The 68,463-nt window shown below is 48.2% G+C and overlaps 7 protein-coding genes across 14 annotated transcripts in view; 4 read left to right on the forward strand and 3 right to left on the reverse strand.

Moving 5' to 3' along the window:
• The first annotated feature begins 4,294 nt into the window (after positions 1 to 4,294).
• On the forward strand, positions 4,295 to 7,442 carry lysmd3 (LysM, putative peptidoglycan-binding, domain containing 3). 2 transcript variants are annotated; one of them, XM_067231519.1, is made up of 3 exons: positions 4,295 to 4,340; positions 5,417 to 5,687; positions 6,109 to 7,442. In XM_067231519.1, the coding sequence occupies exons 2-3, from the start codon at positions 5,424 to 5,426 to the stop codon at positions 6,787 to 6,789; spliced, it is 945 nt and encodes a 314-aa protein (XP_067087620.1). In that variant the 5' UTR covers positions 4,295 to 4,340; positions 5,417 to 5,423; the 3' UTR covers positions 6,790 to 7,442. The 2 variants fall into 2 exon arrangements, with proteins under 2 accessions (XP_067087620.1, XP_067087619.1); XM_067231518.1 differs by lacking the exon at positions 4,295 to 4,340 and adding an exon at positions 4,388 to 4,896.
• A 75-nt stretch (positions 7,443 to 7,517) lies between these two features.
• On the reverse strand, positions 7,518 to 10,374 carry polr3g (polymerase (RNA) III (DNA directed) polypeptide G). 3 transcript variants are annotated; one of them, XM_067231521.1, is made up of 8 exons: positions 10,256 to 10,374; positions 9,470 to 9,628; positions 8,999 to 9,128; positions 8,477 to 8,545; positions 8,336 to 8,395; positions 8,182 to 8,246; positions 7,965 to 8,087; positions 7,518 to 7,791 (listed from the first exon to the last, which is right to left on the reverse strand). In XM_067231521.1, exons 2-8 carry the CDS (start codon positions 9,578 to 9,580, stop codon positions 7,705 to 7,707), a joined length of 645 nt encoding a protein of 214 aa, XP_067087622.1. In that variant the 5' UTR covers positions 9,581 to 9,628; positions 10,256 to 10,374; the 3' UTR covers positions 7,518 to 7,704. The 3 variants fall into 3 exon arrangements, with proteins under 3 accessions (XP_067087622.1, XP_067087623.1, XP_067087624.1); XM_067231522.1 differs by lacking the exon at positions 10,256 to 10,374 and adding an exon at positions 9,803 to 9,854; XM_067231523.1 differs by lacking the exon at positions 8,336 to 8,395 and having other exon boundaries at positions 8,465 to 8,545.
• mblac2 (metallo-beta-lactamase domain containing 2) lies at positions 10,014 to 12,737 on the forward strand. The gene is made up of 2 exons (XM_067231520.1): positions 10,014 to 10,537; positions 11,806 to 12,737. The coding sequence occupies exons 1-2, from the start codon at positions 10,096 to 10,098 to the stop codon at positions 12,192 to 12,194; spliced, it is 831 nt and encodes a 276-aa protein (XP_067087621.1). The 5' UTR covers positions 10,014 to 10,095; the 3' UTR covers positions 12,195 to 12,737.
• A 617-nt stretch (positions 12,738 to 13,354) lies between these two features.
• Positions 13,355 to 44,502, reverse strand: rtkna (rhotekin a). 3 transcript variants are annotated; one of them, XM_067231489.1, is made up of 13 exons: positions 43,887 to 44,502; positions 22,367 to 22,584; positions 22,158 to 22,219; positions 21,116 to 21,169; positions 19,518 to 19,635; positions 18,939 to 19,169; positions 18,733 to 18,827; positions 18,034 to 18,140; positions 17,749 to 17,880; positions 17,068 to 17,233; positions 16,835 to 16,939; positions 15,968 to 16,064; positions 15,636 to 15,699 (listed from the first exon to the last, which is right to left on the reverse strand). In XM_067231489.1, the coding sequence occupies exons 1-13, from the start codon at positions 43,986 to 43,988 to the stop codon at positions 15,693 to 15,695; spliced, it is 1,494 nt and encodes a 497-aa protein (XP_067087590.1). In that variant the 5' UTR covers positions 43,989 to 44,502; the 3' UTR covers positions 15,636 to 15,692. The 3 variants fall into 3 exon arrangements, with proteins under 3 accessions (XP_067087588.1, XP_067087589.1, XP_067087590.1); XM_067231487.1 differs by lacking the exon at positions 15,968 to 16,064 and having other exon boundaries at positions 13,355 to 15,699; XM_067231488.1 differs by lacking the exons at positions 15,968 to 16,064; positions 43,887 to 44,502 and adding an exon at positions 33,729 to 33,782 and having other exon boundaries at positions 13,355 to 15,699.
• A 15,780-nt stretch (positions 44,503 to 60,282) lies between these two features.
• Positions 60,283 to 62,604, reverse strand: smn1 (survival of motor neuron 1, telomeric). Its single transcript, XM_067231183.1, has 8 exons — positions 62,484 to 62,604; positions 62,131 to 62,202; positions 61,858 to 61,974; positions 61,547 to 61,738; positions 61,244 to 61,423; positions 60,991 to 61,065; positions 60,649 to 60,756; positions 60,283 to 60,529 (listed from the first exon to the last, which is right to left on the reverse strand). Exons 1-8 carry the CDS (start codon positions 62,529 to 62,531, stop codon positions 60,473 to 60,475), a joined length of 849 nt encoding a protein of 282 aa, XP_067087284.1. The 5' UTR covers positions 62,532 to 62,604; the 3' UTR covers positions 60,283 to 60,472.
• A 101-nt stretch (positions 62,605 to 62,705) lies between these two features.
• Positions 62,706 to 64,048, forward strand: hspb11 (heat shock protein, alpha-crystallin-related, b11). The gene is made up of 5 exons (XM_067231497.1): positions 62,706 to 62,910; positions 63,065 to 63,171; positions 63,451 to 63,519; positions 63,614 to 63,657; positions 63,761 to 64,048. The coding sequence occupies exons 1-5, from the start codon at positions 62,819 to 62,821 to the stop codon at positions 63,851 to 63,853; spliced, it is 405 nt and encodes a 134-aa protein (XP_067087598.1). The 5' UTR covers positions 62,706 to 62,818; the 3' UTR covers positions 63,854 to 64,048.
• A 691-nt stretch (positions 64,049 to 64,739) lies between these two features.
• LOC136937987 (E3 ubiquitin-protein ligase TRIM35-like) overlaps positions 64,740 to 68,463 on the forward strand; it is a 3,886-nt gene continuing 162 nt past the window's right edge. The window contains exons 1-8 of one of the 3 annotated variants that reach the window (XM_067231180.1): positions 64,740 to 64,847; positions 65,553 to 65,682; positions 65,823 to 66,237; positions 66,485 to 66,580; positions 66,674 to 66,904; positions 66,998 to 67,020; positions 67,088 to 67,212; positions 67,577 to 68,463. The exon at positions 67,577 to 68,463 is cut by the window's right edge and continues 162 nt beyond it. In XM_067231180.1, coding sequence (XP_067087281.1) covers positions 65,833 to 66,237; positions 66,485 to 66,580; positions 66,674 to 66,904; positions 66,998 to 67,020; positions 67,088 to 67,212; positions 67,577 to 68,109 — 1,413 coding nt within the window. In that variant the 5' untranslated portion in view covers positions 64,740 to 64,847; positions 65,553 to 65,682; positions 65,823 to 65,832 and the 3' untranslated portion in view covers positions 68,110 to 68,463. Of the gene's footprint in view, positions 64,848 to 65,552; positions 66,238 to 66,484; positions 66,581 to 66,673; positions 66,905 to 66,997; positions 67,021 to 67,087; positions 67,213 to 67,576 lie in introns of all 3 variants that reach the window. The other 2 variants (XM_067231181.1, XM_067231182.1) reach the window with 2 other exon arrangements.

The following is a 68,463-nucleotide window of genomic DNA, read 5'->3' on the forward strand; positions in this document are numbered from 1 at the left end:
GCTGCACAGCCCAGCGGGGTGCTGAGATGGCTGAACGCGCATCACAGAAGGTCGAAGTTCAAGTTCAATGCCCCTGGAGAATGGGTCCTGCAGGACAGCAGTGGGGGGGCTCAACGTGGCCCTTCACAGTACAATACAGGACAATGTGTGTGTGCGTACATGTGTGTGTGTGGGAGAAAGAGAGAGTGCGAGAGAGAGAGAGAGAGAGAGAGAGAGAGAGAGAGAGAGAGAGAGAGAGAGAGAGAGAGAGAGAGAGAGAGAGAGAGAGAGAGAGAGAGAGAGAGAGAGAGAGTTTACAGTAAGGTCATAGCCAGGCCCTCTCATTGGAAACCGTAGCAGAATAACGGCAAAATAAAATAAAGAGACCTCAGGATTTCTGGAGATCTCTGTGAATTCAGGGTGCCCCACCACTTTCCTGTCCCTGTGCTCCAAAGAAAACGACTACTAAAACATGATACTACTGTCTCCTACGCATGAACTTCAACTGTCAAAAAACACTTTGAACTGAACTCAAAGCGTAAACACCCCACATTTCAGTTTTTGCCACTAGCCTACTCCACGAACTGAAATAAGAATGTGTACTATACCACAATAATGACTTATCTAATAAAGTGTCCTACTTAGTTACAATGCATGAACGTTTATGTGATGATGTAACATTCAATAATACAGGCTTCCCTTTGGGTCATCGCTTTTAAATTTGAGCACTGGACACCCAATATTCCCTTAACTGACCACAGCACTAAAACCGAATCACATTCAGTTCCCTCTGAGTGGCTGTGATCACTTTTCTTTTGTTCCTCCTAAGTTACTGCCTACTCAAATATTCCAGCCTCAACTCGGTTTCCAAGCTTAACAAATCAAATAAAGAAAAACGATCTGTTTTTGTATTTGTCTATGTGTGTGTGTGTGTGTGTGAGAAAGAGAGAGAGATAGGAAAGCAAGACTTTCATCCGACGACACACTCATGGTCTCATCTCCGTCTCCTTGAACAAACCTGAACCGTAATTATACCGTCTGCCCACATTACGTGCTTTCCACATTCACCCAAGATCGCGTAGTCCAGAAGTGACTGACCACCCAGCCGCTACACTGCAGAACCTCCTGAATGACATCATTATCATATAGCTAATACACACACACATCCACACTGTATATGAAGAGGGACTAGACATCCAACCTTTTACAAGGTGTGAAAATGTATGGCAAATCTTCCAGTATGGCTTTTCTCTTTGACATTTAACAAGGAAGGAAAACAACCCCCCCCCCCCCCCCCCCCCCATCGTTTGTCTGCACGTTCCAGTAGAATAAAGGTACAAGAACGGAGAGCGCGGTTCCAAGAGATTGTTCCACCCAGACTCTCCAGCATCCCTCAACGCCCATGTCTCCCCCTCCCTCAGTCCTGGGACTATAGGTTTGTGGAGCCCAATTTATGGACGTCATCCAACATGAGAAGGGGGATAGGGAATGAGTCAAACATTCCGGAAAGGAGAAAGGGGCTTCCATTGAACGACCAACACTTTGCCCTCTCGGCGAAACAAAGCCACCCACAGATGAGATCATCTGTGCCCCTTCCAGGGAGCAGTGCTCCGGTAGGATGGAAGAGCTCGGTTCCCCCTGTGACCAGGCCGCTAGGCAAGCTGTGCCTTTGTCCGGAGATCCATCCAGGCTCATCACTGGAGGCCTCCCACCACCAGGACATCAATCTCCAGCTCCCTACCACTCACGGCCACGATCACCTTCTCCATCGACAGAGCCTGTTTATGGTACTGCCCCCCCTTTGTGTGTAGCAACACTAAAGGGGAGGCACAGAAGGGAGGGGGGGGGGGACAGGCAATAAAAAAAAATCCGCCCAGTGAATAAGATTCACACTCACTCACACAGGCGACTGGAATGACCCCTGCCAGGCAAGAAAACAAACAAAGGATTCCCCAAACGAGCAAAGGAAGACCTAAGCATGATGAGCTAAGTGTGACGTGTTCTAAGCATGTGTTGGCATATCTCTGAAGGTATTGCGCAGCTCTTCCGAAACAGCATGGTCCCCCCCCCCCCCCCAAAAAAAAATATATGATCCCCTTGTTCTACAAATAAAACTGTTTACAATTCCTGGCACAAAATATCACAAATGGTGTCTTTATTCCTTTGTGAAAACAATGTTCCAGGGTACCAAGGATTACAGGGCAGCCTAGGGCTGACTAGCAGGTGTATGCTGAATAGACACAGAAGTGGCTGGCTCTCTCTCTCTCTCCCCAAAAAGGAAATGGGTGGACTCCTCTGGTGAACACCATAGAGAACGCAACAAAGGACATTTAAATGCAGCTGGATGACATCATGTTCAATCAATTACATATGAAGAGGCTATATCCAACGAAGAAATAATCGCACTGCCAACTATTTTCCTTCAGAGTGAAACAGCGTCCATGTAAATGAGGCAAAGTAGCGTTTTTCACAGGCCTGCTGTCAATTTATCTTATAGACAATGCACGCTCAGAAGGCTACAGTAGCGACACATGTGGGTAGCTCAATGTGAGCCAAGATTACTAATGACCCCAGTGAAGATTAGTCAACGGGGCCTTTATCACTGGGTCCCCGGCTCATGCGCACCATGTGTGGCGGTTCCCCGCGGATTGTTGTTTTATTTCAATGGGCGAAACACACAAAGCATAGTTCACACTGGAGATCCAGAGAGTAACCATGGAAGCGTTTGTCTCTGTCGTCAATGGGTTACCCAGCCTTTCATTTAGTCATTTCACTGAATCAATATTTAGACTTTTCAAATTTATTAGCTGCTCAGAGGGGATTTTGGCACTGTGCAATATAAATTAGCCTGGTGTTGGCTGAACAATTTTGTGGTAGCCGGTGTATGCAATAGTGATGCTGAAGCATGCGGTATCGATCACTAGCCCTGATGTAGCCTATCCTACTTGTTAAGCGCAAGTCTTTAAAAACAATTGACGAACTAAAAAAGGAAAATACCGCCAACTCCATATAGTCTACAACAGGCTATAGCATACAGTTTCCCCACTGCACATGACTAAACTTTCATGTGTTTTGATATGAACTTGCAATTTAAGTGTGATCTAACATAGGCTATGTTAATTAAATAAATACAGGACACGACAGATTTCAATGTAACTTACCTGACACCTTGCTCTTGCTCTGTCCAGGATAAATTATTAGAATTCCACAATTGTTTAGGATATCATCGATAACACCTTACAATAAAAGCCTTGAACTCCTACGGTTTCTGACAGATGGTAGTCTTCTTTGTCAATAAGCGCATTCTTGATATCCACATTTGACAAACTCCAATTTGTGGTGCTATAGGCGGCTTTCGGCCCCCCAATGAATGTCCACACAACACATAAAGACACAAACCTACGTCACCTAACGGGACAGACAGCGTACTGTCGCCCTACGGTGTATCCTTCCAGTTGATGAATTGGTGAAGTAGGCTTGCCACCTAAGTAAGCTACGCAGTGTTTTAGTTCACTTCGGTTTACTACTGTTATCGGCGACGTGCGGCCACCCCGTTCGGCTGTCTAAAGAAAACTACTGTGCGGGCTTCCATTCGCATGTAGGCTACTAGTAGAGTGCAAGATGTGCTAATCGCATTTGTCTCCGCGAGTGTGTATACTTATAGCCTGGTGGACAGCTCCCCCCAGCGAACTCGCCATAGGCATATGGTCGTCGAATACATTATTTAATTAATCTGAATTGTATAGCATTGTTGACTTGGAATCTAATCATAACAAGTTCATTTTGCACACGAATTCCTGCATACACCTGTTGTTTACTAAGATAGCGACCACGTAGCCTACTTTTGAAAATAATGTAGGCCTATTAGGCCTATATATGGTTTCTAAATCCATTATTAATCCAACAGCTCTCGTTAATCTCCGAGGCTATCAGCCCCATTCATAAATCTATGATTAATTGGTTTGCATATTTCAACGTCTGTGGCGCCATCTACATTTAAGAAAACTCTACTCGGGCACCCCGGTGTTTCACCGGATTTAAGCACGCACCAGGCTGAGGCCTCACTGCGGGTGGCCCTGGTTTAAATCCGGTCCAGGCCCTTTACCGCATGTCATCCTCTCTCTCCCCACATTTTCTGTGTTATCCGAATACACTATCTCTGTCAGAAATAAATAATAAAGGCAGAAATCCCACCAAAAATATATAGATTTTATTTATTTCTAACAAAAAAAAGGAAACGCTTCTCTGGAAAAAGAAACGTCATCACGTTAGTATTCTGTTGACGTGGCGTAAACAAACGCTCAGTTCAGTCGAAAGGAGAATGGAGATGGCTTGAGGACGGCTAGTGCTTATGTGTGCAGGTAAAGTCGAACATTTTAACGCAGCAACATTAGAACGAACCACGACCAATTCATTGGTCTTTACAGGCAGTTATCAATCTACGAACCATTGGTTAACTATCGAAATAGGTTGAGTCAAGATGATAAGGAACGTAGCCACCAGCTATCTTGTATGTAGCCTAGCTAGCTGGCTAGCTTGAGTCTGTAGCTAAAGTTGATCGACCTAATTGACTAGCCTTCATGCGAGATATCAGTCCAATGTTTTGCAGGCTGGCTAAATCTTTGCTCTATAAGATAGTTTTAATACAATTAGTCAATTGGCTACATCACTTTCCTAGAAGAGTTGTTGTAAGTAATTAGGTAGCTACGCTAGATAGCTAGCAAGATAAGCGATACTCATCACACATCTTGTTAGCCTAGCTATGTTTCACCCTACGTGAAGCTGTCACACCAGCAGTTCTGGTTGCTCTCTATCTGAATTTCAAAGAAATGGGACGACGTGGACGTTGACATGGTAGCTTGCTAGCTGTTATTAACAGTTACCTGTTCGACTAGCACTAGCGCCCGGAACAATGACGTAAGTACTAGCTCTAGCTCTAAAGTCAACATCATTGACGTGATACTGTACTGTGGAATTACCAACGCATTGAAAGAATCGTCTGTTGGCTTATTATAGAGCACCAGTGTCTTCCTGACTAACTAGTTATGTCAGATTGTGATAATCACAAGGGCTCGATTTGTTATCTTTCTAAATGTGGAAGTTGGCTCTGATGGACTTTAGCTTTCTAGATTATATCTAGTTGCACTGTATTAACCCGTCAGAACTGTACAATCTAGTGTTGTCAAGGTACCAACATTTCAGTAGCCATAGCCTATAGTTAAAAACAGTGTCTAGTACATTAATACAAAGAACATGTACGTGATCTACTCCCTAATTAGGCCTAATCTAGTTCAATTTCTCATTTACTTAACCACACAGACTTGTGTCTATAATCTACATCCCCGATAACCTTTGGCAGGATTAGAAGTGTATCAATTACTTATGCTGTCAGGCACCGCACATGACATCCTTCTGCCACGCTCTCCACCTTTTTTAGAGTGAAAATGGCGGGGAGGAACCAGGCCTATGGTTTCAAGTCGGCAACCACTGTGCAGCCCGCCAACGGCGGCCACGCGTACCTGTTCGGCAACGGCTCTGAGAACGACCTGTCTGAGGAGGACGGCGAGGGCAGCGATCTCCGCCCGCGGGGCCGGGAGAGGCTGCGGCGCGGCCCGTCCCGAGACAAGATGGATGACGTCATCTACCTGGTCAAGGACATCAAGAAGGGGGACACCCTGAACAGCATCTCGCTGCAGTACTTCTGCTCTGTGAGTCTGTCAACAGCCCTTCTTTGTCGGCCTGGGGGATCCGAAGGACTCCCGAGCCCTTGTTTATCCAGTCAAGGTTACATTTGGCCTGTGTGTGCAGGGCTTGTAAGTGGACTCCGTGACAGATCCAATTACATTCGGATTATCGAAATGATGCGTCTTTTCCTTAGCGTCTGGCTATGAGAATGTGTCCACAATGCACATTTTTCTGTCCATGCTGTCTGTGCATTTCTTCCCCAACTTGACACCTTGTTTGATAAAAAAAAAGTGCCTATGTGACTGTAGGGCATGTAGTACATGTTCAGATATTCACGAGAAAAGAATTTCAATAGGTGAGAATTTTTTTGTAAATGATTTAGTACGGATATCACTCATTATTTCTTCCCAAAACCATTTGTGAACTTTAATTCTCGTCTCTTAGGTGGCGGATATCAAGCGGGCCAACAACCTGTTGTCGGAACAGGACTTCTTTGCGCTGCGATCCATCAAGATCCCCGTCAAGCGCTTCAGCGTGCTGACTGAGACCCACGACACAACCTCCCTCAAACCTGCCTCCCCTTCGGGCACCCGCCGGCTCCCCCAGACCCCCACCACCTCCCCGGACACCTCCACCGACTCTTCCTCCTCCTCCGCCGACAGCGTGGAGGGCTTCCTCCAGGAGAAGGACAAGGACATTGAGCTGCTGGTCAAGTCCACGTGCCCCTCCCGGAGCAGCCTGAACGAAGTGGTGTCCTCGCTGAGCCTCCAGCAGCCCCTGCTGAGCGAGGAGCCGGACTTCAAGCCCGCCCCCAGGAAGGACCCCTACTACGGGGCAGACTGGGGCATGAGGTGGTGGACGGCCGTGGCCATCATGCTGGTGGTGGGCATCGTCACGCCCGTCTTCTACCTGCTGTACTACGAGGTGCTGGTGAAGGCTGACGTCAGTCACCACGCCACCACGGAGTCCCACAAGGTTGCCGTCACCCTGGCCGCCGAGCAGCTGGTCCAAGCACCAGAGAATAGAGGGGACGTTGCTGGAAATGTTCCCCCACCCGAGTCCCATGGATTAAGGCATTATTCGGACGTGGAGGGCCACCCTGCCTCCAAGCAAACGATCACGTAGCGAGGCAGTTCTGTCCACACACACACACACTACATGGACTAGACCATAATTATGAGCCAATAATTGCTCGTTAAAATGCAATGCAAGCTCCCTGATGGAAACCCTTCATAGAGTGAAAAGAGGATGTAAGAAATAAACATGTTACTTTTTGTTCTTTTTTTTAAAATATGTTTTGCACAGAGAAATGTTAATTCTGTATCTTGATTTGGTCATTTCAGCCGGAGGTTAGCTCCACCTCGTCTGAAGACGGGTAGTCCTTTTGTCAGAGCAGTACCAATTGCTGCCACTGTGTTCATGTTGAAAATATAGTTGAATAATGGTAATTTATTTGAGATTTAGCCCTATATTTACTATCAGTATTGAAGTTGTGTCACAGATTCTCTTGAACAATGTGTGAATATGTTTTGCTTGCCTTTGGGGGAATCCGCATTTTATCATCTGAAAAAAATCTTTCTGCCAAGGGCATGGTGATGAAACACAGTACGGCCAGAACTATTCTAGATATTCTACAGTGAACTGTAATATTGTATCACCATTTCTTAAAATAATGTCCATTTCACGTTTTATGAAAATGTGTTATAATTGAACTGTACGTGCCTTCAACCTGAGGAACACTAACAGGCTGAAAATAAAAGTATATTTTTAATAAATTATTGATGCTCACTTTGTTTCTTGCTTTGTTTACAATTATTCAATTGTAAAAACAAACAAAAACAAATTCAGTTCAAGTATTGTTTAATGCCATGACAGTGCTAGCATAGGCAACACAATTTTACCGAGACACTGTAGTAGCAAGAAAAATAAAGTATAACAAAAATATATATACATTTGGAGAGACGTTGAACCAATACAGATTAGCCTTTGGGTTTCCATATGTTTTTTTTTAAGATGGCAGTAATAGGTTACAGTGACTGGTTAGTAAGTGGCTTCATCCATATTATCATCACTGCCTGCATCAAAGTCATCACCATCCTCGAAGTAACTGGCAATGTAGTCGTTTTCCTGTCAAAGAAACTTGGGCATCAGGACAACTATCCATGTACACATAACACTGCCATTAATCCAACAGTAGGTAAATACCTCATGACAAGAAATGCAGTTCAAAGTCATTGCAGACGTTCACTACAGCCAGTCATACAGTGGCTTATCGATCACTTCTCAGAAAAACGCAGTACCTCCTCCTGTTCTTCATCTTCGAGTTCCTCTGCTTCGACCTCCTCTTCCTCCCCTTCCCCCTCCTTCTCCTTCTTTGCTTCTTTCTCCTCGTCCGACTGGACGTTGTCTCTCTTCTCGAGTTCCTTTAAAAGCAGTCGCAAGTCATTTGCACACTTGATACCCGGACTGCAGTGTGGAGGGCGAACAAAGCAGGAGAGGGTGAAGTAAACCACTTACATCTAATTGACTGAGCACCTGTTCTTTGTCTTTGACTGACACCTTAATGGGCTTCTTCTTAGCAGCTGTTACATGAAGTTTGGAAACATATTAGACCTTGATTGGATGAAAGTGTCAGAATTTGATTGGGGGAAAAATCAACTCATGTCTATACCAGTTTTTACAAGCAACTTTTTCTTCTGTGGCATCAGTTCTTTTGGAAATAGATTCCAGTCTGCAAGGATAAACACACAATTGGATACAAAATGAAGTAGGGATCAACAGTATTCGGATGGGTCATGACCTGACGAAGTACCTGGGGTCCAGTCCCCATCCAACAGCTTCTGTCTCTCCCTCTGGTATTTCTCCTTGTACCTCTCCACATCTATTTGTTGCGAAAACAGAAAGGTTTTTCATCAACGCATGATCACGCAAACTCACTCACCTCTCATCTCTGGTTCCCAGAATTAAGATTCAGGAACAACTTATGAACGCGAAACAACTGCGGAGGCAACCGTGGCGAGCAAACGTTTGATCATGAATATCTGGAAATGATCTGGAGAAAGGCCTCGGACGAGTTCCATCTGCTAACCTGAGTAGGATTTGAAAAATACCATGTCCATTTGATACCCCAAATCTCTGAAGATGTTGCTCTAAATGCACCCTCTGTCCGGTGAGGGAGTGGCTTTAACTCAATAGTCTGACATAAATCTGCCTCCCATCTTCAGCTGGGATGCGATTAAACGTCTACGTCCTTGAGTGTTGCATTATCTCACCCTCAGAGCGGCCTCCCACCATTATGGGATGTGTGAGTGGAAATGCTGTTGCTCTCTCTTACCTGCCTTTGGTTTCAGAGGCTTGATGCTGTGAGGGAGTTGTCTCATGGTCCCCCTCATCTCCTGTTTCAGGGCCAACATGTAGTCCTCGTCGTCTCCCACTTTCAGCGGCACTGGCTTGAACTCCACATCCTACGAAGATGTCCCACAGTCATATGAAACGCCCCATTACATTCACGTGGACTCCTTCTATAGTCCAAATCCATTGGGTATTATTCGAACTGGACACTTCTGATCCTTAAATCGTCTGCAGTCCACGTGCATGTTACTTTAGATAAAAGCATCTGTTGAATTCATCAAATGTAAACACCTCATAATTATAGGACGGATGCACTGAATGTGGATCACAGTGCAGTTCGAAACAAGTTTGAATGAGCTTCAAATGTAATATGAACCAACATACATACTCCATAACACCGTCATGGGAAAACAGCATAAAGAACAAAGCAGAGGTTTGGGTTCACAGGACTTACTGGGAACAAGGGGTTGGGCCCAACTCTGGATTCTGGCATGGAGCCCCTTGTGATCCCCAAGGACTCGACATGAAAGCTGAAGGCAGCAAGGCCCCGACCTTTCCCTGCCATGTTCACCGCACAGTCAGGCAAGCTCACATCCACCTAAAGGGAATCCAACTAGTAAACACAAACACACACATGCACACCCGCACAATGTTTCATATTAAATATCCGTGTGGTCCTTGTGTCATAATTTGGTTGAAGAACAGCAGATTTTTTTTTGTCAACGCTTTGGACACGGAATATTGCACATTTGCACCAAAATGAATCGGCATTAAGCCTGATATTCACCTAATTAAGGTTCCAATACATACAATGTATCTCGGCGGTTGCTTTTCACAGGCAATCCTAATGTGTTACTGCCTTTTAAATCGACACGCCCCAGTTGCAGTGGGAGTGTTCTGCACTAACCAATAGTAAGCGACTTTTATCCTGTCGTCACTATGCTTTCCGCCCACGAGGGTGTGTCAGCCACCATCATTGCGCGTGAAAACAGAGCAGATGTGTAGCAAAATTAGCAGAGAAACCGTCTCTTTCTTGACAGCAGAAAATCTATATTAATTTCGGCACGTACATGAATTGTAATGTCTGCAACTGACTGGTACGCGCACAAATCTCTTGGAGACGGCATTTACTGGATCCAAGAGAGGTTTTACCAATCGGATAACCGGGCGAACATTTGGCTTCTCCGTGGATCACACCAGGACGTTGTCATAGACACAGGCTTGGGCTTGAGAAGCTTACCTGACTACATCAACGGTAAAGGACTGCTCGGGGACGACACCCAGCAAAAGAACCCTCTTTTGGCTATCGCCACCCACGCCCACTTCGACCACTCCGGTGGTCTCCACCAGTTCCAACAGGTGGGCGTTCACAGCGCAGAGGTCGATGCCCTGGCCAACGGGGATAACTTCGAAACGGTGACCTGGCTGTCCGACAGGGAGATAGTCGAGGCTCCCACGCCGGGTTGGAGGGCTAGGCAGTACAAAGTCAAGGCTGTCCAGCCGACACATATACTCCAAGAAGGTATGGTACTCTTGTCAATCCAGGGACCCACCGGTCTGCACTCATTGCATGTAGAGTTGAGATAATGATACGGTCAATGTGATTACAGAATTGAAAGGATGTGTCTACGCCCAGCGTTACAGTAAATCTCATTTCCACTGGAATAGCTTTCACATTAGGCAGCATCCCAAGGGAGAATTTATACTGCAGAGTGGACTTGGCAAAACACCAGCTCTGACCCCCTTCAACACACACACACACACACACACACACACATTAGGGGAAATGTCACCCTCCCCACGTTTTAAGTTACAGGCCTGTCCATTACTTTCAACAAGCACTGATCCTCAATATCAGTGAAGGGTGTGTCTTGCAATGTAAAGCTAAAGTAATGTGTAGCCTCATTGTCATTGCTCAGTAGAAGCACTATGCCTGTTGGTAGCATCACTAGGGCTAGTGGTCAACAACAAATATGAATGGTCGTAGAATACTGTGACTGATAAGCCATATTTACTTGAACATGCGTCATGCAGACTATTTCTTTTCTCCTCCTCGACCCAGAGGACTTTGACGGGAGGGATTTCGAACAGAGGAGGAGACTAACACTGGATAGCCACATACCGAGTTACACAACCTGAAACCTGAGGTTTCGGTAGACCCATTCACCTCAGTTGATTTTCCCGTTGGAAATATGTATTTATATGGATCCATTTTATACGGGAGAGATTTGATGCTGTGCCTTTTCCGCGTTCTCCTGTGCGATACTGCACACTTGACAAAGTTGCGCCGAACTCTCTGTGGTATTGAGTCTCTGCGTAATATGGGCATCGCTCAATACACTGATGCTGCGTCAGAGGTGCTGCAATGCAGATGGAATATCTTATTGCTCATTGTGTCACTTTTTTCCCCCTTTCGATGCCCTCCGTTTCAGACGGAGCCGTAGACCTTACGGCCTCTTCGCGCTGTGCCCTCAGTACAGTGTGGGCCCTGTGACATGGGGCCGGGCAGATCATGTTGCTTACACAGGTTCTGTCAGTGGCTCAGCTCAGCTGGCCTGCCACGTTATGTAGGGTTCAGATATTTAGGTATGACTCGAGACTTAGGGGCTGGGTCTTGGCTGAATGTTACACTATGCATTCCCCCCCCCCTCTCTCTCCTTTCTCTCCCTGTCTCTTTCTTTGAGTCGCTCTCATTTCTCTTGCTCTGTTTTTCTCTCTGTCTCTCTCTTCCTCTCTCTTCGTCTCCCTCCCTCTCCCTCTTCCTCTCTCTTCCTCTGTCTCTCCCCCCAGGTGACGTCATCAACCTGGGCGACCGCCAGCTGACGGTGCTGCACATGCCCGGCCACTCCCGCGGCAGCATCTGCCTGCACGACCGCGACAACAAGCTGCTGTTCAGCGGCGACGTGGCCTACGACGGCGCCATGATCGACTGGCTGCCCTACAGCCGCGTCAGCGACTACGTGGGCAGCTGCGAGAGGCTGGTGGGCCTGGTGGACAGCGAGCAGGTGGACCAGGTGCTGCCGGGCCACTACAACACCTTCGGGGGCAAGCGTCTCCACCGCATCGCGGCGGGCTACATCGACAGGGCGGGCACGTGCCCCGCGCGCTTCTCCACCTTCGCGTGGAGGACCCTGGCCGGCATGGCGCTGAGGGCGTCCAACCCCCGCAGGGTCTGCTAGCTAGGGGAGGGAGGGAGCACAAACACACACATTCGGCGTCATGAGAGAAGTATAGGATGTGTATGTATGATGTCGCAATGTTGAGTCCGTCAGTGGTGGTGCGAGGAGAGGCGGGAGGGGGGGGGCTCTGAGGCGAGCAGGATTTCCGTTGGCTGTCGGGTCAAACGGGCGAGCCATTCCAAATGCGTTTGGTGCCACTTTAAAACGCCTTCGTTTTTCCGTTGGGGTGAATCAGTCAGCGATTTGACGATGTTTGGAGATCTTGACTGTAAAATGCTTGTTTAGTTTTTTTATACGGGTAGTGTGATAAACCAATGGCACAGCACTGGTGTAATGTGCTCAAATATAAAGGGTGATGTTTGGTGTGTTTGCTCGGACATTGTTGAAAGGCACTTTGACGTTTTTAGGAATGCTACACTGACTTATACAGGGTTTCGTGCACAATGTCTTCAGAGGATATGAATTACAGTGCTTTGTTCCCTTGATTCTTGTGAGGCCTTGAAGCCACCATGTTGACAATAAACTGCCAACTCCATCCCCCTCCCTCAAGCTTCCTATGGTGCTATTTATAGAAGTCCCATTTGCACCCATCAGTGTGGCTGTTCTGTGAATCAATGTGACAGTAAGTCTGGTTGAAATAACATATATATATATTATATATATATATGCAGCGGCACCCCATAATTAGAGATTTGCGTGTGAAGAAGGAATTATTTGTATCAACGGTGTTTCTCATACTGAAATGCCAAATAAATCCTGGATCATGTTTGAGACATTATCTGTTGTCAGATTAGATCTTTCATTGACTTAATCAGTGGGAACTGTGATCTTGGACTCTAAGATAGGCCTAATTAAATGATTCATGGGACAGCTTTTTGCCTTACAAGAAAAAATGATTGTTAAATCTAGGTCAAGCGTCTCTTGTAGTGCATTCAGTTTCTGGCCTCAAACCGACTCCAGTATTCTGAAACTCAAAATAAATGAAATATGTAGCGAGTGTCGAGTGAGAGAGAGAAATCTTGGGACCAACTGAATCTCACATTCTTGATCCTATTAAAACATTTTAAGAGCAGCCTTTTTATAATTTGTTTTTATATATAAGCATACGCTTACATTCTCAACAACTTACCTTAGGCTTGATAATAGAAAAATTATTGCTATAAATTGATAAAGCATTTATTATCATTAATATGTTACATATTTAAACAAGACTTGCACTTTCTTTCCCCCTTAAAGACAAAGGGCATGTTGACATCTGGCCAACTGAGACAGTCTTGCAAGATAAACATTCAATGTTATCTACCGCAACAGTTTGATATTTGTAATCCTCTGTTAAGATATCAACAAAACTGTCATCATATAACGAAACCATTCATGTAAAATTGGTTTAAACAAAAAGAACAGGAAGAGCTGTGTTAACTTAAAAAACAAACAAAAAAAAAACAACATTTACAGTAACAAATGCATTTTTTGACGGTTTTACAGTTGGACTCAAATAGTGGACCCAGCTCTAAGCCCTCCCAAGACGCAGGGATATGGGAGATAGACTTAACTACGCAGATAACACACACACACACACACACGTTCACACCAAGGCAGGTGCACACACAGACATGCTCACACGTCACGCACACACACACACTTTACATAACTGCCGTAGCACCATTTGCTATAGATAATTATTGTTTTGCATAATTCAATTGCATTTCACACTTGGGTTAGAGACTAATGGTGGGCTTGGTTTGTATAACATGATGTTATGACTGACTAATCATAATTTTCAGTATTTCCAAACATCTAATATTAAGTCTGACAGAGATATGCCTAGAGACCTCTTGCATGACGAAGACCACCTTCCACTTTGGGTTTCTGAAAAGACGTGTTTAACACAGGTTATGGCTTTGCATGTTTGCATCATTACTAAGCCTTTGGTGTATTTCCATTCATTTGAAATACATGAGTCTTTATTAGTTCGGTTTTAACCAGTATCAAAGACATGCAGCTTAACATACGTGTGTGGTTGTGAGGAATAGAGCACAGGTTTGTCTTGTGTGCCAACATTCTCTGTTGCATATCCTGAAGTCATACAGTTACTTGACTCAAGGATTTATAAAAGGAACTTACTGAGCATCACATTCCTGCACACGCTCTATCCTGCATGCCAACCTGGGAATATTATTATAGCATCGAAAATGGAGGGGAGTTCCTGGAACGTTCCCGACAGTTCTTTTGAAAGTGAAAACCACAGTTAGCACAGGAAACAAGACACTACCTCGCTTACTACATCACACGATACACACTTGACGGAACTTTCACAAACACGGTTCTCTCAGATCTCCAGTCCCGACACAAAACGAGTCGGCTTCACCATACCGTACCAACGACGTACATGCAGTAACACCAGATTTACTACGAGTGGACCCATGCGGATTTATTTTTCTATTCACTTCCCGTCTGCCAGGGAGGTTGATGCAACTGGCTTCCTCGCACAGACCCAGCGAACTCTCCTTTCCAGTTGCAAGTGTTCACAAGCACGGAGGGGCTCCAAAGCACACTGGTGTGTTTCTGTTCATCTCCCCAGCTGTACCGTTCTTAAAAGACGCAGACAGAACCATGTAGTTTTGAGACATGGCCGTTCTCACGGCCCTGACAGACTCCAGTGTCCAGGTCACGTGGCATTATTGTGAGATGTCATTCCAGTTACGCAAACAGGGAGAGGATAAGCTGGTTCCCTGTCTGCCTTTCCCAGGACCGAGAGTGGTTGCCGGGGGAGGTGGGGGGGTGATAAGGGGTCTTTAGAGGGGTTATACCTGGCTCTGGAGCCAGTTGCGGGGGTCCAGTCTGGCTCGGAGGTTCCTGAGGCTGCGTCTGGCCGGGGAGGGCCGTGAGAAGAGGACTCCCTCGGACGACTCCGGGCTGTGGCTGCCCTCGCTGGAGCTGGTGCTCGTGCTGGAGGTGGAGCTGGAGCAGGACAGGGTGGGCTGGGGGGCCCGGGAGGCCGGGGTCGGGGCTAGGAGCGAGGCCGAGGAGGAGGGCGGATGGCAGGAGCACTGCGCGTGCCCCCCGCCGCCGTAACCCCTCCCTCTCAGGGTGCTCAGCTTGGCGTCCAGGGAGAAGGTGCGCGGCCGGGGGCGCGAGCTGGAGGGCAGGGGGGAGAGGGCCAGGGGGGAGACGGGCTCCGCCCAGACGGGGTGGGGCTGGCGGTGGCGCGAGCAGGGGCTGGCGCTGCGGGGGCTGTCGCTGTCGGAGGCGAGGCTGGCGTTGGAGGAGAGCAGGCCGGGGTAGGCGCGGGGCGGGGTCCGCGGGCTGCGGGGGAGGCGGTGGGGGGCGCGCGGGCTGTGGCCGGCCAGGCTGGGGCTGCAGGGCCGGGGGCGGCCGGAGGGGGAGTCCTCGAACAGGGCCATCCAGGGCGGCGGGGTCCCCAGCTGGCTCCTCAGCTCCAGCTCCTGCATCCGCCTGGCCAGGATGTCCGTCACCGTGCCGAGGTCTTCGGACGCCTCAATAACTGGAAAACACGACAGAAACACACGTGAGTACCACAGGGGTCAGGGCTTTTCTGGGCACCAACAGAGCCAAGGCCCCCTAATGACAACGATTCCTTTGATTCAATACACCTTCATGGAACACAGGAACCCGGAGAGGTCAGTGACTGCAACAGGGTGGACAAAAGCCTTTACGGGTGGTTCTGACAGAGGAGAGGAGGGGACCAGGTGCGGAGGGTGGTGTGTGGAGGTGTACACACCCACCCACCACCCCCGCCCCCCCTGCGTTACCTGTCGTTGTAATAGGAGGAGAGCAGAGCACGGATCTCAGCCGACACAGCGTTGTCCTGCAGCAGGAGACCCTCGCAGGAGGGGGAAGGGAGGGGGGCTACCAGGGCCGGGGGGGTGGGGGGATGGATGGAGGGGGGGGGCGGGGGTGGTTTGGTGTGTGTGTGTGGTGGGATTATAGATAGATATATTTACAAAGATATATATGGAGAGATATTGTAGGTAATCAGTGTGATGTGCAGGTAACGGTGTGCAGAGAAGGAGTTCCGAAAAGGTTAATTCCAGAGAAGATGAAGGTTTAGTTTCGACCATTAGGAAATGAAAAAGGTTCAAAATGGAGGATTAAGTGTTGCGTCAATAATGAAGGGAAACGTAAGGGAAGAGGGGAGTAGGGATGCTCTCCAACAGGAGAACCCCACGGGGGGGGGGGGGGAAGGAAGAAAGATAGAAAGAAGGGGGGAGGAGAAAGAGGGAGCAAAGTGAGTCAGCATAAAGAGATGGGTGCACTTCCATCCAGAGAACAGCACAGAGACACAGAGGCAAGTCAGACATACTAGCTAGGGAGGCAAGGAGCTCAGAGTGGACATTTCTGGAAATCTCATGCACATGGACAAACAGCCACTGTTAGAGGCACATACATGCAGTTAAGAAAGGTATAAGTGAAGATATATCTTGTGTATTTCTGTATTATATATATATATATATATATATATATATATATATATATATATATATATATATATATGTATTGCTTTGTTTATTATAAGTAAGGCCTGAATATCACTCCATTACTCTAGACTCTGCTCTGATGGAGGTGCTATAGAGATATTGCTGCACCTATCGCAGTTCTGCGTTGGGTTGGGGTCTTACCCATTTCGTGATAGAGGGAACCCTGTTTTGGCAAGACAGGGGCCGGTTTCCGTGGGGATGGCAGTTCGATTTTCATCAGGTCGTCACAGCACTGCTTCCATTGGCCTGTCGGGGAAAGAGCCCAGAGGAAACGCCAATCGCGCCATTTATCCACGGTCCAATCAGAGCTCGTGTGAAGCCCTGCCGGCGCCCCCCAAAACCAGCCAATGAGCAAGAAGGGCTGCTCTACTCACTCATGTCATAGAACTGCTGCCAGAAGGCTTCCATCCAGCGGTGTGTGTCTTCGCGGCTGTCCGCCTCCAGCGTGTGGGTGACGTCCTCCCCCCCGTACTGGTTGCTGATGCAGATGCTCTGGGCCGTCCTCTGGGGGTCCTTCTCTGACGCACGGATCCTGGTCTCCTGAGATGGGGATGACACACACACAGAGACACACACAGAGACACACACAGAGACACACACGTCAGCTGAGTTCCGTGAGCACGTGCCAACGTTCCATGAATCCGAATGAAATGACAAAAACCAAAACAAAGTGTGCATTCATCGTCAATGGAACCAGCCACACGCTAACTGCTGCAATCTCATCTCCACCAGTAGTGGGCAGTAGTGCACCATTCGCCGTCCAGTCAGGCGCCAGATGAGCTGATTAATATCCAATCTAGGGGAGCTGACTTGACTTGGCCCTGATGCAAGTCTGCAGAGAACGGCTGAGTCACCACGGAAACAATAAGAGGCCCCCGGAAGGATGCGCACACACACACACGCGCGTGTATCAGACGATCAAGCGCTTATAAGTCCAAGCCCATCTTGAAGACCGTTCTGGAAGCTTCTCCTTGTGCATCACTGGAAGTGACTGTAGCTAGACTTTATTGTGTTTAGCGGAGTGCAGTATCGATGCGGGTGAATCTCTCGTGTACCTTGTTGATGGCGATGGTGAAAGCGGGCTCGACGTTGGCTTCCATGTCCTCTTGCCGGTGGTAACAGAAGAGGTTTGTCCCCTTGAGGACACCGTAGACGTTGGTCCAGCTCTGGGAGTCGCCTCCCAACTGCTGCGGGGGGAAATAGAGGCTTAGTGGAGGAGATAAGGGGATGTGGAGAGGTGATGGAAATGAAAAACAGGACGTGTGCACACTCACACGCGCACACACACACCGGCACACAGACACGCACATGAGCACGCATGCACACACACACACACACACCTTGACTCTTAAGCTTCCGCTCATCATCTGCTTGGTCATACAGTGAGGCTGGGCAGCCAGGCGACAGCACACACTGCCGTAGAGAGGCAGCCAGTAGGAGCATTCCTCTGCAGGGGGGAGGAGGGGAGGAGGGAGGGGAGGAGGAAGGTGAGACCGACAGCAGGGCCATTGAGGACTAACACAAAGAAACTGCCAATTAAAAAGGCCGTCAATAGACACACAGACAGGTAACAGGGAATAAAAGGTCCGACAGCTGCGGGGAATGTCGTGAAAAGCGGCCGTGAAACTTTACTGCAGCCTGAAGGGTCCAATGAATAAAGCTGCAGTCCACGACCCCCCCACCCCTGCCCCCCCAGCCCCACATCATTAGTGTTTTACACAGCAGTGACCCCCCCCCCCCCCTGCAAGAGACCTTTTATTACCCTGACCTTGACTGGGGCTGTCTGTCTGTCACACTCACCTACTGAGAGAGGTAGAGATCTATACAACATTGTGCAAAAGTCTTAGACAGCCAAGATTTGTTACACGATTACCGTTTTATGTTTATGACGTATACAAGTGCAGTATATTCTAGAAACGTTCTGTTAGGTATTTTCATTTCATTATTTATGTATTTTGTATTTATTTTTGTACTTAAGACTTTTGCACGAGAGAGAGAGAGAGAGAGAGAGGGTGGGGGGGTTGGAGCCCTCTACTCACCGTTGCCTGAGATGCTGAGGTCGTGCGTACGGAAGCTGTCCTGGACGTGAGCCTGCGCCAGCGTCGTGTGAGCCAGGAGGTGGTACTTGGGCCCCCTGCGGACACCACAGAAGAAGAACGACAACCGCTGAGCCCCGTTCTCGACATCAACAACGCCGTCGCCAAGCACGTCGGAAACACCCCCGTCCCTAACCCCCCCCACGTACGGTATGGAGGGCACAGGCAGCAGCAGAGGGGCCCCCCCTCCTCCTCCGTTGCTGAGGGGGCTGCAGGCTCCGGGCTCCAGGGTCGTGCGCAGCTTCTTCCCCGCCGAGCGGCCCAGCGAGCTGCTCAGCTTGCTGGCCAGCTTCCTGGGGGCGCTCCCTGCCGAGCCGTCGTCCTCGGAGCAGCAGCTGTACAGCTCCACGCGGAGCTCGAACCCCGGGCTGGCCTCGCTGCTGCACGTAGGACACACAAACGGACACACACACACAGACACACACACACGGGGGGACACACAGACACACATACACACACACACACAGACACGGACACACACGGGTCAGGCCATAAGCCCGCCACAGACACACAGAGATGCATATTCAGCATACAGTAATTATACAATTCGTGCATGCTGATGAATGCCCCTTTCAAACAAAGCTATAATTAACTATCAACCAAGGCGCTTCAGATGAAGATGCAGCCTGCGTGGAGCCGGATAGCCATCGTGTAAACAAAGCAAAAGGTGGGAACCTGGTTGGAGCGCGTGTTTAGCGACATGGAGCGGGGTCAGGAGGAGAACTCACAAGACCACGGTGTTTTCGAAGCAGATGTCCGTCAGCGTCCGGTCCACCATCACCATGTCCGTGTCGAAGATCTCCCCCCCTATCTGCAGCAAGCAGAACACTGCACACCTGTGGAGCTCTGAGAGACGGAGGGAGAGAGAGAGAGAGAGAGAGAGAGAGAGAGAGAGAGAGAGAGAGAGATTAGAGAACAGAGAAGTAAGAAAGGAGGATAAGAGAGAAAGTGAAAGAAAGAGAAGAACGGGGAAAAAAAGATATATGAGACAGAGAGAAGAAAGGAAAAGGGATGTGAGAGATAGAGAGAGAGAGAGAGAGAGAGTGTGAGGGAGGGAGGGAGAGAGAGAAGATGGAATGAAAAGGATGAGAGAGAGAAAGTGAAAGAAAGAGAGAAGAAAATAAATTAAAAATTGAATGAGAGCGAAGAAAGGAAAAGGGATGCGTGAGAGAAAGAGAGAGAGAGAGAGAGAGAGAGAGAAGAAAGAATGGAAAAGGATGAGGGAGAAGAGCCAGACAGGAGAAGACAGAGCCAGGGGAGAGAGGGAGAGAGGGGGCGGCGGGGGTGGAGAAAGAGTCGAACGGGGATGTGAGAGAAGTGAAGTGTTTGTGTGCGAGGCAGCATGTGGAAGGCATCAGGGAGAGGCTTTTACCAGATCCCCCTGCTGGGGAATCCTTCAGCAGCGGCACCTGCATCCATCATGATTAACCAGAGCAGGGAGAAGATGGGAACACACACACCCCACACAGCTGCCCCTCCTGGACGCTCTGCCGTGTGGGAGGCCACCAAAGCTGCCTTGGATTGATAAGTGTGTGTGTGTGTGTGTGAGAGTGTGTGAGTGTGTGTGTGTGTGTGTGTGTGTGGGGGGAGGCATTCCACATGTCCTGTGGCTAGTTGGACACGAGTCTCTCTCTCAGACTTTGGGAAAGGTCTCATTTCTCTTAACGACCTTGACTAATTGCCTTGTTAGGCGTCATCGGGGGTTGGCTGACTTTCCTTTGGAGCTCATGAATATGCACAGGTCCTACAGAATGACTGATTCCAGGAAACCGACCTCTTTAACGATATGGCTCAGGTTGGCCTGCGTGAGCTCTATCGCCGTAGTAGCAGTAGTATCAGAAAACGTATTAAGACGATCGTGATTCGATCGAGATCGATCCATGATTAACTCCTACTTCTTTCCATAAATCACTCATCTGAGATATGTTTTGACAGGGTTAATGTGTGTGTGCGTGTGTGAGAGAGATGCAGGAGCAGAGCCAAACACCAGAGAAACAGAGGCCAGGTGGTGAATCAGCTGCCAGTGCCAAAAACCCATCCATCCCTCTCACCCATCTCTAATCAGCTACCACTGTCGGAGGCTGGGAACTGTATGACGAATGTGAGCCGGACATCATCTACAAACTCATTTGTCAGCTCTCTCTCTCTCTCTCCCTCTCTCGCCCTCTCCCTCCCTCCCTCTCTCTCTTTCTCGCTCCCACATTACACAGGACTTCCTGAACACTCCAGGACAGTAATGTGGTGCAGATGAATTATTGATGAAGAGATGCATGCCCACGGTATAGTGCTGTCAGAAGTGCCTGGGGTGTACACAGCGAGCGCTCACCTCCTTTGTTCTTGAAGTATTCCGTGTCCTTCCACATGAGAGGGATGCGCAGGTCTAGAACAGAGAAAGATGGCTGGTCAGAGCCGAGAAGACAAGCTCTCACACACACGCAATTCCCTGTCTATCACTTCTCTTTTAACTCCTACCGCTTAGCGTGTGTATGTGTGTGTGTGTGTGTGTGTGCGTGCTGTTGTCCATGCCGTGAGCCACTACCTAAATCACTAGCCAGTCAATCAATGATGGAACTCCCAACCAGAGTTCATCAACTGAATCCCTCCCTTGTGTGTGTGTGTGTGTTAGATAATGCGTGTGTGTGCCCTCCAGCTGTGAGGGGTCCCAGACAGGCAGCTGTGACCATCAGAACCCCCCACCTCCCTGCCCTCCCCCCTAAGCTATGGCTGTTCACCATAATCCTATAATTACCTCTTTCACTGGAACCCCCCCCCCCCCTCCTTTCTCTCTTTCTCTGTCGATGGCCCATCGCTTAAACTCTTCCATCTTTTCTTCCACCTGCCCTCCCCTTGTCTTTACCTCCTTTGTCAACCACTCTCTCTCTCCATCCTTCACTCAGCCACTGGACTCCCCCTCTCCTGTTATTTGAATCTCCCCTCTCTCCCCTCCCTCCGGGTGTAGTCCCAGAGGGTGGGTGCTAGGACCCAGAGACGACCTCATCCATCAGCCCCGACCCCTCCCGCTCTACGACTGACAACGTCTGCTGGTCGCCATGGACGCAGTCGATAATGAGGAAATGAAACATCCCATAATAGAGTGGAACCTGGCGGGGTGTCAGGGTCTGGAGCTGATGAAGTAGGTTATAATCGAGATTGGTTGGCAATTATGTTGAAATAAAAGGGCTTGGATTCTGACTGTCTGTCTACTTGGGACTCACACACACACACACACACACACACACACACACACACACACTGTAGAGAAATGTTCTCTCATTTCTCTCAGGTCCACACACACATACACACACACACACACTCCTCAGGCTTCTGCTCATCACCTCAGTCACACAGTGAAGTAGAGAGGGGCTCACCGGAGATGGCCACCCTTCCCTTGCAGGGTTGTCTGTCATCCATGGGCCCCGCATCCGACGACCTACACAACCGAGACAACGATTCACAACCAAAACCAAGCAGCAGACACTCCCTCAGAAAAAAAAAAGAAAAAAGAAAAAATAACAATCACTAAGATTTTCCTCAATTCCAACCTCTCCCCTACACCCCTCGCCTCCAAGTTCCCCACCTCAGGCCCCCCTCCGACCTCCGCGCCACCCTCTGCATGACCTGGGCCTCCTTCATCCTCTGCAGCTCCGACATGAGGGCCATGATGCGGGCGCTGCAGGTCTGCAGGCTCTTGGCCGCCTCCAGGGCCTGGTCCCTCTGGGAGCAGGCGGCCAGCAGCTTGCAGGCGCCTTCGCGCATGCGGATCTCGTGGTCGATCTTCTTCTGGATGTCACTGTCCTGCGGGGTGGGAGAGGGGAGAAAGTGAGGGGTTAGACGGGGTAGGACCAGGGGGTGGGTAGAGGGTTGAGAGGGGGGGGAGAGATGGGAGAGAGGGGGGGGGGGGGGGGGGGGGGGAGTTTGAAGAGGAAGTTCGGGGGGGGAGAGCGTATTAGGAGAAATGCTAGAGATGGATGGACTGAGTTTGTGTCGAGGGGCCTGATGTTGGGGGTTACTGAACGGTGCGCGTGTGTGTTTTAGTTTGAGCGTGTGTGTGTGTGTGTAGGCTTGTCTGACCGAATGAATAAATATACCGGTTCGCCCTTTTGCTTCGCTCCTGCTGTGCAAAGATGCTGAATCATTTAACACACACACACTTACACACTTACACACACAGTTCCAGAGGGTGAGGGGTGCAGAGTCAGACTGTCATAACAGTGGAGGTTTGTATAGCAAGATGAGAGACCCCAGACACCGACACTCCCATCAGGCGCACACACACACACACACACACATAATTCCTTTCTCCACTCCACTGTAAAGGGAGTTCAAACAAACCAGAGGAGAAATCAGAGGTGGCTTATCTGGGGACAGCCAGAAAGGTCCCTTTGGATGATCAGCTTTTGACAGAGTGAAGACTTGGACAACTTTAATGTCCTCGCGAGGCAATTTGTGGTACAGCACAAAACCTAGACACATTTTAAAAGCACATCAAATAACAGCAACAGGCTCCCTTAATGAACCGAGTAAAGCCATGAGAATAAATGAGGGTGGAATAGGTTGTCATAGCGACAAGAGTCTCTATAATGACCTTGGACATTTTTGTGTGTACGTGTGATTTAGAACAAACGCACCTGCGACTGAACACACAAACCCCCTCCATAATAAAAAACAGATTTCTCTCTTTTATTTTCTAATTCTTTCACAATAGAATAAGTGAGGTCTGAGGGTGATTTTGGTTTGGACACATGTATGGAAGAACATACTTTGTCCGGGACCTGTACAGTTTTTCATGTGGTTTTACTCCGTCTGAGAAACATCCCCAAAACATCGCTCTCTCTGGCAGGGACAATGACATGAGCTGTAAACGAATATGCCTTGTGACAAAGTCTCAAAGGGAATAAACCACAAACTCACGAGGCGGTGACAACTACAAATACCAACAACCCCCACTCCAAAACCATGAGAACGCACTCCGACCGACCCAAAGAGAGACCGCGACACAGCTAAAGGGGAGATCGTTTCAAGCTGAGCTCATTTCGCTCGGGAGCACAGTAAGACGTTTCTGGAACGTCATAGAGGATGTGACACCCTGAGATGATCACAGTGGAGACTAGCAGGCTCATCCATATGAGTCACTGTCAACGACCAGAACGGGGAGGAGAACCAATGTTTTCCCCAGTCAAGATGGACGAGGGGCTCAACTGAAAGGTGTTTACAGATGGCTTAGGATAGTAAGGAGCTTCGGTACATGTACGTAAACAATATGGACGGCTCCTGGCCGACTAAACAGCTACATCTCACATCAGCTCCAGGATTGGAGAGAGAGAGAGAGAGAGAGAGAGAGAGAGAGAGAGAGAGAGAGAAGGTTGGGATGTCGATGGGCTTAGGATACTAGGAGTCAACGCAGGGCAGAAACCGAGACAACCGAGACCGAGGGAGTGTGTGAGAGAACAAAAGTGTGTGTGAGAGTGAGAGTGAGAGAGAGAGTCTGTGTCCTCGGACCACATGCAGGGGGGTGAGGGCCGGCAGGTCCTAAGCTGAGCCCATGCCATGGAGCTGCAGTGTAAATATAGCAGCTAAATTAGCAGCCTCTCCTCTGGGCCTCTCGGAATAGAAGCCACTCAGCCTACTTGCTGCCCTCGTCCCCACCCCCCCCCCCCCCCCCACAAAGGAATGAGGGGGGGGAAGTGAGGAAGGGGTGCGGGGAGAGGAAGGAGAGAGGGTGGGTGGGAGGGAGAAGGGGAAGTGAGGAGGGAACAGGCCTACTTTTTCCAGGCTAACGAAGCGTGGGGGTTGTAAGCGGGCCCAGATGGCACCGACGGAGGGAGACTTTCTTGGAGAGCAGGTGATTGAAGGAGTGAAGAGCAGGAGAGAGAGAGAGAGAGCGGGGACAGGAGAGGGGCGGGCGCTATCTGCCATCCAAGCCCGCCCGCCCACGCATCGTGAACGAGGTGTTTCTATTGGATGGTTCTCCTGTGTGACTGGGACCTGTGATGTATATGCCATATGTTGACACGGTGACTGTGTGTGTCCCTGCATGAACCGCAGGAGGGGACAATCCCCTGTGGTGTCACAAAGGTGTCGACACACACACACACACACACACACACACACACACACACACACACAGTGATCAGTCTGGCACCCCAAGCCCTGGGATGCGTGGCCAGATGGTGTTTCATGGTTTGTTGATGCTGCGTTCTGCTTGTTTAGGCTTTCCTGCTGACCTAACCCCCCAGCCCCAGGATCTCTGACGTCTGACCCCGCTAGTCAACGCCGACTCAGAACCAGCCCATACCATGTGTGTCGCTAGTCAACCATTGGCTAGCTTCATGTAACAGTAAGTAATAAACATTACTATTGAGATGAATAGACATGCTGTGTAATTTATAGCCAAATAACCCTATTTGAACAGATTTAAATCAAACAAGATGATGTATGATTCACATCATCATCTCTTGGAAGTCGCCTTGGATAAAAGCATCTGCTAAATGAATAAGTGTAAATGATTTGTGCGTGTCTGTGTGTGTATGTGTGTGTGTGTAAGTGTGTGTGTGTATGTGTGTGTGTGTGTGTGTGTGTGTGCACGCTAGGAGAAAAGCTCAGCTGACTCAGGCGCCAAAGCGGATCAGTCCACTCCCAACACACACAGAGAGCCAAGCTATAGTGAGGTCACTTCCTGTCCTCGCGAGATGGCCATCCTGTCTGTGTGCCTCATTACCTCCAACAAGGCTGTGAAGGGCGGAGCGGGGAGAGAGAGAGATAGGGGAGAGAGAGAGAGGGGAAGGAAAAGAGGAGGGGGAAAGACGCGACTGAATAGAACCAAAGAGAAGAATTGGACGCCCTGCTGGAGACAGCCACATGTGACCCGCACACACGCACGCACGCATGCAAACACATCTCTCAAAAAGCCTCACCGCTCCCTCCCCACCGGCTCCAGCGCCGCTGACCCGAGCTCACTGGCTTTCAATTAGCCGGCCACAACTATGCGCCTGCTCATTCACCCCACCCAGTTCTGCTCCCTCTCTCTCCTCCTTCCCTTCCGTTTCCCACTTTCTCCCCCCTCGTAATCCCTCCTCGACACCCTCCCCCCCCCCCCCCTCCTTCCTCTCATTCTCTTCCACGCCCAGGGCCTGGCTGCGGTTAGGCAGGGACGAAGGGAGGGGTGGAAGGGCCCGGGGGGGGGGGGGGGGGGGGGGGGGGGGCTTGGGAAGTGTGGGAGGGGATTACGAGGCACGAGAGACGCGCACTTCAGAAGATTGTCGTTAAAACACAACACATGGGGGCCTGCCTCGGCCTAATCAACACGCACACACACACACAGTCGTGCAGACTACACTCACAGCTCAACGACAGACATTTAGATAGTGTCTTCCTTCAGATGCCATCACCAGTCCCATATAGACATGCCATTCATCCAACACCCCACCACACACCACACTTGAATCCACCCCCACTTCCAATCCACACAATAGCTTCTGTTCCACTCTTCTCACAGTAGGGGATGGGTTCTGGCAGTGCCAGTTGAGAAGCTACGCAGCAGTGACTGTAGGGTGGGGTGTGTGCGTGCGGCTGTTAACGAGAATAGAGAATTTGCAAAGGAGTCCAGCCCCAGTCCTGGCCAAGGCTCTCACACACACACACACTTCTCACCCTTGGCAGTGTGTGTTCCCCAGTTCTCCTGCCAATGAGCTGATGTCAGCGGTGAAGTCGAAACTTTGAACGCGGCCCATTCCAAACCGCTATTTGTCCAATTAGTCAAACACAATGGGCCGTTCTAGCCCTGCGTGGAGTATATGAATTTGTGTGTGTTTGGTGAGTGTTTGTAAATGTGTATGTGTTGAGAATCACGGGGGGGGGGGGGGGGGGGGGGGGGGGGGGAATGAAATGCAGAGTGTGTGACTGTGTGACTCTGCTGCCAGCTGTTCCCACACAAAGGCAGAGAGTGTTCCAGTACAGCTGGGCCCCGTTCGAAAAGAGGCGGAGTGAGAGTGTGTGTGTGTCTTTGTGCGTGTGTGTGACCCTATGCATGCCTGTGCATGTTTTGGTGTGCATACGCATCAATATTTACATGCATGTCTGTGTCTACTGTATACTGTGTGTGAGAGATTACTTCAGTCGTTGGGAGTCCACAACTGGTCCTAGCTGGTCAGCTCTCTCTCTCCCCACAGACTGAAGGGGAAAAGGGGCTAGGAGCCACAGCCTCACTCGGAGCTGTGGGGGAATCTACCGACAACAATGGCTTACGCAGCTAGCGCCATCACTTCCTGTAGGCTGGATCCAACCCACTCTCCTCACTGGCCCCACGTAAACACCCAGGGGGGGGGGGGGGGATGTAGGGGGGGGGGGTGTAGAGCAGGACAAGGTGTTCAAACCGGTGTGGATTTACAACAGTCAGCGTGCTCGGCAATGTTATTAGTACGCATGCGAGTTGTGTGTATTTGTGCGTGTGTGGTCTTTTAGCACCCTAGCGTGATTTATGAAAAGGTTGCGTACAGTTTCCAGACCCCAAGTCATAAATAACAGTGGGGTCCCGAGATATACAGTATATAAACACCAGGCCAACTTTGGTACCGGTAATACAACCCCAGAAACAGGAAGCACACAAAAACACCCCTCTCCTCCTCCCCTTCCACCCCTCCTCCCACCAGAGGTGCGTTCAGGGACGAAGCGTTCATATCAGAGCTGCATTCAAGGATGTGGCGTTACCAAATCGGCGAACGGTTCTGTTCAACAAGTACGACGTGTTCAATATTCAACCCCCAACAACATGAGTGAAGGGTTAAAAGGTGCGGATTATAGGCAGAAATAGGCTGGACTTCACAAGTGGGCAAGCACTAGAAAGCAGAGTAATTTCAAGTGTGCAATCTTGTGAAAACCAGTAATGAGAGTAATTGGCGGAACTGACTGTCTGGGAGCCGTAAGAGGCAATTAATGAGGTACACACACTCGTACACGCACATACACACACACACACGTTCGACAGCAGTAGAGCGAGGCTGAGTTATATTGTAGGTTGGCACAAAGCCACACAATAGAACAGAGTCAGGCTGGCAGAACAGTGTAGAGACAGACAGGTATGTGTAGAGACAGACAGGTATGTCTAGAGACAGACAGGTATGTGTAGAGACAGACGGGTATGTGTAGAGACAGACGGGTATGTGTAGAGACAGACGGGTATGTGTAGAGACAGACGGGTATGTGTAGAGACAGACGGGTATGTGTAGAGACAGACGGGTATGTGTAGAGACAGACAGCAGACCAGTCGAGCGGGACCCCAGATCAAAGCAGCTCGTACGATCGGTCTCGACGAGAACACATGCTCTGGCTCACTCTGCCACATCCAAAGTCGAGTGGAGAGCTCAAACCACAGAGTAGACCTGTTAGCCACATTAATAGAGATTACCCGCCGTCAACGATAAAGACATGAGGTGGAATATGAATCCCCTTTGTCACAGATTAGTGGGAAATTGGGAGTGTTCTACAACTCTTCTGAACCTTTTTGAGCAATGATCGAATTAATGAATTAACTGAGGAGGGATTGAAGGACTGAAGGAAGGATAAATAAAAGAGTGAATGACGCAATCAATGAACGAACAAATGAAGAAAAGGAATGAATAAAGAAATGAAAGTACAAACACACAAACAAGGTATTATTAGTGGGCTAGTGGGAGGGGTGTGGGGAACCCCATGCAGATTGGGATGAGCAGCCTCACTGCCGGGGGCCGTGCTGGTAAGCTGCTTCCTGCTGACGGGACGTGGGCAACACACACCTACCAAACACACCACAACCCCCCACACACACACACACACAATCACTACAAACCCAGTGAACAATCGCCTCCAGAATCCCATTACTGATGGAAACACAATGTATTAGGTATAAGGCTCCTATAACACTATACTGTAGAATGACACACACACACACAAACAGAGCACTGGTCACTCTGTAATCCAGGGCTTTTCTCAGTGTTTGAATCGGGACAAGAAAATCGGGACTAATCAGATCAGACCAGCCTAACGGTCTCCTAAGCCCCTCTGAGTGCCCTGTTGTGCGCCCCAAATATAGCCTCCACCTCCCAGAAGCCCCTGCAGCACAGGGTCCTGACCTTGAGAACCTTCCCTCACGGGAGGTGTGTGAAACACGTACTGAAACCGGACATGTACTGCGGGTTACATGTTGCTTTTGCTATGTCACACAGACACACACACGGGACATACAGAATCTCCATGTTGTTTTTGCTATCTCACACAGACACACACACTTAAGAGTGAATGGACACGGGACATAGAGAATCTCCATGTTGTTTTTGCTATCTCACACACAGACCTATACACACACACACACACTTAAGAGTGAATGGACACTGGAAATACAGAATCTCCATGGTGAGACTGCGTTTGGATCCACGGGCCTGTACCAAGTCCTATGTGGTGGTGGTGGTGGCATTAGCATATGCATGAGGCGGCCGAACCAGGGAGAAAAAGCTTTACCGCCTCACTGGTCAGCCCCTCACCCCTCGGCCTTCTGGGTAATGGAACACTGATAAGACAAATGACATGGGGCCGGAGGAGGGAGAAGTGAAGGATGAGAGAGAGAGAGAGAGAGACCGGGGAGGAGAAACGAAATGCTGCCTGCACCAGGATTCTATCCTTCATCCAACATGTGCTTCTCTTATTGATTTAACACGACAGGAGGAGGTGAATTAAACGAAGTCTTAAAGGAATTCTGCGAAAGTGAAAAAGGGGTCTTTCTGATGCGGGCAATGAAGTGAAGAATGTGAAGAAAGTGCATTTGACTTACAAAGCAGGGCTCTGTATAACAATTTATTTATAATTGTGTTAATGGGTATGGTATTTAGGCTGTGTCATAAACTGGTGGGGAGTAAGATGAGATCTGCTCTATATCTTAGTCTGCATGCACGAGATTCCTGTCTGCCTCTTTACAGCACTTACCGCCATCTCTAATTACTAATAGCCCAGGCTCCTGTAGCGGTGTGTGTGTGTTTGCATGTATGTATCTATGTCAATCAACATTTACATTTCCCTTGCAGTCAGGGAAGAGTAGGCCAGAGAGCAAATGTTTGTTGACGTGCGGTTTGTTAAAGACACAAAGTCGAGAGAGCTCTCTAGTGAGGGAGGGAAAGAGAGAGAGAAAGAGAGAGAGAGAAATGGAGAGAGAAATGAGTAAGAGAAATAGTGAGAGAGGGAAACGGCGAGAGACGTGGAGAGAGAAATGAGAGAGAAAAGGAGAGAGAGAGAGAGACAGAGAGAGAGAGAGAGACAGAGAGAGAGAGAGGGAGAGAGAGAGAGACAGAGAGAGAGACAGAGAGACAGAGAGACAGAGAGACAGAGAGACAGAGAGAGAGAGAGAGAGAGAGAGAGAGAGAGAGAGAGAGAGAGAGAGAGAGAGAGAGAGAGAGAGAGAGAGAGAGAGAGAGAGAGAACGAGGGACATGGGGCTCAGCCCGAGTCCTTATCGCCGCCTTCCAGGCCGACCAGTGATCCAGTACGGGTTCCGGAAGGAGAGACTACAGCCTACGAACGCTGCAGCAAACGCTCAGCATGCTCCAGAGAGAGTACCCAACTGCCGGCTGGAAGCCCTCATCCTCATCTGCCACAGGTCTATATCCAATTCCGGGGGAAGGTTTGCTGGTTAGGTACCAGGAGAAGGTCCTATTAGCTAGCTGCATAGGTGGCCGTAGGACGTTTCAGTCTACAACCAAAATGTTGGCGTTTCTGTTAATGAGGTTTCTGACCTCCATCAGTATACATTAGCCTCCGGTACCACACACTAAACCATGTTCCCACACATAAGAATCTTGGAGCAGCCGTTTAGCAGTTACCACATGTTCTCGTACACACACAGCCATTCATCCGGGCGTTCGTCCGTGCAGCTCCCAGGTCTGGCGCTCTCCAAGGAAGACCTTAAGCGAAGGGCACGGAATGTGGAGCAACGTGTGCTTTTCCTTGGCCGTGACAAGATGGAGGCAGACGTCTCCCCGTCCCAGAGAGGTACGGGGACTGTGAACGCTCTCCAGACCTCGCATCTCCAGCTGCTAACGGGCCCTGCATGTCTGCTAAGGAGACGAATGTGCGCGCGCGCGTGTTTGTGTGTGTGTGTGAGTTCGAAAGGGCTGACCTCTCTCACATTTTGCTGAAGTCCCATGGGACAAATATCTCCCGACCTCCCAGTGGCCCTGAGAGGAAGCTGGAAAATGTGTGTGTGTGAGGACAGTAGATGGCAAAGTACAGCAACAGAGTGCGCGCACACACCCCAAAGGCCGCGCACAGCACAGGGCTCATTATCTTGCGGTGCTTTTACACTCCATCCTAACAGGTAACCAGCTCAGCTGTATCACGCTGGCTGACAGGCTGCACCGTCCAGATGACTGACAGTCTGGGTCGCGCTCCAGGAAATAGCCTCATCCAGCACCCGCCAGCATTGCTGCGCTAGCTGTCTGGAAGGTGGGCTCGGGACTTTAATCACCATGCGCATCAATCCTTCGCCCGGGTCTTTCCGAATCCGCGGGCCAACCCATCACTCTGCCTGTCTAAGAATATAGACTCCAGACCTCTGCATGTGCCGAAGTATATACGTCCTGTCGCAACTCTCTCTGTCTCTTCCCTCTGTCGCTCTCCCAAGGTGAACGGCATGGTCGACGAGGTACTCGTCCGGCGGTCGTTTCCAAAAGAAAGCAGGATAGAACCGAAATGCACTAAAGGACGTGTGTTTGTGGTTGATCGAGAGCAAGTGTGTCAGTGAGAGAGAGAGAGAGCGCGCGAGAGAGAGCGAGAGAGAGCACACAAGCAAGTATGCAAGTCAAAGACACAAAATTGCATGTGTGGGGGGAAATGCATGGGTGTGTAGCGATCATTTTTCACTCATGACCATGAGCTCTTGTTTCAAGGACACACACGGACACACACACACACACACACACACACACACACACACACACTGATGGTGTAGACCACAGAGACCAATGAAAGCAGCTAGCTGTTGTGCTGAAAGGGAATTCGAAACATCTAAACCTCGTACACCAACAGCGGCCGTTGCACCTGTTTGTCCTGGAGCACCTCTTCAACCCTGCCAGTGGACCATGACACAACCACCCTGACTGACCCTGCACTAAGGAGACACATCCCAACCCTGGCTTCTGGAACAGAGGGTTAGGCAGCGAGAGAATAGAGACAGATCGAGAGAGGGGCAAAGAGAGACCGAAGGACAGAGGCACACACAGAGAGAGGCAGAGAGAAAGAGAGGCAGAGAGAGACACGGACAGAGAGAGAGAGGCAGAGAGACACAGAGAGAGAAGCAGACGAAGCGGCAGAGAGACAAAGAGAGAGAGAGAGAGCGGCAAAAAAAGAGAAAGAGATACATAGAGGAAAAGAGACACAAAGAGAGAGAAGAGAGATGCACACAGCTAGTCTGCAGTGACTCTGGTATTGATTGTGTAGGTCAGAGGAATACTATAGCTAGCGAGTCTCACCGCAATGATGCAGACATCGTCCGACAGACATGAAGGTTACAGGATTATGACCTTTTCAGACTTAGTAAACTAGGCAACACGGCTAGTTTGCTGTGGGCTGTGTGTGTGTGCGTGCGCGGATGTGTGCGTGCGCGGGCGGACATGTCCCGCAGCGGCGGACAGACGAAGATGCAGACCTAATTCCAGAAATGGAAAGATCACCCTGTCTGATGTCGCGATCCCTTTTAGCTTAATATTGATAAGGTCACACGCATCCGACCAAACTACGAGTAGGCTACGAACGTATTCTTCCAAAGGCAAGACAGACTCTCTCTCTCTGTCTCACACACGCACACACAGGACAGGAAGGAGCCCGTCATTAGGAGAAGAAAGGCAATCAGAACATGAGAAGGTAAAGGTATTTGACTAGCCTAACCCAGTCAGGGGATTCAGCAGACAGAGAGAGACCGTGTTTAAAACAGACCTCGGACCTTTCAGACCCACGTGCTACAGATCCGCATCACTGCTGGTCTTCCTGGGGATCCGTCAAACAGCTTTATAGCTGGGGGGGCAATAGTATACTACGCATTACATGACATAGCTGTTGACTATTGTGGTCTACCTGGAACTAGTAGGAGGAAATGACTCGTCATTTCACGGCAGTGTGATTAGACAGTGATGGAAAGATCTGGCTGTGACTGACCGTCTCCCCCAACAGGGCACAACAACAAGGCACCTGGAAAAGCCTGCCCCCCCCCCCCCCCCCCCAACACCACACACACACACACACACACACACACACACAAGGGCTGATGAAGGAACCATCAGGAAATGCCCGCTAACAGTGGCCATATTGTTCAACTGCTCATACAGACCTTCAAGGACAACGTCAAAGAGCATCAAAGCATGCTCAATACATCAGAAGTGTGTGTGTGTGTGGGTGTGGGTGTGTGTGTGGGGGGGGGGGGCGCTTCGACTGCAGGGTCTTACAGTCAGAACAATGCCGACCCAGCACTCAGAGAGGGTTAATGTGGCTCTAATGTATTAAAGTCAGTCCTTTTCAGAGTGAAGCTGTATATGCATGTCATTACATGGCCCAGACTATGAAAGCAAACACACACATAGACACACTTTCAAAAAGGCAATCACTTAACTCCCTAATGTCATACAGGGACATTTCAACGATGCGCCCGCATTGGCAAGAAGAAGGCGCACCTGCTAGTGTCCACAAGGTCTCTCAATACCGGAACGACAGATGATGACAACAGCGGTAGTGCATTCGTAGAATTTTCCACTATCGTGGAATTGCCAAAAGCTTCCCGTGTCTTGATTTGTAATAATGAGCGACGAAGCACATTTGGGAAAAACGAAACGGAATGTATTTCTCTTGTGCACTGTTCTGGAAGACTGTGCACCTTTACCTTATAATTGATCATATAAAACTGCCCTGGATTCACAGAATAAAACTTACCAGTCTATTCGTTGAGTTATTCATGCTGCCGTTGTGAAGAGCACGCAGCACTCCAAACTCTCCAAGCGGACAACTCTCTTACGCAATAAGGTCCCACACACTCCGTTACAACGATCTCATATATTCCCCAACAGCAGAATCCATTGACCGAATGGGAAGTTCAACCACAAATCCCATAACAGCGTCGAACCTATACTAGCTGATGGATTTCATCAATAAAGTTCCTCGATTCGACCAAACCGGATAGCATTGGGTTGCGCAAGTCCACCGTAGAACGTAGCGGTCATCTGGCGGGGCTCATCTCCACGCTGTCATCTGTAGTCCTTGGTGTCAGGCACCAGTACGGGGCGTGTAGACTGACCGTTAGAAGGACCAACCGGAGTGTCTCCTGTAAGAGGCGGGAGCCCCGAATGGAAAGGAGGCTGGCGCGTGGGCTACTTTTGAGTGTAGGGTTGCAAGCGGGACTGTCAAATCCCTTCGCTGACTGCCTACATCGCCCACGCAGGAGAATGACCTTTCAAATGACACAAAACACACTGTCAAGATGCTTTAACAGTTCCCTTCTGGTCGTGACTTAAAACGTCACTTGGGTCTACTCTGTATGCTGGAGGCATCCTGTGCCTTTAGGCAGCGCAAAAGTCTGCAGTCCAAAGAATGAAAAACAGCGTGTCTTTCCCTCCCACGACTAAGTATGCCTATCACTGTCTGTCCTTCGCCTCTCCAAATGTCTGCTAATTATTCATGCGAATAGTTTTTAAATCACCAGTTGGCAAATAGTCTTACTGGCTGTGTGCCATATGACGGTGTTCAGTGGGTCTGTTCGCCAATGTCTGCATAACTTCCAAACCGAGATGTGTCCAACATACATACTACAAGACAAGGACATGTGGACGATGCGTGTTTCGAACTTAATTGTAGGCCATAGCGCATTCTTCTCACCTGTGTGCCTATCCCTGTATGCAGAGTGGACCTCTCTAGAAACAAAACATCTCTCTTGAGCCACGTGTAAAGCATTTGGCGCTTTCTGTGAGCTAGTTGGTTGGTGTGCAGTGGAGCGCGCTGCGCTGTCGGCGGGTGATGGATGGAACTATTTTGCGGGCTGATAAAGCCGGAGAAGATGAAGCTGACCACAAAAATGACTAACTGTAACGGTTTGAATTAGGCCTGTCCTCTGCAAGTTTTGTCTTGTAGCATGGCAGGTGTCTTTCAGTAAAGTACATGTAAAACTACGATGTACTAACACCAATTATATGCATGCTAATACCCCCCCACGTCTGTACTGTCATGTACTTTTCATTTATTGCAACCAGAGCATGTTGTTCCAGGACATGGTGAGACAAGCAGCCATGCAGATTTTGCCTGAGGTGATGTGCGTCAACCATTCTCTCTCTCTGACATGACAGGATGATGGATGGAAAGTGGAGACCGGGAGAAAAAAGTTAATCTGAGGTAAAAAAAAAAAAAAAAAAAACGCCAAAGAAGCAGAGCAGATTGTGTTTATTTACAGACAGAGTTGAGAAGTGGAATGCAAAACCGATCGGAGATGGAGGTTTTCGAGAGCGAGTCGTAGGAGGACGGTGGAGGACGACGAGTGGGCAGGGTTGGCCTCGCAGCAACATCCCGGCGCACTCCATCCCATCTGTTCCGTCAATACAGCCCCTACACCTCCCGCTGAAGGCCACGGACGGAGGAGGGCCATCCCGTGATCGTTCGTCATGGCAACCGCTTCACTTTGAGCTACACTCGGGCTCCCACACTCTCTGCCGAAAGCCAGGGGGTCCGCGCGGTCAAGTAGCCCAACAGGCGAGCTCCATCAACGCTAAGTGTCGAGTTACTGCTCAATCATGGGCTGGGGAGAGTTGCTTATGCTCTTATGCTAACAATCAAGGTAAATCATAACACTTTGTCTGTGTGTGTGTGTGTGTGGGGGGGGGGGGGGGGGTGTAGAGGTTTGGATAACAGTGTGACTCAGAGAGCGGTAAATAACTTACAGTAAATAGGATTAGAGTTCCAGGAGCTGGGACTAGCAACAAGAGAGATGCTGCTCACCTTGTACTGGGGAACCGGGCCACAAACAAACAACACCCATAAATAAATCCAAGATGGCGCGCACGCAAGGGACGCAGTTCCAATACACAACGAAAACAAGGGACGACGGGTCCGTAATTCATTCGAGTCGGTCACCACAGAGTCATGATACATTATTAAAAACCCTATCTGGGATCTCCAAATAAGATTAAATGTAATAATTGATGGGTGTAGTTGCTGTCTGCTCTCTGTCTTCTGAATAGTATACGGCCTAGTAATGTGACGAAACCCCTGTGAGTGCATTCCTTTGGCCAACATGACCCCTCCTACCTACTCCCTCAGAGACCACGTCTTCCTACTGACTCCGACCAAAAACAACACTTTTCCCAAACAAACCAAATCTCTTTTCCTATCTGAGCATGCCCCCCATAGCTCTCTTCCTTCTCCGCCGTACACAAGTCTGGCTCCCTTTCCCTGCTTTTAATTCATTGTCTCTCTCTCTCTCTCTCTCTCCTTCCGTTTACTCATCCATCATCTCCTGTGTTGCCCTCGTCTGTTCCTTTGTACACTGCTGGTGTTGTTGTCGGTCTGAGAGGTCGTTGCTCGGCGTCTAAAAGTCGAGAGACGTGATGCGCACGGCTTCCTTCCCCGGGGCAGCCCGGACGCTTCGGGAGCAGGAAAGAGCTCCAGCTGGGAGGAGGGGCTGTCAAGTGACACGGCCGTCATTCTCTCCTGACAGCCCCCTGGAAGTTTGTGCAGGTCTCGGCCTGCTGGCTGGCTCCGCTGACTCGCTTTCAACAGTTGCTTTGCACTTTGAGAGTAGAGTTGTTCTTTAAAAATGGGTATCCGCTGCTAACGTGACTCGGGCTGTTTCTCCGAAAAGAAGCCTTCCCGCTCGAATACGTTGTGGTCAACACAGGTTCATAAGCATTTGGGGCTGTATGTCACATAACTGTGAGCCTCACATGCAAGTGCACTGACCAATGACATTCTGTCTATGCATGGGTTAACCTGGGGTCTCCAAATCAGACAATTGTCCCGCTCAACCAATGAGCATGACGTGTGTGCCTCCTAGAGCCAATGAAAATGATTGCTGGAGTCTAAGCCCCCCCCTCCTCCTCCAGTGCTGAGGTAATCTGGCTTAACCTTTACATCTCCCTGTGATGACAAGATTAGACACACATACAGCTGCTCTCTCTGTCGGAGGACTTCTCTCTCTCTCTCACTCCATCCATCTCTCTCTCTCTCTCTTTTTCGCCTTCTCTTATTCTCTCCTCTCCAACAGGGTGTTCAACTGGGCAGAGCTGTCTATATTGCCAGTCCAACCAATGTAATAAGCATGGCACAATCTGGTGCCAACCAGTGGGGTATCCAGGGGCATTTCCACAGTTTTTAAGAGAGAGAAACGGCGTGAAAAAGAGATGGAGAGAGACAGTGGGTGTTAAGGCACTGAATGTGGAAGGAGAGAGAGAAAGAGACAGCAGGGGGGGAGAGAGAAAGAAAGAGAGATACAGAGAGAGAGAGAGAGAGAGAGAGAGGACAACAAAGGACAGACAGAAGGAACGAGCGAGCAGCAGTGACGAGCAGCCAGAGGAGAGAGGCTTCCGTCCAAAAGTCAAAGTCAGCCAACTTCAGAAAGGGGGCACACAGTGCCTCGACACCCTCCCCCCACCACCACCCCCCCCCCCTCCCCTCTCCTACGGTGACCCCGGGCTGGTGACCCCAGATCATTAGCATGACATCACCTTCCTGGAGGGTTTGTTCCACTTACATCATCGTTGGGCAGAGGGGGGGGGGGGGGGGGGGACAGCCTTCCCATGTCTCTCAGCGCCCCACAAAACAACACAGGACCCTTTTAGTTGCCTGACTCAAAGCCAGGACTGCAGTCCCATCCTAAGCCCTGGGGCTGGCCGATGCCCCTCGGGAACGGGATTAGCAATCCTGGAGGGGACATCCATCTACCCATCATTCATTGCAGCAGCTGCTCCCGCAGCTCTGAGGACTGGAGGTGTAACAGAATGATCCTTATTTACAAAGAGCGATTTGATTTTTATGTCGACTTTCAGTGGCTGTGAATAATAATTGGGCCTCCTTTTCTAGCCCAGCGCTCAATTTTCTGAGGGTGGAATTGTATGGGAATTAAACTCCTTACATCCCTGAAAACAGTGATTAAGAGGGAGGTTTACGAGGAGCTGTTAATAGTAGATATGATGAATAACAAGCGAGTCTATTTGAGGTAGTCAGTTCAAAGCATTGTGAAGCATCCCTGATCCACCCAGGCCCCAAATGACAGGAACTCTCAAACTTGAGAGCAAATAAGCCTCCTGCTGTTTGCAAACACCTGTTTACAAGTCCAGGACACACACACGCGCCGGGGTGCCTGTGGTGTGATTAGATTACACATTCTGGCAGGCAGGAACACACACACACTAAAGACATCAGGTGTCAAAGTCACAAGGTTGCTGGCACCACCCTAGAGTAGATTCAGTTTCATTAATAATATTATGTTCTGACTCCGTTTAAGATCGTCTCAGCGGGCTTGACACACAAAATGAAATATTGATCCAAAAAATCTACACCACCACCTCCTAAAGAAACAGAATGATAACGTTTCAAGGTTTTCTTAAATGATATATTACGCGCACAACAGAGAAATAAGAAAAAGCACAGGCACAGAGAAGAAGTAAACAAACATGGTCAAAATCTCAAAATCCCATAAACGCATTCACATCCATGTCCAAATACACTAATCTCCAAAAGGCACCAAACGGGGCGCACACACGAATTACATCTATGTGAACACATACCAAAGCAAACATGCGAGAGCAAACACCACAAACAAGCCATGCACTCATATACGTTCAAAGTCAGCCAGCCATCTGTAAAAACAGCAATGGCTGCCAGCTGCATCTCCAGAGTCGTTTTCTTTGTATGGGTTGTATTTTACGATGGAATATGACGTTTTTCATTTTCTCTACTGGCACCGGCTAGTGACTTGTGCTGTTGATGACACATAAATAAATTCAACAGAAGTTATTTTAGTCCCGTTATTTTACTGACTAATTTAGCAATTTAAATGTTTATTTTTTGGTATTTTTAGGGGGGGGGGGTGCTTTCTGAAAGACGCTTCTGGAACCTTCCGGACCGTCGGGCCTCAGCAGGTTGGTTAGATGTGTCCCTCGACTCTTTCCAGTTAGGGCTGCCTGCATAACTCTCTCCATGGTCCCACGCTAACTGGGTGACTGAGCACACTCCTGAAGCTGTTCGAGCAGGTCTTGTTTGACCACCCTCCTGGCTTCTGCCTGCTGTTTTTTTTTTTGAGGAAGCTGGCTCAGGCTGGGGCTTTTCACTGGTTCCTGCACACACAGTGCTCATTCAGCTCCTAACCACAGCAGGGGCTGGGGCCGGGAGGCGGGAATGGGGACCCCAGGGGGGGCCAGGGGCGTGGGTGACCTGATACAATGCCCCCTTTCTCCACCACCTTCCTCCGGTGCCAGCTCCATAGGGCACGGGGCTGGCACAGCAACGCAAAGAAACGTTGCAGAGGCATTTCAACGGATTCGGCATCACGACAGAACTCGCACCGGAGCAGATACTCGCATGCAAGTAACTGGCGACTGAACAGCGGTTCAGCGAGCTGTATCCTGTAATCGCTGTAATCCTGCATATTAACTTACATCGTCCTTTGTAAGATGTACACACAGACACACACATTTCAGCGGGAAGCTACCGTACGTTTGAGGGGAGATGATGAAGTGACCCGTTGTGGAGGAATGTTTTTGGGCTCAGTCAAAGGTGTGTATTCAGCTTTGCTCGAGACCTGTGTGTGTGTGTGTGTGTGTGTGTGCAAGGGTTAGGCCACCTTTCCTGCGAGCAGGCGTCCACAGGCAGGTCTGGGAGAACTTAGGCTCCCTAAACAAGATCCCAGCTGAACCAACACAGTCAGGGAGACCCTGGACCTGGACTGCACATGAATGAATGGATGGATACAGGGACAGTAGAGGGAGACAGCAAGAGGGTGTGGGCGTTAATGTGCGTGAGTGCGCGTGTGTGTGTGTGATTGAATGAAAAGACCAAGTGCATAGTAAGTCCTCGCAGCGGACCATTTGGTACCAAATGGATCCCGTATGGGTTTACTGACCCACTGGGCTTATAGAGGGATTAGCTTGTAGCATGCGGCCCGTCGACACGCTCTGTCTGGGCTTGGAGGGAAGACTAGGAGCTCTTGCCGGGGCTGAGGTCATGGCTATGTTTAGGATCTAGGGGCGTGCGAGAGGTGAAACACAATTCCTCCTCCAATCCTCCCGACCCCCGCACAAGTCACGGTCACTGGGTCAAAAGGTTGGTCGCCATGTCGACAGCAATGCCAGAAACATCCCAAGGCCACTCCAGGTTCGGATGTCAGTATAGATTGTATGGAGTTTATATGACTCGTTGGTCAATGGTGTCGCATTCAGTCAACACAACAAACAGAGCTCTCTGTATATGCTGTTGCATAAATCTGTAGAAATTAGGGGTCTGGATATTACTATGGTAGAGGGTTAATACCTGATTGAACAGGGACATGGTCTGTTACTGGATCCACATTCATGACATTTAAACTTCTATTTTACATTTTGAAAAATGGTCTGTTCTTCTGTCACAATCAGGAGTCATCTTGTACGGTCCTTGTTGTATAGACTGGGCGCTGGGGTCAGCTCAATCCCTTCATACCGGGCCTTGGCTGCTGTTCTGAGATCTGTGTGATCTGTCACCAATCAGCGGCAGCATCACAATAGCATCGTCAGGAGCAACAAGATGAGCAGTATCCCACTGGGCTCCAGTCTGGACCCCTGGAGACCTCGCCAGGTCAACCACGCTGACACACACACACACACACACCCTTCAGGACTCAAGAGGCAGACAGCTGCAGTCAGTGACATCTCAAACCTGGCCTACAAACAACTCGGCACATAAAGTAGGTATGATGTTGCACCCTCCTTACTCGCAGGACATACTGAAACATGCCATCTGCGTGACCTTGTTCCCTCATCCAAATCTGCAGAACACGCTGTCCGCAGGCTAATTATAGTCAAGGGTGTCCATCTAGGGCCCCTCTGGTCGTGGAAGAGGACAGGGGGGAAAACCAGTGGGGTTTAGAACAGGAAAAGAAACTATAATCTGGAAGGGGAAACTTTAACTCGACCATGAAGATTCCTTCCCCCTGTCAGTGATTGATATGGGTGTGTGTCAGTGTATATTTATTTATTCATTCATGCGTGTGTCCTGATGTTGTGTGGTGACATCATGCTGACTCTCTGCAGGAGACTACTCATTTCACACGGGTCATTTCCTGTTCCCATCATCCACCACTGTGAGGCTGGGAATTCCTGCATTCCGGAGACAAAAGGTTCCGCGGCAGAGCCGGCACCAGGGAGGCGTTTTACTGGCCGTCTTACGAGGTTTGTAAAAACGGACAACTGACGGGACGCGGGAGAAAACAAAACAACAACAAAAAGTCGGGAGTCAAGAGTGTGGTCGTATCCCCCCCATCCCAAACAGGCTGGCCCAAACTTAAAACAAACCAGAGGAAGAGGCGGAAAGTAGAAAAAGGGCTTCCGTCAAAAGCTCAGTGCAGGCTGGTGACTGTACTCAGTGAGCTCTGACTAAGAGGTTTTCGTCGGCTATGGAATGCCTCATTCTTCCGTTCGGGGCGTGTTCCCTGGTTCTACCCGACCACCACCACCACCAAAAAAAAATAAAAAAACTCATAACTGCTGCCCCTGCATGACAAATTGAGCCGGGAACAATTTTCACCTCGAGCCCCAGACATCCAGTATGTGACTGGAGGATTACACAAGCAGCACAGCACATCAAGGGTCTCCACTCTAATAACTGCACATCAGCCACAGGACTCTTATGAAACATCTTGAACATTATATTCATGACCTGGGGGGGCTAAATGTATCCAGTTTGTAGACTTGCCTGCTAGAATTTGAGCTAGACGCCTGGAGTAGTGTGGGCAGCAAACACAGTTCTGCCACATACAAAGAATCTCTTCTTAAGAATCCACTATGGGTAGATGGCAGTAAGGAGAGAGAGAGGGAGAGAGATAGAAGGAGAAAGAGATGGATGATTAAAAGAGACAGATATTCCAAAGATAGCGAATGGGGGAAACAGACAGAGGGGTTTGCTCTTTTCCAGACACCGCCGCGTGTAAACGGATCAATTCATTACCCAGTCAGGAGCCTAACGAACGAGCGATCCAATCCTGTCCAAGCAACACTAACTGGGAAATTCAAAACAGACGACTGTATGAGCTTCTCTGGGTGAAGGGGACAGGACCGCTGTCTATCCCCCGCCATAGAGGGTACATTCAGCCTGCAGACTCGCCAGTTGTTCCTTCCGGTGGATCGGCGCGGTAAACAAGATCAGGCTGTCAAAGGAGGCTCTGTCAGAGAGTGAGAGTAATTGGCTGGCTTGGAGGCTGATCGACCCCCTTCCCCCCCGAGTCAAACTCGTGGGCGTGCGTTTGGTCGCCTGTTCTAGGACAGCCGGGGGGGGGGGGGGGGGGGGGGAGGTCATGCCAGAGACAGGAACACAGGAGGGTAGAAATGTGCTCAGTTCGGGGCCTAGGACGCAGGCGGGCTGGCATGACCCATCTGGTCCCTGTGAGTGATACAGCTGTGGTTAGGGCAGGGCACCCATGTGTCTTATCCTAAGGACAGGAGAGAGCAGTAGTGTGTGTGTGTGTGTGTGTGTGTGTGTGTGTGTGTGTGTGTGTGTGTGTGTGTGTGTGTGTGTGTGTGTGTGTGAATGAGTGACTGACTGACTGACTGAGAGAAAGAAAGAGAAAGAGAGCGAGAGCGAAAAACAGAGACAGACCCACACACAGAAACAAAGGATGCGCTTGGCATGCCCCGTGTGCATGCCCGTCCACAGGCGGCGGCAGCCAACTCGCCACCTGTCGTCCTTTTAAAAAAGAAAAAAAAAAAGAGCTGAAACGGCAGAACAAAGAGAAACCACAGAAACACAGGCCAGGGCGATGCCAACCAGCACAGCGCCACACCTCCTCCCGCACCCCGACACACCGGGTGCGGGCATTAGACTGGCATTCCCGTCGTCAAGGAGAGAGATACCCTGCCTGTATGCGCCCAGTAACACACAACAGCTGCAGCGCATGCAGTTTCTCACTCCGTGGCGGGTTTGTGGGGAGAAAAAGATGAGACATGATAAGTTTTTTTTTTTTGCCTAGGATACTGGCTGTATCATTTCCCAGTGACCATGTATCTTTCCTGGCTGAGACACTCAGGCGCGTCGACTATTTCCTCTGCTCATCGAAGCAGCGGGGGATGCTGTGGGGAATCCTCTTGGAGAGGAGTCTCTGGTTAGCTGTGGGGCTGCAGGCTCAAACGCTTCCTGATTTGTGTGCTCATAGTGGCGGAAAACTCTTTATAAGCAGGACTTACAACAAGCTGTCTTTCCCCCCTTTCTACTATTTCTCTCTCTCACACACAAACACGCACACATCCTCTGGGACTTATGAATCCCATATGTGCAGCTGCGTAAGGAATATGTGTGCGTGAACCCGGGGTCGCGAGCGAGCGAGACAGATTTGCGTGTGGTGTTGCTTTCTGTTTGCTGTCATTGAGAGTCCTACCATCTGGAGACCACACCAGAGATTAAACCTGACCTGTTTGTCACACAGATTCAAATGTTGTCCCCCCTCAAAACTTGAACGCTACACGCAAAAGAACAGCTGTCCATTCGCTCAGTCAACTACTGTACTTTCCATACACAGTAACTAGGGATAAACTGTGACTCAATCAATTATTAATCAACTACTGTTAACTTTGAACACATCAGGATAGACCCCAGATAGCAAGGTGACATTGATTCAGTGTTGATTCATTGTTAGTCTGCTATCTGGGACGTCTGAGCCTTAACAGGTCTCACATGCTTCACTTTGGCTACTGTGTCCCTGCCACCCCATGCTTTTCAAACGTGAGCAGGAAATGTTAAATACTCAGAATGCACTGAGGAAGTCTGACGATAACACGAAGCCGGACAGTGGATTGTGTGGTGTGAGGTGCGGGGTTGGGACACTATACTAACATTCCCGACGCTGGACCTTTGGGTAGAATACCTTACCTGTAAACTGAGGGCAATCTGACGAATGTACATCATATTAAGGTCCTCCAAAATACGCAGTTTTTCCTCCATGTTGGCGTATTTGTTGTCCATTGGCATCATTTGAGGAAGGATCCCAAAATCGATATTTTTTCTTTTCAATTTGACAAAAAGCAACTTAGAGGCAAAAAAGCGACTGACAAAGATTCCCCATTAAACACGGCAATAAAGTTCATATTGGCACAAGAAAAACATTTTTTTTGCCAAGATATTTAAACTAGTGTAATAGATCCATCACGGCGTTTTAAACCATCTATAAACAAGACAGGTAACACGATAAACCAAAAATAACGGTCAAAATCCAACTCTAGAATCCGAATCGATGTCTATGAACTGCATAACATCAACGCTGTGAGTGCTGACTTCTCCGCAGGCAAATGTAGCAGTGCGCTCCAACTGCTCTGACAGCGTACAGTAACACTTTTCATAAAATCCTCAACTAGTCTCCAGCGCGTATTCTTCTGGACTACTTTCTCCAGGCAACAAAGGGCTTCTCAAACACCCACAGTCCACACCCCTCGTTGACAGCAGGGGAAAGAATGGTCCTTTTTTAATGCAATTCTTCTCTTTGTTTTTTTGCGTCCTGATTGAGTGCCGTCTGTCCGCTGTGACAAGACCTCTCCACAAAAGGGCATCGCCTCCGCGGGAGCCAACAGCACAACAACTCCTCTGTGCGCCCTACACTCCCCGAGCCTCCGCGGGAGTTGCGGAACAGCGCTAAATTAACCCCTACAAAGCACCTCTGGCAAGATACAAAAAAGTATAAGGAAGAATGTCGACTCCACGCCCTTTAAACAAGCAAATACTACACAGCAAAATGCAGAGGCATTCAGAGGGGCGAGTCAGCCCCCTTTAAATTCACCCAAATGATGAAATTACACCATGTCAGATTACCTATCACTGGATGATAACACCAGAAAATGGGGTCCACAACCTAACAGCAAACTAGTTAAATATTATGACTAACCTTATGAGCCCCCGCTGTCAATTAACAATGAGACAAAAAAAAACTCTATATATTCAGTTTCTTTCTTCCTCAGACCTGACATTGAGATTGAACATGTGGAACAGATGAGGGAAACGAAGGGCATGATGAATAAGAGGTAGGTCACGAGGGCAATAGCTTTTGGGAAAGCCATTCAAATGAATATTTCAGAATACAAGTCCCATGAGCAATAATTCATGTCAATCTTTCATTGCACATGAATTATTCATGCGACACCATTGAGGCAATCCTGTCCATTTAGAAACGATGAGCTTGTGTGGAAAAAAGATTAAAACGGTTTGGAAATCAAAATATTCATATTACTGAATACAACTAATTTATGTTTGTGTTTTCTCAAGACACTAACCTCAGTCCCAGCCACAACATCTATCAACATCTCTCCAGCCTTTGAGCTACAGCCTACTTCATATTATTTACAGCATTTCCCCCCTCAGTGAGTTGAAGTCCACAGACAAACAGAATCCCAAAGCAAAGTTCCAGGTATAAAGTTGACTCTTCCAAGAGTTCCAGCTCCTTGCCTCTGAGTAACTGACTGACACTATCCTTAAGAAAACCCACATAAAGAACACTGTACAGACTTTCCAAGACTCTTCCAATGACACTCAGTCCATCTTTTGTGCCATGTTCTGCACCGGTTTCATCTGTTCCTCCTACAGTCACTGGGTATGTGTGCTGTGTGTATTTGTATGTGTGTGGTGTGTGTTTTGTGTCTTAGCTTCTGGTTCCAGAGGCCGACAAGAGTGAACCACAAACTGAGCCCCTCATGGGAAACTGGCGTGATCTCAAACACGGCTCGCGAAGGCACGTTGGGGCATTTAGGACACATTCTTCTTGTGTTCACAAACACCAACACATTTCCCTCACCCTCACACGCACAGAAATTCCCTCTCTGCACTCCATCACACTAAACCACGTCCTAAACAAAAACGTCGCAGTCCAGCAGGCATAAAAGCACGAGAAGACTGCAAACTTTGAAAACAAAGGAAACTGCAAACTCTTTCAGCCTTCAGGAGTACAGGAGCGGGGCAGTAGCTGGCTGACCAGGTCGTTTCCCCGGGAGAAGCCTCCACCCCTGAAGCTGAAATGACCCTGCTAATCTCTCTCCGACACCAGGTTACGCACCGCAAAGAGAGCGAGATTTATTGTTCTGGAGGGGAAGGAAGGTGAACAAAAAAAGAAGAAGAAATAACTGAGGGGAACGCACATAGGGAGGGGTGTACGGTGTTTCTGAGAACACTGTGTCAAAGTCCCCCCCCCCCCCCCCCCCCTCCTCCCCCGTCCACCCACGACGTGTCTCCTATGAAACTCAACCTGACATGTGGAGCGGTGCAAGAACATACTGCGCGGGGGAAAAGAATACCCTTGGACAAGGCCTTTGTAAAAACTTCGGAACCTCAAACACGGTTCAAAACGTAGAGGGACCTTGTGGTTGGGAATGGAGAGAATGTTCCACGTGGTTCTCCCTTGCAGGAGCAGCTCATATCATCTCAGCGCTGTGTGGAGAGGAAACACAGTTGGCCAATGATTTTTGGAGGGTATTTTGATCTATGATCTATCCCAAGGTCATACCTTATTCTTCATACTTTTGGCAATTCCCCAGTCACAACCCATCAGGCAGAGATTTATGCCCTTTCACAGAGACATCACCAAAGCAACAGCAGAAATATTGACTGTGAAATCCTTTTGAAGCATAAACAGGGCACTTTGAAAACATGAAACAGAGCCATAACACACATGCACGTGCACACACACACACACAGCTGAACATGTCAGGTTTAGCACACCATACTAAAAGGTAAGCCCCATTGAAAGCATGCTACCAAAACACAAAGGCCCAACGCCACGATGAAGCGACTAGAGCCTGGAGGGAGGTTCCACCAAACAGAGAAAACAACTATTATCTAAATGACAGGCTAACTTGGTGGCGGCTAGCTCAAATACAACAGACTGGGGAATTTGCTACCTGAACAAAACACACACCATTCAGCAAGGTGCTCAGGGGGGTGCAGGTAAGGGATTAGCTCTGTCAGCTAAACTAAAAATTGAGCAGCTAAACAATGCTGTATGACACCCCGTCAAGGATAACCACACTTACACCAATTCTGGTACTGATATTATGATGTTTTGATGCCTTTTGACACTGCTTGGTCCAGGGAGAGCTGACAGATAAAAGTACACACACACACACAGTGCTCAAGAGTCTGACACTCACGCAACTATTTCAGAAAGTTGGGATGCAGTCACAATGCCCGGCGCGTTCACCGTTCCTGAACCGGCGTGGCGAGGAATATTTCCTGTCCATAATCAACAGGGTGGAACGGAGGTGGGCTGCTGGGAGATGCGGCACGGTGGCCACGGAGACGAGGGGCGAGGCTCCGGCTGGACTCGGAGCCTCCTTCACTCCACACAGCAGGCCGACAAGGGCCGAGTCTCAATAGTGTCAAACAGCTTCCTCGCACAAGTTCATTCTACTGGCCACGGTGCGTTTACATCCACGAGGCCGTTTCCTGACAAGTGCAGGTGGAAATGGAGGAGACGGGGACATCAAGCCTTGTTGAAACTGTTGACGTTCATCCCTAAGAAGGGCGTACATTTGTCTGCATGCGTAAGGCAGGGAGAGAAAACCATCGCAATGCTGATCTGGACATCTTCCCTCAACACTACTCATGACCAAGACAGTAGATTCAACTGGGCAGAAGATTCTACTAGAAGAAGAATAGTCAGGTGGCTGAGCGGTGAGGGAAGCGGGCTAGTAATCTGAAGGTTGCCAGTCGATTTCCGGCCGTGCCAAATGACGTTGTGTCCTTGGGCAAGGCACTTCACCCTACTTGCCTCGGGGGGAATGTCCCTGTACTTACTGTAAGTCGCTCTGGATACGAGCGTCTGCTAAATGTAAATGTAGAATAGAAGTCAGAACTGAAAGGCTTTCTACTCTCTGCCTCAGCCAGTTGGAGGTGGGAGACAGGGTGGCTGGGTTGGGCAGCGCAGGGTCCCAACAGAGCCCCTGACCAGAAAGTGCCCTGACTGTCATCTAGCCCCAATCTGTAAACGGAGGCCCACCCACACTGCGGTTCCCACACACTGACAACACACAAACACACATAAACACAGCTATAAATAAACAAAAGAGAACACACATTCATTCCTTTTCACTCTCACACACACACACACACACACACACACAGGGAAATCCCGTTTCAACCCCCAGACACAAATCTAGCCAGTCAAACATTGTCTGAGCATTCAAGCAAAGAAGTCATGTGTACTTCCCCCCCCCCCCCCCCCCCAGAAGGAAGAAACGAATGTTGCCTATTTCCCACAGCCTTGTATTCCGGAACATTCTCCAGTAATTCAAAGTGGGCGTCAGGCGTATCATGGCAAACACCTGGTTTACCTGATGACATCATCTGATGGGTTGAAAACATGACCAGTTATCCAGAAAAATCCCCTGAGGGAACAGCATACAACCAGACACATGAAGACAGGGCAAGCCAACTCAACACTGACTAGGTGTTTAATGTCTGAGTTCTCCAGGAACACAGTAAGTTGTACAGTATGTGTAATGTCTGTTTTCCCAAAGAGAAGGAGTAGAGAGAGAGAGACACATACACCCCCACTCCTTTCTTTCAGCACGCCGGTAGATGGTAGAAGGACCCACACACACACGATCTTCCTCCCTCCCTCTCCCTTCCTCCTGCTCATCTCTTGTTCACACACACACATACATACCTACTTAGCTAACAGGCTCCACATGTTCACTGACAGCCCTTTCCTCCTCACACCCTCCTACCTCAGGAGACTTCTGCACCACGTCAGCTGCAGCCGGAATGTTCTGGCAGCCGCCCAAAGAGAGAGAGCGAGAGAGAGCGAGAGAGAGCGAGAGAGAGCGAGAGAGAGCGAGAGAGAGCGAGAGAGAGCGAGAGAGAGCGAGAGTTGTCTCTGGCCGCCAGTAACCCTTCTGCCTTGGTGGATACATTCAAGCTCCAGTCCCATCACTCTGCAGAGCTGCAGCTCAATGGACGCTTAATGAGGCCATTAGACACTTATTCTCAATTGATTCCCATCTTCAGGAGTGCAAAATGTGCACAGCGAGATGAACTGTTTTAAAGCTCTTAACCGGCAGGAGTTGAATGGCTCATTGGTTTGTACAGAATCATTGGTGCACTCCCAGAAATACATTTAGTGTATTAAAATACAATTCGATATAAACTACAGTAAATGTTTTGCAGTTAAATGCAAAAGATGAGGTGAATTTGGTTAGCGTTGAGGTGAAAGTATCTGAAATAAGACAATGGCGCCCTCTAGAGGGCAACCTTCAGCACAAACAGATTTCCACGAACATCCCAGTGTCACACATGTCACAGTGTAGGAAACTCTTAGCGTACACAGCGGCTGTACAGGAAATCACGAGAGAGCCATAAAACATGTCAGACCAAACGTAGCGGCGAAACATGAATAGCTGTACGGAAAACAGAGCAGGAACACCACAGCGCTTGCCTGGAGCCATGAGAACAGACGGCACTGGCAGACATTAGTGTTCCAAATTCCGTTTAGACGTTGTTCTGTGTTCAGCTGGAGAAAAACAACCATGTTAGAGAGGCTACAACACATTACACTCACAGTATGAGAGAGAGACAGTCAGACAGACAGGCACAGAAACACAACTATATAGATAATGCTCGGTTCTGTCATGATGGCATGTAGTCTGTATTTATAAATATTTATACATTTAGTCCCTTTTCGAGAGAGAGAGAGAGAGAGAGAGTGTGACAGTGAGAGAGTGAGAGCGAGAGCAAGTGCAAATAAAATCATTAATATGTCCCAGAGGATTGGCCGAGGCTGAGAATGAGGTCAGCACTCAAGAGACACAAACCCCTCTTGGGTCTGTTCCTCAGCCCGGCAGCCCAGAGACAGCCAGTCAGAGCGACAGCAAATCACGAGGGGCCGAAAAAGAGTTTGTGTGTTTCGGGTGTGCAATCACCTGAGCAGGCCTGCAGGAAACCTGGTCTCAACTGAAATAAGGTGAATACACAAAAGGTGAGAGAAAACATGATAAAAATACAACAAAGACTGCAAACACATTGTGTAGCACACGCCCCAGTACACAAACACAGTCCTGTCGGCATGCAGGGTCGCAAGACTGCGCCGCGACCTTAGCCCCTGCAGAGTCAACACCTGTTGCCTACAAAAACGCTGTGGTGACTTGCACAATGGCGAGTGACATTGTTGTTAGTTCAGAGATCGCCCCCCACCCCCTTCACCCCTCTCGCAAGGTTGCGACTTGCACTTGCCCTGGGTGGGGGAATACTACACCCCTAGATCCCCTATCTGCTCAGTCACCAGCAGGTTTTAGCTTGGTCAGGTCAACATTTTCCTTTAGGGGGTGTTGCACTGCAAAATTGCACAACTTTGCTGCTATTGATTAGTCATTGAGCAGGAACAGACCAGCGCAGCACAAACAGACATCCGTGAATGAATACACTTAGACACACACACACACACACACACACACAGAAATAAGCATATGAACACACACACACACACACTGGCACACACTCCTCTTTGAGGAAGGGGCCCAGATTCCAGTCACTAAGCCCAGGTGCTGAAGGGCTCTTTTGTATGGAGGAGAAAGGAATGAACTATGGCTTTGTCTGGAAGGAAACGAGAGACAAGGACACGAGGGAGGGAGGGAAGGAGAGAGGATGAGGAGAGGTGGTGGAAGGCAGGCTGGCACAGGCTCCGGCTCAGGTCATCCCTTTTCCGGTCATTCCCTGACCACTTTGTAACCGACTGAACCTGAGGGTGTTGATGCCTGTGATGATGAAGTAACATGCTGTACTGACACAGGGCAGCCTTGAAACAGAGATGCAGGTTAGAATATAACCTTGCTGTTCTGCTGGATCTGGCCGTCTTTAAGTATGCCCTAAATTCTCTGGTCGCAGTGGTGATTGCTGACAGATTGCTGACAGCGATTGCCAACGTTACGAAAGGATTTCCTCCAGTGTGCTTGTGGTGGCAATATAACTGTATATAGAAACTTACTGTGTATAGACTACAGAACCCTATGTAAACTCTGATAGAACCCTGTTCATTTAGCAGAATGAATCTTTTTTTAAACAAGTTTTGCCCAGTGTGGTAAACTGAACAATCTGATTGGTGGACAATGGTCCCAATATGCACATGAGTAACAGAAGGACAGGACACATACTCAATTCTCCAGGGCTGTTACACAACCGGTCATGAGACAACACCAACTAAAACAAACAAATAACAAAAGCGGATCGGACATTTTCAGCTGATCAAATTAAAACAATCCCAAACCGCGGAACAGCACACATACTGAGCTGTCTGGGGTGTGGAATGTCATCAATGGCAGCTATAGGGTTTCCGGATGGGTACCCCATAACCTACATGTCTCAAGATAAAGGCCAGAGGGCAGTTACAGGTCCCAGGGTGAGTTGATGAAACAAGAGTCTGGAAGGAGTCTGGAAGCGTGTCAGTCCTTTGCTCTTGTGAGTGCTTGTGTGGGTTGTGGGTAGATCTTATCAGTGTTGTATTGGGTTGTGGTGAGGGTCTCGTGGATACACTACGTACCAATGAGTAACGAGGCCGTTTAAATATTAATAGACGCCAAACATTCCTTCTCTCGGTGTCCGCGGTTCTCGGTCTGTCATGTAGGTGCGTGATGGGGGGGGGGGGGGGAGAGAAATTGGCAGGAGGAGGAATGAGAGGGACTGGGTGAAGGTGAGACTTCAGTTTCTCCACTTGAAAAGCAAGTGAGATAGTGTTACTGACATACAATGGAAAGAGCTGGAACAGACAGAGAGACGTAGAGAGAGAAGCACTATTAGTGCGTCTCCTGCTTGATTGAAGCGTTTTCTAGAGCAGGAAAGTAGGTTGATGAGGAAAATCTTGTTCATGAGCTTATGAACCCACACTGCAGACTACACTTTCTCTCACATATGCAGAGCTGATCTCCAAAGGTTTGGTGAGAGCGGGGGGGGGGGGGGGGGGGGGGGCACTGAATAGGGCTAAGAGACGAGAGCGGAGATCAAGTGATCTTATCCATTATCTCTGCCTTCAGGAAAATAAATAAAACAAGAGAATGAGCCTTGATTTATCAAGATGGGGCTGTTAGACATTTTTCCTACTCCGATTTTCCCAGCTTCTCAGTACTATGCGTGAAAGTACGAACATCTGTTCGAAGCAGGACATCCATTAGTCTTCCCTGTTTTGCCCATCTGAACAGATGTACAAATACAAGAGAATATATCGAATGGCAATCCCATGTTAAACTCATCCTACAGTTCCCTCGATAACAGTCTTAAATTGAATCTAAAAACACCTTAGTACAGTGAAAATTAATTCATTTATTCATTAACAGCGTTCGACAAGCTAGACACCCAAGTGACGCGAGACTGACAACGTATGACCTTTAAGACTCTGGCACCATGCCCTTCAGACGGTCTGTGACAGGTGCGATGCAGGGGAGTCAAGGTCGTCCTCCTGTCCTGGCCTCTTGGACGGCGTCCAGGTGTGATGTCATCCAGACTCGCTGGTCGAGGACGAGGCAGGTCTCAGCTCAAGGCAGCCCAGGAGTCCGAGGCACAAAGGCCTTCTCTGTCTCTGTGACTGGCGGCCCGTGAAAAAAGTCCCTGTCAGTTAGTCATTGTCTGTGTGTGTGTGAAAGCCTTTGTGTGTCTGTGTGTGTGTGTGTGTGGTGTTCACTCAAGCGCCAGAAAACTCTGCGACTGCACTGACATCATGTCGTGAATCAGAAGGAGCAGTCCGCTGTCCTCCAGTCGAGACACGGAGGTGTGCGAGGCGTGAAATAACTTGCGTGTGTGGGCTGAGTGGTACAAACTTGTGACTCACTTCCTGTGCTTGTGTGTGTCTTCTCTCATCTGTACTCCTCTGATAGAGGCTTTAGAACAGTGTGTGTGTGTGTGTGTGTGTGTGTGTGTGTGTGTGTGTGTGTGTGTGTGTGTGTGTGTGTGAGCGAAATGAGTGTGAGGGAAACCAGCCCAATAGCATTCACAGCAAGTCCTGGAAGTAGTACCCTAACGTCCATGCCTCCGCCTCAACCCCCCTCTCTTCTAATGGGGATGCCCCTAGTCCTGTCCAGCAAGTTTGTCCTCTCTCTCCAAGGCTGAGATAAGGATAAGACCCCCCCCCCCCACTCACACACACACACACACACACAGGGCATTGGGCCCGGGGAGGGCATGGCGTGGCAGGCAGAGGACATCCTGTTAGCGTGGCACCAGGACGGAACAGTCCTTCCACTGTCCCCGTCCGGCTACAGCCCCAGCATTCATCAGTCACTGGGTGAGATAAGGGCTGACGACCATAGATGGGTCCGCAGCCGTCAGCATCCCATAGATGGGTCCGCAGCCGTCAGCATCCCCCGATGTACGAAAGCACACAGATCTCAAAAGATTGGCCACTTCCCTCCCGAGACCCCGATTATAGAACGAGCGCGCTAAACCGCAGGGCTCCATTGTGATATTGCCCGACTGCATACCAAGCAAGCCTCCCAGATGGGGGGGGGGGGGAGGAGGATTGAAGAGCTCTCTCTTTGTCCCACAGAGAGAGCCTAGCTTGGGGGCAGACCTCACCCCGGTATCAGCTACCCCTGGCTGTCACGCAACACAATGTTCCACACCGGGGGGAGCCTTGGAGGGCGCCCAACACTTCTCCTAGCATGTGTTCCCCAGAACAGAGCAGCAATCTGGGCCTGAGTACTGAGGGGAGAGGGTATTGTTTCCCCGGCCTCTGCCCCGTGTGGTGCAGACCCTGGAGGAAGTTCCGACATTCCACGACAGCAGCTCCCATTACAGGTTCGCGCTTCGTGCTTTCCCCCCAACACTGTTGTCTTGGCAACGTCGCGGACGTCACGTGCGCCGCAAAGGTACGAGCGCCCAACGCAACTGAGAGACAAAGACAGGAAGTCTGGAGACGACGGACTCCGCACATCGAGCACGTGTACGCGCGACACAGCCTAAACAAACGACGTCGATTGGCTGCTTTAGCGGTTGATGTTTCTGCCAAGTCATGTTCGGTGTCCGAACGAAGCTCTGACGCCCAGCATTGCCCCATTCCCACGACGCAGGCTTGTAGAAAATGCAGGCAGCGACAGTGCTGCGTGTCATCATATTTTTAGGAGAAGGGAACTTTTCCCAGGGGCTGTGGGGCTGTGGTATACAGAGGGAAGGCTGCGCAACCAACAGCACCACACACCCTGCTATATCAAGCTCCTGTTAAGCCTCCTTTCCTTGCCTCACACACTTGCACTCAACCTCACAGACCTGAAACCATAGGATTGGTGTCACTCAAACTCTAGGGGAGTTGACGCCACACTGATTACACCAGTACAATTCCTTTAGATCCAAGAGAGAGCTATGTGAAAATAAGATCACTTTAAATAGAGGCAAAGTAACAGACCACAGGCCTGAGGCTCAGCCAGGCACCCTTAAAGCCAGGGCCACATGGTCCTGTAGGTTGGGAGAGAGTGGGTGGATGGGTGTGTCTCTCTCTTTCTCACACACACACACGCGCGCGCACACACACACACACACACACCTAACCACTTCCTGGCCCTTTCATATCTGCCCATGTGGTGACCACGGCGGTCTCTCGGATCCACGGGGGGAAGCGAAACGTCGCCGCGAAAGCTGGAACCTCGAAGCATTCCATCTTCTCTGGCGTTAGCCGTGGGCTCTCCCGCCGCGGTGCCTGGGTGGCGGGAGGCGTCACAAGCAAAACAAGCCCCCGGGGTCTGAGGGAGCGTTCAGAGACGTCGGCGTTCCGAGGGGCCGGCGAGTAGAAAGGCAGATGTCTGGTCCCCGCCGAGAGGACAACTGGGGGAGAGGTATTCCGAGAAAATAAACACGTACACAGACACGGCTGACGCACGTGGGAGCTCACGTACGTTCACAGGTGCACACACACACACACGCACTAAAGCGGCCTGGCAGACTTGGCGTGCTGATTCAGCAGTAGTGTCCCTCCTCTGAGAGCAGACAGATGGATGTCCCATCAACAATCCCAAAAGAAGGGCAGCAATATTCCCCCAAGGAATACTGCTCTCACTGCGCTTAGCAGATGTTGATGGTTTTACCCTCCAACACAGTTGCAGATGGCCGAATACTCGCAGGTGTAAAGATTGGGAAAAGAGCTGGCAGGATGTGCCTTTTCCTAAATCCCATTGCTAAGGCTAGCAGTATTCTCAAAACACATGAGGAAAACAAATACAGGGACAGCAGGAGCTGATGCACTGTGGGTAAAAAGGGAGTCGGAAATGAATAAAAACAGGAAGGTTTGGGTCGTTTTTGTATTGACAGCAGGCAGACTAGTCAGTTTTACATTAGTACTATGGGACATCTTCTCTGCTTCTGCCATTAGCTTACTGGACCTGCCTCCTCCTTCTTCTTCTGCCCTTGTGTATCGCTATGGAAACCAGGGCCTGCTACGCATACTCCAAGTCCAGTAAAAACATTACACACCGCTACTTTGATGCAAGGTATGGACTTGGTTCTGGTACTTGGTTCTGACAATCCCTCATAACCAAGTGGATGTCTCGTCTTCCAGGCTACCCAGTTAGCATACTGCTTGAGTAGGCTGATGTTATTTGTATGTTAAGCAGGAAGTCCTGGAAACACCCACACACAAATACACACACAATCCCTGAACAAGGCTGGCCAGGGTGAAAGGGGTTCTTTCACAGTGGCGTGGTAGGCTTCATTGATATGCCAGTGGCTGCACAGAGGCATTGAGAGGACTAATGGTTTTTATCATTCCGCTGGCCTACAGGGAGGGACATGCAGGCCTGGGATAAACTCTCAGGTCTTTTAAAAGGATATCATTAACATGGACCTCAATGGCTGAAATACACATTAATCTTGTATGAGGAGGGGAGAAGGGATTATGCTGTCAGAAGGCAGTGATTGTTTGGTCAGTTGAGAGACTTATCGGCCCACGTAAATAAGACAGCTTAACTGACAAAACGGAAGTGAGCTATTTGAATGGTATTTTGAAGAAACAACAGTCCTCCTATAAAAATGCTAAGTAAGGGCCACACTCAATATGAGCTCATAATACAGTCAGCAGTAACCAGGCGTATGCTGCAATCACATTATGTACCTCACGTCACATTACTAATCTATCCTTTTCGGTGACTTGAGAGGCGCACCATACACGCACACATCTCCGCGTTTTCCCATAGACCTATTTGTGTAAGTATAGTGAGTATTTGCATCGAAACAATTATATTAAATGTTGACTTTAAAAATAAGGGTGAAAGAATGGTTAGAATTAAAGCATATTTAAGCCTGTCAGCTTTCCAAACAACAGTAGCAAATCGAGAACAGATGTTTAATGTGACTATAACCAGCAAAGTGCATCAGACCGTTGAGTTCCAACTCAGAGATAAAGTCATTGTAGGCAAATTCAGGTAAATGGATGATTACGGTATGAATCCCATCAACAGCAGCAGAAAGGTTTGACCAAACTTTAACCACCATTTACCAATAACTGTACACAAAACAGACCAAATCACGGTTATTGGTTTGTGTAAGATCAGGACCATACAGACTTTTTCCAGAAAAGTCCCACACAGGCATTTAAGTGAAAGTTTTGCTTTATTCCCAGACCGCACGCCGAAGCTCATTGTGTTGACTGTTAAGCTACAATTATCGTAAACATACCTGTAACGTGTCAAAGAAAACACTCCGTCTGAACTTCCCTCGCCGTATTTCCATTTCAAGAGCAGAGCCGCGAGCAACTGTAGCTCTTGTGGTTTGATTGCGGCAAAACATCGTACAGTATATATCAATACAACTGCCGAAAAAAAGGGATTTTGCGTCCTGGTTGTAGCAGAGATGTATAGCCTAGTTGCTGTCTATGAGGAACAAGCGCACACTTCTGGAGTAGTTTCGAGGGGATACCCTTGTTTGTACAGTCGCTGTTTATCTATTTAGAACAAACGTGCGATATTTCCATACACAGAGGCGTCTCCTTCGTGTTCATGCATCTTTTCCAGACTGCTGTGAAATCCTTGGTGTACTCCTCTGTGACTCGACACCGCAATGTAACTTTTCTACAGTCCCAGCTGAGACCTCTGCCGGTGATTGCAGTTGCCTCAACCACCATGTGGAGTTCTGGAATGTCAATTATGAATTCGTATTCTCTTGAAGGCTCATCTGAAGGCTGGTGTGGAATAGTGGCGACGTTCAACAGTAACTCTGTAGTCACAGATTTGTGAAAAGAATCCCATTTTAACTGCATCCATTCATTGCTTCAGTGTGTATACTAAAAAAGGACATACACAAAAAATTGTGTCCATGGAGAATGTGTCCATGGTTTCAAGGCCATACAATAGGATGTCATAAAAAAATTGGTGATATTGCCAAAACTACTTTTCAACACTGCAGTCTCTTGCCATACATTCAGGTAAGCAACCATACAAGAGCCAAAAACACATAAGAAAACTGGTCACCTCACCTTACACTGAGATAGGCCCTATGTTGAATAACTTAATGTCTGGAAAGCAACTGCAGTGTCGGAAGGTATCTTAAAGGAAGGTACCCTAACCCTAACCCTAGTTCTGCTTGACTGTGGCTCATAAACGTAGGCTGACTGTGGGTCAGGGCGACAGGGACCATGACCACAGGGGCACCCGACTAGACCCCATGGTTGACCTGGGCTGGCGGGGGGGCTGGTGGCATGGCGCTCTGTGTAATTTACGACCATCTGTGACGGCCAATAAAGATACAGGAGGAATGCGTGCCACAAAGCCTCTTGGCTCTGGGTCCTGTAGACTGTACCAGAGCCTGCTGTGTACGGAATCCCAAAGGTGAAAGGTCGTCACAGATCAGTAACACATAGAGGCGCTCGCATCCCATACCAGGCGAGCAGAGGGCGATGGGTCAGGGTACCTGTTCTGGACTATGGATGAATTCTACCAGAAAGACATACCGCATAAGTACCTAAGTGAGTATTTATCTGAGCTGGTTAGTTTAGCCCGTCGAGCCCCTGTTACACTACCAACTCTCTCTGCAATACTATACTATGAAACGAAAGGGTGCTATAACGATGTTTCTGGAACACGAGTACGATCATCACCAGACCATTAAGACTGCAGCATATTTGTCATATTTTTTTGCTGTTGTCTCCTTCATAATCATAAAAAGGTTTTATATATGAAACCTTTTCCAAATAGGCCACTTGTCTGCCCACCACTTCTAAAAATCTTAATTTAGTCTCTCTTTTTATACATTTCTGAGGGCAGGGGGGGAACACTTTGTCGTATTATTATACTTTTCCATCTGTCTTCAAGTCTTTAAGGATAGGAGTGTCTTTTCAGCCCCACAAAATACAGTATGGTCAAACAGCACAAACGTTCCCAGACAAGGAGAGTCTCTTATGAGATTCGACTTAAGATGGATGCATTGTGTGGCCGTGCACTCCGTTAAGCAAAACTCCTAATCGCTCCAGTCTTTCATTTAAAAGCAGGATGTTTGTTGTCAAGAGGTTGAGTCAATAGCCACTGGCGCTGTAACTCATGCTGCAATGTGGCCTCACTTGGATATCCGTGTCTTAAGTGTCTGTGTGAAATGCAGTTTATGTTTACATGCTGCATGCCTCTGTGGAAGGAGGGGGGGGGGGGGTCAAATCACTGGGGAGGGGGATGGGATGGGGGGGCTGCTTTCCCAAGACTGACCCTCTTTGAACTCCTTGCCGGGGCAGAGCCCCTGGGACCCCAGAATGTTGCTCTGTGCCAGGAAAGGCAGGGCTTGACTCTCAAACCGCCTCTCTGGGAGTCCACAATGATTCTAACCTATGTCCCCCCCCCCCCACCCCCACCTAACCACTTGTGATGTGGTTCCCTCCAGGTTTGCATTTGGCTCAGATTCCACTGTTTCCATTAGAATTGAGACAGACTAAATCCCAAACTAAATCTATTATCTCTTTTTGGCTCCCCCCCTCACCACTACTAACCTCGCTTGTACAATGTCCAACTCAGCGGCCAGCGATGGAGCAGTGCTTATAAGACACCGGCAACAGAAAACAAAGACTCTCATTGCCGTCCTGTTGAACAGCTGAGGCATGAGGACATCATCTAAAATAGGAGACAATAAACTTCTGTCATGCCAACCAAAGGACCTCTCTCTCTGTCTCTCTTGCTCTCTCTCGGTCTCTTGCTCTCTCTCTCCCTCTCTCTCTCACACACACACATGAACTATGTTACATATATCTTGCGAACCAGAGGGACTGGAAACCGCTTGTGTGAGAACTCACTCATCGGGCCCCATCACACAGTATTACAGACTCAGAAAATTACACCAGCTCCACTCTAATTACATGTACCAAGTATGTTCTATTTATAATATACGTACAGCACTGCAGAATATAGTTTGTGCAGCTCTGCCCCAGTTCTTACTAAAACAGTAATCCACCTATCTTTAAATTAGATTATGGATTAGACCTCAGGACATAACAGAAGTAAATGACCCTTTAATGATATGGGAGGCTTTGAAAGTATCAAGGTATAAGGGAGGATGATTCCGGAATTAAATGTCTGCTTTCAGGACAGGGGAGTTAGGAACAGTAATGAGAAATCAAAGTTTGAATCCCCTGCCTGGACGCTTGACTTTACTCAGCAGGTACATGCTTCATCTTGCACTATTGGTTTACCATAACGGGGGTTGACATTTCATGAATTTAAAGCTTATGGAGTAGTTCCGTGAATTGCCCCAGGCAGCAATTGGCTATGGTAGGGGGAAAGTACCAATCTGGCCTCCCTCCAGCCTTGGTTCCTGGTCATTCTAACTTGGTAATGACCACAGTCCAGCCCTAGGCCTCTCGTCCCAACAGGGAGAAGAGAGGCGTATGACATAATGTAGTGATGGACAGCCTACTGTGAGGTGTGATCCATAACGGTTGCCCATTTACAAAATGTTGTAGGCTTGTTGTGCATACCAGTGTCCTACATAGCAAAGTTACCAATCGACAATCATAATTAGACTTGTTGATATGTTTGGTATTCCAAGCAAGAAAATGTGCTCTTTTCTGGCAATCAGCAACAATAGATGGCATGGAAATAACACCACAGGTCAACATATAATAGCATTCAGTATGTGATACCTGTAAGATTTAGTTGGCTTGGAAAAATTGCATGTTTAAAAAATATATTTTTGTTGGATGCAAGGGATCCTTGTATTTCAGAACATAGAATTAGCCTGACATCTACTGGACACAAAGCATAAAGCCTATCGTTTCATTTATCATGTGACATACATAGAATAATTCAGTTGCAATAGAGTAGAATGTATTAAAAAGTGTAGACAAGTGTGTGCTTGGGTAGCCTTTATTAGATTTATTTACAAAGAATACAAAAATTACTCTTGAACAACGTGGAATTGGAAATCTAAACCACCAAGTAACATTTCATTCACGGGGTTCCCATCCTCCAGGTTCAGAACTGTGCGGCCTCGTCTCCCTTCAGTGGACTGGTTGCGTCGAGTACGTGATCGCGGCGAGATCACTTGTGATGAGTCTTCTTTCCGGACGTAGCCTCTTTGCGGCCTTGTTTCAAGCCCTGCGGAGGAGAAAAGCACGGGAAAACGCCGTCACCGCGGACCTCCTCCACATAACACAGGAAACATCCGGAAAAAGGTCAAACCAATGGGGGAAAGGGAGGGGGTCTTCTTTGCGTACCAGGTAGTATCCTGTGTGGTAGCCACTCATGTACCAGGAGATGAGCATGCTGCCCATGGCGTCGTCATCCTCCATGTCTGGGCTCATCGGGGGCGGTGGAGGGATCATCTGTCGGAGAGAAGCAACAAACGCAGGAAAGACATCTGTACGATGAAACACAACGGGGCGTCTTTACGTCTGGTCCTGTGGCCTGCGGTGGCCCACTTCAGAGGCCACCTGCTAATAGGTTGCGTTAGTCCTGGGCTACCACGATGAAACGGCCAGATATGAGGAAAGGTGTTAACGACTGGTGGGCATGACAACACCTGGCTAAAGCCAGTGGCTGAGTTACTGGTGTCTTACCGGGGGCCCGCATGCCATCATGGGAGGCCAGCCTGGAGGGGCGGAGCCAGAACCCCTCGACCGTCTGTTTGCACCCTGAAGATAAGACAACACAGGTGTGAATCTCCACGACAAGACAGCCGTCAATTTACACTGCCTGTTTCAGGCCCAGTTGGGTCTCGCTAATACCGTCTTTCTTGCAAATTCAGCGATTAAAACATTGTGAACTCTCTGTATAGACAGTGAGACAACAGTGGGGTGTGGTGGTGCTTACTGGTCTGAAGCCAGGCATTGGAGGGGGGCCCGGAGGAAAGGGAAAACCAGGGAAGCCTGGGGCCCACGTGGGAGGTGCCTTTGGGGATTTGGGTTTGGGTTTGGAGTGCGGCTGGGGGTGACTGTGTTGATGTGTGGACGACCTGTCGCTCTCCTCCGTCGATGACTCTGGCTCGGTGACCTGCAGTTGACACACATTCCATTAACGTCTGCACCTGCACAGATACTGTCCCAAAATATGGAGTCATGGCGACTTCTGGAGACACGGCAGCAGCCCTCTTCATGAAGTTTTGACCCGGCTTACCACATTTGGAAGCGGCTCCTCTACCTCCGAGCTTTCAGACAGCAGGTCGCAGAGGTTCTGCTCCTCCTGGTTGCCGTAGTCGGTGAACACGACCACGCAGGTGCCTTTGTTCTCATGTATGGTGGAGATGGTGGCTGCGTACAGTTGGCCATCCTCAGACCAGTAGGCACTGCAGGAGTCCCCGACATGCCACTGGAACAACAATTCTTGTCACAACTCTGTTACCACTGTAATCCCTCTGATCCTTGTTGGGCAAGACCAATACACTGAATGGCGTGTACCACCGCAATTGATTAATTGTTATTGCTCACCTCTTTTTCTGGAGGGAAATTACTTCTCTTTCTGCTTTGATTCTTTTTGTCGTTTTTCCGCTTCTTTCCCGGGTTGTCCTTGGTGGGTGGTGTGTCTTCTTCACCCTTAAGGGCAGTCTGGAAAAATAAACGTTTGACAGATAGGGTTTCAGATAATGTCAGAAACTTCACAGCTGATTATATTTGGAGATAGTGCTGTATGTTGTCCGTCGTCGATGCCAATAAGTTTGTGTAGGTGCAATGGTACATGCAATGAGGGTGCAAAATTGCTACCTTGAAAGATGCAACTGCTTTATCGTAAGCCTTAATCAGTGCTGTGTCGTCCCATATGTCAGAATCATCACTCTGAAGAATAAAGACAATTACATATTTTGAGTGCTCGGCTATCAGCCGCTACCTAGCTTGTAGCTTGAGCAACAAATGCAACGTGACACCGAGGCCAATACATTTCTGCTACCTTTTTGTCTGCTAACCATGTTGGTGTTTTATCAACAATAGCTAGCTAGCTAATTTATTTAGGAAGCCCCGTCATGCGCTAATGTTATACAGCCTATTTGTGCTAGCATGCTAACACAGCCCACATAACCGAATCATTTTAGCACACATGAAAGCTAGTTATAACTTACATGCCCTGCTCCACGGGCAAAAAGCACACCTGTGCATCCATTCGCCATGAAGACGCAGGCCTATCGAAGATCACAGATTGCTAACACGTTAGCGAACTGCCTACAACAACAACTACACTGGGACTGACTACGATCTTCTGAGACAACGTGCGTCGCTGCCGTAAATGGTTCTTGATGACGAAGTAAAGCTGCGACAAACCCGTTGGCTTGGCAACAGGCAGACAGTTGACACCGTCCTTAGCCAGCTAGGAGTTGACGTTAGTTATCAAGCTAGCACTTTTTTGTTTGAATGTACTTGTTTGGTTTGAATGCATCGTTTTTAATGGTCTGTTAAAATGATAGATCCCTCGTTGAGTTCTTTAGGCGCCCACGTTGTCTTGGCTTCATCCAGCGACGAGCGCCATCCCCCAGAAAACATAATTGATGGGTGAGTTGTTAGACTAGCTACTGTACTCAGCTGTAGCTAGAGCTAGCTAGTTAGTTTTGTTGTCAAATATGTTTGAGAGTGCCAGTGGTTAACGTAAGTTAGTTGCATGACTATTTAAAACGAACCTGTCTATGCATTTATCCCTCACCACCAGGAACACTGAAACTTTCTGGATGTCCACTGGAATGTTTCCTCAAGAGTTCATCATTCGCTTCGCCCAGTCGACGAAAATGTCCCTTGTGACAATGCATTGTTTTAACGGTAAAGCATCTTATTCAAGTATTGTTAAAATTCAGGAAAAGCCATGGATGAATGAGTTTTAATAGTGCCAGACGTATAGTAGCTATTTAGATACAATGTCATAGGTAGAAAAACATAACTCACTTATTTATGAACTTTAGGGTGAGAGTGAACACGTCTTTTTTGTGGGCTACACACCAGATGAGGAGAGACATTAGCTCTGATGACGAGGTGGACCACCATGTAACATTTATTGTAGGTAGTGTGTAATTGTTCCTTTATGTCCTTCATGTTTCGTAGTCAAGAATCTAAGAATCGAGAAGAGCATGTCAGAAGATGCTACCAACTTTGAGTTTGTTGCAGAGAAAGGTAATGTACATTTCACTCTGAATAATATTTTATTGAGCTGGATGGTAGATTTTTTCCTTCATAATTATATATTTTTTAACTCATCCCTTTTCAGAATTTGAACACATAGAAGGTAGCCTTCAAACAAATGACATTCCAGTGAGTTAGCTTCGATCTTCAGTATTCAGACGGGTCACACATCAATAGACTAGTAACTTATGCATAATGTTTGCTACATCATCTTCCTCTTGTCTGTTTACAGCTCAGTGGAACCAGTGCTACATACCTACGCTTCATCATCACCTCAGGATATGACCACTTTGTCTCAGTTCACAGAGTCAGTGTTGAAGGATAAGTCCTTCCTCAACGTATCAATCAACAGTAGCTTCAAATTAAAGTATTTTTGTATGTATATCTGACACAATCTGCTCTGTTGTTTATTTCATTTTTAGTTTATTGCATAGATGGACCCTTTTTTGTTGCCCTTACTTAATGATAATGGCCTGATCTGAAATCTGGTTATTATGTATATAATGCATGTTGATTGAATTATCTTGCCAATTTTAATATTTTTTGCGTAAATGCAACATATGGTGAAAGTGTGTGAGTTGGAATCTGAACAGTTCTTGCATCAATAGATTATTTACCAACCAACACCATTGTGCCAGGCACATTTATTGAACAGTGCCCTTGATAATTGCATTATATTGCAAAGTGTTTTTTCCTAGATTTGTTGAATACACTGCAAGTGACTATATAACTATATTATATAATGTGTGTTTGTGAGGTAAATGGCATCTCTGGTGGATTTCCCTGGCTACTGGAACAGTACATTTCCTTTATATGTTGCATTTCTAACCAATTGCTGAGTAAATGTACTACTCACAGGCTGACAAACACTCACAAATCCCCATACAGTTGACCTATTTAAGTTGGTGAGTTCAGTCTGAAAGATTCAAGTCACACTCAGCCTTGAATTGCTTCTTGCATAATTGGATGCATCTTGTGGAACTTTCCTTAAGCCTAATATAACTGTCAGTGCAATCCTAATTTGCCTCATTTAGTCCCTGATTTTTCACATTCCAACTATTCAATATTGACAAAAAATGTAATTTCTGTTAAGAACACAAGAGGTAGCTGTGTCTCTCAGACCCACTTTGAGTTACAGTTATATGCTACAGCTGAAATGGTTATTACGGAAGTATCTGAAGGGAAACTTGTTTAGAGTACATGTCTGCCTGAAAATCTTCCACTGACGTAAGGTATGGGGAATCAGTTAAACCTGTTTACGTTGCATACTTACATAAGTACAGTCAGTACCTCCAACCAGTAAGTAACGCTAAAATAAGGTAAGGACTTAAACGATCCGTTTAAATGATTAACTCTTTAAAAACAGGCGTAAGAAGTGACAGTTTAGTTAATTTAGCAAATTCCCACTCAAAGTGTAATGAATGTGGAAAGTGCTGTAGCCTAATGCTAGGCTACCTTTTTAGGAAAGTATCGGGTCCGTCTATCTGGCCATAGGTGAGTCAGGTGGCTGAGCGGTGAGGGAATCGGGCTAGTAATCCGAAGGTTGCCAGTTCGATACCCGGTCATGCCAACTGATGTTGTGTCCTTGGGCAAGGCACTTCACCCTACTTGCCTCGGGGGAATGTCCCTGTACTTACTGTAAGTCGCTCTGGATAAGCGCGTCTGCTAAATGACTAAATGTAAATGTAGGTGGATCAAGATAGCAATAAAACATTTAATTGCACCCTCGTCGTTTTAAACACTCTGTTATGAAAATGATCCTTCGAATGTTTACTTGTTATTTTGTTTTAGTCTCATCAGAAAAACTAATCACACGAAACACGAAGTTTGTATGTTCATTATTGGCCATACCAAGTGCATGCAAAGAAGTTACAATGCTAGGGGACACCGAGAAACGACACTGTAGGCTAATGCTACAGAGAGAGAGTCTGTCTGTGGGTTGCCAAGAAGTCAGGTTACAGGGTGTGAAAGACTTACTGAAAATCCTAAAACACAATGTTAAATATGCCTCTGCTCTTTGGCAGGACATCTTGCATTTCCTGAATCCAGAGCTAGAGGTTCCCTGTCTTCCGGCCTGCGGCCCTTGTCCGTCATTGTTCACCAGGATTGAAACAAGATCCTTGTTGAGCTATATGCACCACCCACTCACTGAAGGTCTGAAGATGTACCTGTTCAGACTCTATGTGGTCTAAGCACTTCAGGCTATATAAGAACACCTTATATAACCCTCTTGAACTCTTTTAAATATATTTTATACTTTACCAGTAAGTTTAAACAAGTCTGTTTTCCAAAAGGAGTTAAGAAATGGCGGCCAGAGCATTTCTTCCAGAGGAGGACCTCACCTGTCCTATTTGCTGTGACATCTATAAGGACCCAGTCCTCCTGCCCTGTTGCCATAGCTTCTGTAAAGCTTGCCAGGAGGAATGGTGGCGACAAACAGGATCCCAGAGTTGCCCAGTGTGCAAGAAAATATCCTCAACGGCAAACCCCCCTGTTAACCTGGCTCTAAGGAATCTTAGTGAGGCCTTTTTACAAGAAAAAAGTCGGATAGCTGTAGAAGGATGTGACGTTCTCTGTAGTCTGCACGGTGAGAAACTCAAGCTCTTCTGTTTGGAGGATAAACAGCCCATCTGTGTGGTGTGTCGGGATTCAAGAATTCATAAGAAGCATGACTGCGTACCCATAAATGAAGCTATACAAGATCACAAGGTAAGGTAGACGGAAATATTTTTGAAAATGTGACTTGAACTTGAAGAAGAACTAAATTAGCTTATTTGGTGTACATTATTTCTGTAGTGCAGGATATGGGTTTGTTTGGACAATTCTGTGAATGCAATTCGGAAATTCTAACATTGCACACACTCATACTGTATGAAGCCACAAAGTTATTTTAAAATAGCTTGGAACCAAGTATCGGAGTAAAAAAGAATTTTTTTGAAACCATTTGAAATTGCAGGTTGAACTTCTGACAGTGCTTGACGATTTACAGTGTAAACTGAAGCTGTTCCATGAAGTCAAATTGACTTTTAATAAAACTGCAAAATATATCCCGGTAGGACATTTCAATAATTATACAAATGTGTACTCTTACTTTAGCACAGGGGTATTAATGCATTATTATAAAAGAATCAACTTCATCCTCCAGATCCAAGCCCAGGACACTGAGAAGAAGATAAAAGATAACTTCAAAAAGCTTTATCAGTTTCTTCGCAATGAAGAGGCAACCAGGATAGATATGTTGAGGAAAGAAGCGATGCAAAAGAGTCAAAGAATGAAGAACGAAATTGCAGAGGTAGACAGAGAGATAGCTTCCCTCTCAGAGATGATTAAATGCATATCTGACGAGGCGAAAGCCACACACATCTCCTTCCTGAAGGTAAATAATACTATATCAACAGGTCCATTGAAGTGAGTGCATTTTTTTGCTCCACATTATATAAAATGATCCATATTCCTTATTCCTCCGTAGAACTTCAAGGCTACTATGGACAGGTAAGTGATATCTTTTTATATGATTCTATATGTGGTCCAACCCCATAATAATTCAATGTTCTTTCAGAGCGTCTGCCAAGACCACCCAGCACGACCCCCAAAAAAGTTCAGGGTCGCTGATAAACGTTGCCAACCACCTCGGCAACTTGCCATTCAGAGTTTGGGAGGAGATGCAAAAGATAGTGACATACAGTGAGTATTTGGTTGACAGCAATATTAGCTTATCACAATTAATTATTGAACTGAACAGCAAGAGCAAATTATCCCATTGTTTAAATAATGATAAGGCAATTTCTATAAAGTATATAAGACATTGCCAATACATACAGTACACAACAGTAGTAAATGAAAAATTTTTATGAAACAGTGGAATGTACTGGGATCTACCTAAAAGAATCCTTTAGTAGATAAACATACTTTGTAGAAAAACATACCTTGACAATACCTATACACATCCCAGGTGTCAGTTGAATTTTCATTTTTACAATAGAACTACATAAGCACAGTGACATTATGTTACTCAAATCTTTACCCCTATTTGTTGTTCTCTGTTTAGGTCCTATCATATTGGACCCCAATACTGCTGGTAATTATATCTGTCTGTCTGAAGATTTGACATCTTTCAGCGAAGATCATAAACAACCATGTCCTGGTAAACCAGAGGGGCGTAGCAATTGGCATGTACTGGGCTCTGAGGGCTTCAGCTCAGGGTCTCACAGCTGGGAGGTAGAGGTTGGGGACAGTTATTATTGGAGAGTAGGCGTGGCCACTGACAATAACACCTGGGTTATCATGTATACATGTGATGTTTATGTAGAAGAATCTACTGATAAACTGGATTACACTAGGATTGGTATAATGTATGAAATTAAACCTCAAAGGATCAGAGTGGTCCTGGACCAGAACAAAGGCAAGCTGTCATTCTTTGACTCTGACAGTAACACACATCTACACACTATTTTGAGACCGTTCACTGGCAAAGTCTTTCCAATATTTATGACTGGGTCAGGGCCTATGAAGATTTTACCAATGAAGATCTGCATAACAGTAACACAGCCCGACAAGAGAAGACCTGCTCTTCCAAAGTAGTTACTACTCATACTGTATATAAGACTTACAGTGTGCAGTAGCTGGCACACAGAAATGATGTGTATGATCGCAGCTTGCTAAGAACATACATCCCCCTCAGTGGAATGTTGTGGATTACAATACCCCAAATTATGAGACGCATGAGGTAGATTCAGGATACTGTACATATTCTACTCTGGACACAGTTTATCCTAAGACTTAGGTTGTAGGCTGTAAATTGTCAGGATTTGATCTATTTATCTATCAACCCCATCATGTTTACTGGGCATGTTTATTTTCAGTTTGGATTACTGTATGTATTGATTTCACGCCCTCAAGTCGCTGTCAATTACTGTCTACTATCTTCTCTTGACA

The sequence above is a fragment of the Osmerus mordax genome, chromosome 28 (assembly GCF_038355195.1).
Source record: "Osmerus mordax isolate fOsmMor3 chromosome 28, fOsmMor3.pri, whole genome shotgun sequence".
NCBI classification, from domain to species: domain Eukaryota; kingdom Metazoa; phylum Chordata; class Actinopteri; order Osmeriformes; family Osmeridae; genus Osmerus; species Osmerus mordax.

Coding starts and splice junctions, on each gene's coding strand:
- lysmd3 (XM_067231518.1), top strand. Junction 5,688..6,108: donor CGCTGCAGTACTTCTGCTCT/GTGAGTCTGTCA, acceptor CTCGTCTCTTAG/GTGGCGGATATCAAGCGGGC.
- polr3g (XM_067231521.1), bottom strand. CDS start 9,580: ATGGCAGGGAAAGGTCGGGGCCTTGCTGCCTTCAGCTTTCATGTCGAG. Junction 8,396..8,476: donor GGATGGGGACTGGACCCCAG/GTACTTCGTCAG, acceptor TTATCCTTGCAG/ACTGGAATCTATTTCCAAAA. Junction 8,088..8,181: donor AGGTGCTCAGTCAATTAGAT/GTAAGTGGTTTA, acceptor CTGCTTTTAAAG/GAACTCGAGAAGAGAGACAA.
- mblac2 (XM_067231520.1), top strand. CDS start 10,096: ATGTCTGCAACTGACTGGTACGCGCACAAATCTCTTGGAGACGGCATT. Junction 10,538..11,805: donor GACACATATACTCCAAGAAG/GTATGGTACTCT, acceptor CTCTCCCCCCAG/GTGACGTCATCAACCTGGGC.
- rtkna (XM_067231487.1), bottom strand. CDS start 43,988: ATGATGCCAATGGACAACAAATACGCCAACATGGAGGAAAAACTGCGT. Junction 18,141..18,732: donor CCTCAGCATCTCAGGCAACG/GTGAGTAGAGGG, acceptor TCCCCCCTGCAG/AGGAATGCTCCTACTGGCTG. Junction 16,940..17,067: donor GCAGCAGTTCTATGACATGA/GTGAGTAGAGCA, acceptor TTTCCCCGACAG/GCCAATGGAAGCAGTGCTGT.
- smn1 (XM_067231183.1), bottom strand. CDS start 62,531: ATGGCGAATGGATGCACAGGTGTGCTTTTTGCCCGTGGAGCAGGGCAT. Junction 61,739..61,857: donor ATTTCCCTCCAGAAAAAGAG/GTGAGCAATAAC, acceptor TTGTTGTTCCAG/TGGCATGTCGGGGACTCCTG. Junction 61,424..61,546: donor AGGAGCCGCTTCCAAATGTG/GTAAGCCGGGTC, acceptor TGTCAACTGCAG/GTCACCGAGCCAGAGTCATC.
- hspb11 (XM_067231497.1), top strand. CDS start 62,819: ATGATAGATCCCTCGTTGAGTTCTTTAGGCGCCCACGTTGTCTTGGCT. Junction 63,172..63,450: donor GACAATGCATTGTTTTAACG/GTAAAGCATCTT, acceptor CATGTTTCGTAG/TCAAGAATCTAAGAATCGAG. Junction 63,658..63,760: donor TTCAAACAAATGACATTCCA/GTGAGTTAGCTT, acceptor GTCTGTTTACAG/CTCAGTGGAACCAGTGCTAC.